Source organism: Medicago truncatula, chromosome 6 (assembly GCF_003473485.1).
Source record: "Medicago truncatula cultivar Jemalong A17 chromosome 6, MtrunA17r5.0-ANR, whole genome shotgun sequence".
Taxonomy (NCBI): Eukaryota; Viridiplantae; Streptophyta; class Magnoliopsida; order Fabales; family Fabaceae; genus Medicago; species Medicago truncatula.
In genome coordinates, this window is record NC_053047.1 from 626,626 (window position 1) to 688,099 (window position 61,474).

General features: G+C 34.2%; 5 protein-coding genes and 1 long non-coding RNA gene across 18 annotated transcripts; 1 reads left to right on the forward strand and 5 right to left on the reverse strand.

Moving 5' to 3' along the window:
- Positions 1-19,233: 19,233 nt before the first annotated feature.
- On the forward strand, positions 19,234-20,064 carry LOC11430251 (probable histone H2A.1). Its single transcript, XM_003618103.4, has one exon. It carries the CDS (start codon positions 19,341-19,343, stop codon positions 19,935-19,937), a length of 597 nt encoding a protein of 198 aa, XP_003618151.3. The 5' UTR covers positions 19,234-19,340; the 3' UTR covers positions 19,938-20,064.
- A 496-nt stretch (positions 20,065-20,560) lies between these two features.
- On the reverse strand, positions 20,561-22,456 carry LOC112422654 (uncharacterized). Its single transcript, XM_024785977.1, has 2 exons — positions 21,426-22,456; positions 20,561-20,567 (listed from the first exon to the last, which is right to left on the reverse strand). Exons 1-2 carry the CDS (start codon positions 22,454-22,456, stop codon positions 20,561-20,563), a joined length of 1,038 nt encoding a protein of 345 aa, XP_024641745.1.
- Positions 22,457-23,125: 669 nt separating this feature from the next.
- Positions 23,126-23,995, reverse strand: LOC112422655 (glutathione S-transferase T3). Its single transcript, XM_039835290.1, has 2 exons — positions 23,345-23,995; positions 23,126-23,260 (listed from the first exon to the last, which is right to left on the reverse strand). The coding sequence occupies exons 1-2, from the start codon at positions 23,993-23,995 to the stop codon at positions 23,126-23,128; spliced, it is 786 nt and encodes a 261-aa protein (XP_039691224.1).
- An 817-nt stretch (positions 23,996-24,812) lies between these two features.
- LOC112422704 (uncharacterized) lies at positions 24,813-27,756 on the reverse strand. Of its 12 annotated transcripts, none has more exons than XR_005642174.1 (7): positions 27,402-27,753; positions 27,256-27,284; positions 26,546-26,993; positions 26,064-26,128; positions 25,808-25,923; positions 25,595-25,688; positions 24,813-25,488 (listed from the first exon to the last, which is right to left on the reverse strand). It is a non-coding gene; the product is annotated as an uncharacterized lncRNA (long non-coding RNA). The 12 variants fall into 12 exon arrangements; XR_005642177.1 differs by lacking the exon at positions 25,595-25,688 and having other exon boundaries at positions 24,813-25,075; positions 25,338-25,488; positions 27,402-27,747; XR_005642172.1 differs by lacking the exon at positions 25,595-25,688 and having other exon boundaries at positions 24,813-25,260; positions 25,338-25,488; positions 27,402-27,747.
- Positions 27,757-39,870: 12,114 nt separating this feature from the next.
- Positions 39,871-45,867, reverse strand: LOC11418727 (mitogen-activated protein kinase kinase 3). 2 transcript variants are annotated; one of them, XM_003618106.4, is made up of 9 exons: positions 45,615-45,867; positions 45,255-45,512; positions 43,141-43,359; positions 42,909-43,046; positions 42,427-42,594; positions 41,958-42,071; positions 41,131-41,238; positions 40,888-40,979; positions 39,871-40,446 (listed from the first exon to the last, which is right to left on the reverse strand). In XM_003618106.4, exons 1-9 carry the CDS (start codon positions 45,714-45,716, stop codon positions 40,086-40,088), a joined length of 1,560 nt encoding a protein of 519 aa, XP_003618154.1. In that variant the 5' UTR covers positions 45,717-45,867; the 3' UTR covers positions 39,871-40,085. The 2 variants fall into 2 exon arrangements, with proteins under 2 accessions (XP_003618154.1, XP_024641284.1); XM_024785516.2 differs by having other exon boundaries at positions 45,255-45,505; positions 45,615-45,850.
- Positions 45,868-49,478: 3,611 nt separating this feature from the next.
- Positions 49,479-53,931, reverse strand: LOC11421076 (denticleless protein homolog). Its single transcript, XM_003618107.4, has 17 exons — positions 53,795-53,931; positions 53,582-53,694; positions 53,370-53,478; positions 52,909-52,973; positions 52,738-52,776; positions 52,286-52,382; positions 52,086-52,179; positions 51,903-51,966; positions 51,751-51,827; positions 51,577-51,646; positions 51,196-51,272; positions 51,019-51,103; positions 50,862-50,930; positions 50,705-50,772; positions 50,583-50,631; positions 49,960-50,438; positions 49,479-49,882 (listed from the first exon to the last, which is right to left on the reverse strand). The coding sequence occupies exons 1-16, from the start codon at positions 53,859-53,861 to the stop codon at positions 50,067-50,069; spliced, it is 1,515 nt and encodes a 504-aa protein (XP_003618155.1). The 5' UTR covers positions 53,862-53,931; the 3' UTR covers positions 49,479-49,882; positions 49,960-50,066.
- Positions 53,932-61,474: the final 7,543 nt, after the last annotated feature.

Genomic DNA, 61,474 nt, shown 5'->3' on the forward strand with positions numbered 1-61,474 from the left:
GCACGCGATCCTTAATAGTTAGGCGTCCACTTGCCCCTGGAGTTTGATTGGGAATATAGTATCCTTTTGAGCACAAAGTCTCATTCTTGAATTTCACGGGGACGAACCTTCTTGTTGGAAGTTTGTTTTCAAACTTTTTTGACATGATTGTACAAGGTCGTCATGCATTTTAAGTTTGTTCAAGCTTGGACTTTGACATAACTCCTATTGTTGGGACTTTGATCGTGCGGGAAGCATCACCTCCCTGTTGTATACTTGAGGGAAAGAGGGGGGATGCCCCTGTTGAAATGTGTACTGAAGCACGATATCCGAGCAAAGCGAATGGTAGCACCTCGAACTAGTCTTTGTAAGTGAGTGCCATCTTCTGGATTATCTTCATGATTTTTGTTTGGTAGCTTTGATGGCTAGATGCCCCAGTAGGCGAGAGATCTTGTCATGAGTCTCTTCATCCATGTCTCTTTCAGCTTCGGATACAAGGAACTCAAAGTTGGAAGAGAGTACATGGTAAATGTGTTCAACGGGTTTATTAATGCATGATTTATTGTTGATTTTGACAAGTAAGTATAAGTTATGATTATGCAGATATTTGAGACTGATTAAAGAAAGATTTTTTGGTTTTTTGTATTACCATTTTCCAAGAAAAAGCACAAAATAAAAGCAAAGTCGGGATCAAAAACGACCTTTTTATTAATGATGACAATTTCTTAAAGTAAAAAGCCCTACACCAGTTCACTTTCATCTCGGGCGGGACGAAAGGATGTTTTTTGAAAAGGTAGTAAACAAACAAACATATCACTAGAAACAAATCGAGTAGCAGGAGAAGACATAAACATCAACCCAATTGCAGTTACACACTCGGATTCAATTTCTCGAAATGCAACACATTGTCGTCGATCAGCTTCTGGACTTCAATTTCCTAGGAGAAACAGTGCTCAACGTCATGACCTTGTGCCCCTTGATGGAAGGTGCAAGAGAGATCTTGTCTCCACCTAGTCGGCAATTTCTTGGGTATTGTTGACCAATCGTCCTTCTCGGACTCCTTCTTCCAATTGTACACCCATACCAACCATCTCAGCAAAGTTCTTGGGCGTGCTTCCGACCATCTTCTTGTAGCAGAACTGATTGAGAGTTTTTAAGAAGAGCTTGGTCATTTCTTTCTCTTCTACACGCGGGCTGACTTGGGCAGCGGTATCCCTCCGTCGCTAGGCATACTCCTTGAACGTTTCCTTGCTCTCTTGAGTCATAGCCTGAAGATCACTTCGGTCCGGCGCCATATCCATGTTATAACTATATTGCTCCACAAAAGCTTCACATAGATCACGAAAAGTTTGGATTCTCGTTTTCTCTAGATTCGTGTACCATTTTGAGGCGGGACCAGCCAGACTTTCTTGAAAGTAGCAAATGAGGACCTGATCGTCTCGAGCATATGCATACATCCTTCTTACATACATTTTCAAATGTTCCTCGGGGCAGGAGTTCCCTTTATACTTCTCAAAATCTGGGATCTTGAACTTGTGAGGTATCTGGACATTCGGCACCAAACAGAGATCATAAGCGGTCTTTCCAAATTTTTCTTTCCCACGGAGAGCCCTCATTTCTCGATGCATTTCATCATATTTTTCCCGCAAGTCATTCATTCTATCATCGGGCTCCATGTTCCCTGAATGGAAGATGGGTTCTTCATTTTGTGGAATGGTATGCATCATAGGTGTTGAATAAGTCATGACAACTGGAGGAGCTCTTACAGGAAGCAGAGGAACATGAGCTGCATATTGATGAGTAGGCATCTGAGTTTCAAAAGCAATAGGGCGGAATACTTCACTGAGACAAATAGGGACACTCCAAGGACGATCTTCTGGCCTAGAATTTGGGGAAGTACTGACAGGTATCGTCCATTCAGGAAAAATAGAGACAGTTGCTTCGGCTTGAGTGCCGATAGGAGGAGGAGGAGGTGGTGGTTGATTATGTGCAGCCGTCATTGCTTTTATCAATTCAGTCATTTCATCCATCTTAGTTCGCATGACTGCCACCTCCTCACGGAGCAATTGATTTTCTTGTTTGAGAAACTTCATCCTTTCTTCATGATTGTTCGAGTGTTGTAAATGCGAGTGAGTTTCAGACGAGGATGCCATGACTCTTTGAGATGGACTGACCTTTAGTAGAAAAGACACAGTGTAAGACTCTGACTAATGATGCATGCCATGCTTATGCAAAAAAAATAGACACATTTTTTTGAAGGACTTGTCAAAGTAATTGTAAACTTGATAAGGAACATTGTTTTATTTGAAAATTGTGAAGATGTTCCAATTGGTTCCCTTTTCAAAAGTAAGAACGAAACCAAAAAAAAAGTTCTTAACAAAAGCTAAAGCTTAGTTAAGTTTTTTGAAGTTGTATTTCTTGGTGTTCCTTCTTACAAGGTCCATATCTTTGATGTTTACAAGAACTTATCTAAGTCCTTCGATATTAGTGAGAGAAAAAAAAGTTTTTATGAATGAATGCATGTATGCATGTTTATGCTGAAGAACATGGAATGCATGGTGAGGTTAAGTCCACAATGTTGGAGTCGAGGGTAACAATGCCATTTGGTAAGGACTATGGTTTCATTTGTACCTGTATCACGGGTTCTACCAAGTTCCCAAAGTCATTAACCACTTCCGAATATTATCAGGTTACAAGACTACTCTTGATCCAATAAGATTCGTAGGAAAGTTTCGTTTGAGTGTAGTATCGCGTATCAACTAATTCAAGACTACTCTTGATTAGCCACCGCACTACGTCCTAAAAGGCCAAGATGGGTTTAAGGTAACTAAAGGTCCTCAACTTTGACGGTCACTTGAAAATACGATGCCAACACGACTACTCATGTCAACATAAAATTACTTCCAAGATCCCTCCATTGAGTGGGGTTGTACCACATGAACCCAAACACGAGACTTGACTCTCGGAAAGGCACTTTGGTTATACCACCGTCCTATCTTATGTTTCTCTCAAGCCCGGGTGTAGGACTTATCTCACCACTCATGTTTAAGAGAAAAGAGGAGAAAGAAAAGAGAAGATATGTACAACTATTTCCATCTTTTTGTTTTTTGTTTTTGTTTTTTTTTGTTTTAAGCAAGTTATAGCATAGAGAATTAAATAAGGCCAAGTTAGGCTCAACCCTCTTTAGGGGGTATCCCCAGTGAAGTCGCCATTTCTGTCGCGTCATTTTTTGGAGATCAAGGCTATTTGATTAGCTTTTGACTCACTATTTATTTCACGACTGAACATTTAATTTTATTAAGAAAAGGGGAAAAAGTTCAAACTACCCCATTTTGAAAAGATTTTGGGTTCGGGGGTTAGTTACATAAAGGGAAGGTATTAGCACCCCTTATGTCCGTAGTACTCTACGGGAACCTCTTGATTTTATTTAATTAATGTGCTATAACTTGCTTGCTTATTTTTGAAAAGAAGGAATTAAAGTGGAAAAATAAAGACCTAATTATCTACATTTTTTATTGTTTGAAAGGACATGGTCCTCTGCCTACGTACCCGTGAGGGATCAAAACCTCGTAGTTCGGGGTAGAAAACAACGTTTGATTGGTTTTGTGTTTTTTATTAGTTTTGAAAAAAGTTCTAAAAGGAAAAGCCAAGTGGCAAAATAAGAATTGGTTTGTATTTTTGTTAAAAGAAAATGACTTAAAGTAGATTTAGAGTTGATTGCAATTTTGATTTATGAAGGAAATAAAATAAAGACGATCACTTGATTTGGATCAAGGTTTGTTTATGAAAACGTTTTTGTGATTTTTGTTATATTTGGAATAAGATAGAACTAACGGAGCATAAAGAATAAAAAGCGCGGCTACCCTAAGTTAGAAATATAAAATCTATGACTATTACATAAAAAGCCTATTTACATTCTAAGGTCTGCAATGAAAATTAAAATGCTAAAAAAAAAAATAAATAAATAAATACGAAAAGGAATAAGAAAAAAATAAAAAAAAGGTCCAAACACAAGGTGGGGTGCAGTAATAAACAGGGGTGTGCAGAAAGCAGAAAAAGGAACTGGGCTTAAGGAAAACGAACCGGGTCACGGGTCATGGGTCATGGGTTGACCCGGTTTGGGGGATATATAAGGGTTGTAGGGTTTTTTTTCTTTCATTTCTCATTTTTCTTTCTCTCTCTTATCCCTCAAATCCTCTCTTCTCTCTCTACTTCTTTCTTCTTCTCCGGTTGGAGATGGGGCGGCCGGGAGAAGTCCGGCGCGGTGGTCGGCGAGCCATCGCGGCTGCGCCGCCGCGCCGGAGCTAAAAAGCTCCTCTTTTTTTGATTTTTTTCGCTCTTTCTCTTCTACTTCCCTCCCTCTGTTCACTTCTAGCCTTCAAGTTCCCAAAACCTTTACCCAAACGCCTAGATCTAAAAAAAAGAAAGAAATTTATACCTTTTGTTTAAGAAATGGATTCGGCTTTCTTGTGGCCGGTTCTGTGATGTTGTGCGTGTGTGTCGTTGTGCGATGCAGTGTTGTTGGTGTTGCGGTTCTGTGCGTGTGTGTTTGTTGTGTTGCCGTGTTGTGGTGTGATTATCGCTGTTGTGACGGTTTGGGGTTGCGCGCCTCTGTGTGTGCGTGTGTGTGTTGTGTTGCGCGCCGGTTCTGCCTTCTTCTTTGGATCTTGTTGTTGTTGTTTATCGCTTGCGATTGCTCCTGCTTCTGTTGCTTTTCTGCGTTTTTCTGTATGTGTTTGTTGTTCCTCTGTTTTTTCCGTGTTTTTCTTTGTTGTGCAGGTCTCTATTTATAGAGTGAGTTTGAGGCTAAGGTTTGTTACTGATGAGCAAAAAAGCAGTGGCTTGTGGAGGAGAAAAAGGGAAACGCGTCTGTTTTACTGGATTTGTTTCAGATGAGGCGTGAACTGGATTTGGATTAGAACAGCATACGCGTGATGCTGTTATTCTGAACCTGGACACTTTTGGATTTTGGACTTTTTGGACTTAAAAAGAAAAAATAATTAAAAGGATAATATCTACATTTATGGTTTTAAATAACAAGAAAAATTTAAAATGGGAATAAAAGAAATTTAATCTAACTTGGACTAAAATTAAAATTAGAGTTCTAAATTAAAAGATGGAAATAAATAATTAAAGACTGAGAGAAGAGGGCCCGATTCGGAACTTTATGAGGTATTTTAAAATACCTCCCTGCCGAATTTTTCACTGAAATGTTTAAGTCCGATCAGGGTCAAGTGACACGTGTCAGTGGGATCTTGGGTCAAAATTTGGGGTATGACAGATGCCCCTATTTAAGTTTCTTCGTTCAGAGATTTGAAGATGGAATCTTTGATTCGATGAGCCGAAGAGACTTAAATACAAAAGTGCACCAATTTTGACCTAAGATACTATGAATGTTCATGATGTAATTATGAAGGCATGATGACAACGGTGGCTTGACTGGAATGAAAAGACACTGGGATACCCAAATTCTTCGAAGAAAGGGATCCAACTTTACTGGGGAAAATGGTTATTCCTCATCGTCTCGATATCTCGAAACAAAGTGCAATGGTTCAGACTCCAATGTCCATTTGTGGACTTGGTTCTTAAAAATGAAATAATAGAAGGATACAAGTTATTTGTTGGTTGAAATTGGCCACTTGTTGCAGGCTGTTCGTTGGTTGGAACCGGTCGCTGGGCATAAAGATAAAAGATTGACGTGAGTTGTTCGTTCGTTGGAACTGGTTGCTCGAAAGGAAACTGACATAGGCTATTCGTTTGTTGGAATCGGTCGCTGGGCATAAAGATAAAAGATTGACATGAGTTGTTCGTTTGTTGGAACTAGTTGCTCGAAAGGAAAAAGATTGACATAGGCTATTCGTTTGTTGGAATCGGTCGCTTGAAATGAAAACATAAGCTATTCGTTGGTTGGAATCTGGTTACTCGTTATAAGGTAAAGAGATAGATACAAGCTGTTCGTTGGTTGGACTTGGTCGCTTGAAATATAAGTTGTTCGTTGGTTGGAACTGGTTACTTAAAATAAAGACACAAGCTGTTCGTTGGTTGGAACTTGGTCGCTTGAAATATTTGATTGGTGACATCTCTTGAACAGCTACGCTGGGGATGACGTTTCGGAATTTGAAATTGATTAGTGGCATAACTAGCACGGCTATTCCCGGGTATGACACTTTGAAATTGAAATTGAAATAGACATTGATTAGTGACATAACTAGCACGGCTTTTTTCGCCGGGGATGACACTTTTGAGTTTGAAATTGAAATTGACATTGATTAGTGACATAACTAGCACGGCTTTTTCGCCGGGGATGACACTTTTGAGTTTGAAATTGAAATTGACATTGATTAGTGACATAACTAGCACGGCTTTTTCGCCGGGGATGACACTTTTGAGTTTGAAATTGAAATTGACATTGATTAGTGACATAACTAGCACGGCTTTTTCGCCGGGGATGACACTTTTGATAAAGAAAGTGAAATTGATTAGTGACATAACTAGCACGGCTTTTTCGCCGGGGATGACACTTTTAATAAAGAAAGTGAAACAAGACGTTCATTTGTTGACAAAACGATAAGTTAAGACCGACCAAAACGAGATTCTGGATGATTGATGCAATTATGTGCGAATTAATGTTATGCATATGCTATTTATGCATAAATGTATGAAATATGTGAAAAATATTGATGTATGGATGTGTGAATGTATGAATGTGTGACTGCATGACCGTATAAACTGTATATGACAGGTGACCCGATGAGCCGAGACAAGACATGTAAGATGGGAGTCGGACCGACATTGCATTACAAACACTCGGCAACCTTCCTTGGAGATAATATTATTGTGAGCAAATCGAGCCGTTGATGGTGTAAGAACCTGGCACTAGGTAGCCCCTGATGCCTCCTGGGGGGTGAGCCCATTGTTGATGAAAGAAGTCTGGAAGAAGTCGCCATTTGTAAACCGGCACAGAGTGTCCTTCCATTGGTATGCTTCAGCAGTCATGCCTTTTGTTTTATTGAAAAATCCCTAATTTTTGCCTGGACCGCCCTTTCGGGTTTTCAGTCCACCGGGAATATTTTTTTTGTTTTTGCCCCTAATTTTTGCCTGGACCGCCCTTTCGGGTTTTCAGTCCACCGGGACGCTCTCTGTTGCCTAAGTCGCCTTTTCAGGTTTTCAACTTAGCGAGCTTCTTTGTATTATTTTTTGTATTTTTTGACTGTGACAGCATTTTGTTCAAAGTATAGGACCTCTCCATAGTGCTTAGCCATGTTTCTCTTCCGGAGTGTAACCGTTCTCGAGGCGGATGCTGATGTATACTTTACCTACTCACGAGTTCAAAGAGAATGTGTTTGTTGTTCACACTTTTCAAGAGATGTAAAAAAAGTTTTGTATTTTGAAATTTTTTGCTTTAAGAAGAAATTATGCAAATAGAATAAATGAGAGTTCCAAATGAATGGGCACAGGCTCGAATGTGATGAATTGAGTGGTGATCTGCCAATGGCATGGTTCCAAGGATCTTTGAACGTTTTTGAAAAATGGTAAATGTAATGGGGAGGGTACATCGAACACAGTAACCATTATTCTCCCTAACAACTTTGAATGCCCCTGTTCCGAGTCTTTGATCTGCAGATGCTTCGAGTCGGAGGTCTTTTTATAGCTGGATGCCCCAAGTGGATTGTGCTTGACCGGATGCAGTTACTTTGTCTTTTTGATCCTTAACTTTTGCATAGATCGCCCTTTCGGGTTTTCAATCTATCAGGATAATCATTTTTGTTCATGTCTCTAACTTTTGCCCGGACCGCCCTTTTGGGTTTTCAGTCCACCGAGACGCTCATTTTTGCCTAAGCCGTACTTTGAGCTTTATTATTTTTTTGACACAGTATTTCTTGACCGCACCGGCATTCATAGGAAGTGCGAGTTTGTCATCCATAGTTGGAGAAGTTATTGCACGCGATCCTTAATAGTTAGGCGTCCACTTGCCCCTGGAGTTTGATTGGGAATATAGTATCCTTTTGAGCACAAAGTCTCATTCTTGAATTTCACGGGGACGAACCTTCTTGTTGGAAGTTTGTTTTCAAACTTTTTTGACATGATTGTACAAGGTCGTCATGCATTTTAAGTTTGTTCAAGCTTGGACTTTGACATAACTCCTATTGTTGGGACTTTGATCGTGCGGGAAGCATCACCTCCCTGTTGTATACTTGAGGGAAAGAGGGGGGATGCCCCTGTTGAAATGTGTACTGAAGCACGATATCCGAGCAAAGCGAATGGTAGCACCTCGAACTAGTCTTTGTAAGTGAGTGCCATCTTCTGGATTATCTTCATGATTTTTGTTTGGTAGCTTTGATGGCTAGATGCCCCAGTAGGCGAGAGATCTTGTCATGAGTCTCTTCATCCATGTCTCTTTCAGCTTCGGATACAAGGAACTCAAAGTTGGAAGAGAGTACATGGTAAATGTGTTCAACGGGTTTATTAATGCATGATTTATTGTTGATTTTGACAAGTAAGTATAAGTTATGATTATGCAGATATTTGAGACTGATTAAAGAAAGATTTTTTGGTTTTTTGTATTACCATTTTCCAAGAAAAAGCACAAAATAAAAGCAAAGTCGGGATCAAAAACGACCTTTTTATTAATGATGACAATTTCTTAAAGTAAAAAGCCCTACACCAGTTCACTTTCATCTCGGGCGGGACGAAAGGATGTTTTTTGAAAAGGTAGTAAACAAACAAACATATCACTAGAAACAAATCGAGTAGCAGGAGAAGACATAAACATCAACCCAATTGCAGTTACACACTCGGATTCAATTTCTCGAAATGCAACACATTGTCGTCGATCAGCTTCTGGACTTCAATTTCCTAGGAGAAACAGTGCTCAACGTCATGACCTTGTGCCCCTTGATGGAAGGTGCAAGAGAGATCTTGTCTCCACCTAGTCGGCAATTTCTTGGGTATTGTTGACCAATCGTCCTTCTCGGACTCCTTCTTCCAATTGTACACCCATACCAACCATCTCAGCAAAGTTCTTGGGCGTGCTTCCGACCATCTTCTTGTAGCAGAACTGATTGAGAGTTTTTAAGAAGAGCTTGGTCATTTCTTTCTCTTCTACACGCGGGCTGACTTGGGCAGCGGTATCCCTCCGTCGCTAGGCATACTCCTTGAACGTTTCCTTGCTCTCTTGAGTCATAGCCTGAAGATCACTTCGGTCCGGCGCCATATCCATGTTATAACTATATTGCTCCACAAAAGCTTCACATAGATCACGAAAAGTTTGGATTCTCGTTTTCTCTAGATTCGTGTACCATTTTGAGGCGGGACCAGCCAGACTTTCTTGAAAGTAGCAAATGAGGACCTGATCGTCTCGAGCATATGCATACATCCTTCTTACATACATTTTCAAATGTTCCTCGGGGCAGGAGTTCCCTTTATACTTCTCAAAATCTGGGATCTTGAACTTGTGAGGTATCTGGACATTCGGCACCAAACAGAGATCATAAGCGGTCTTTCCAAATTTTTCTTTCCCACGGAGAGCCCTCATTTCTCGATGCATTTCATCATATTTTTCCCGCAAGTCATTCATTCTATCATCGGGCTCCATGTTCCCTGAATGGAAGATGGGTTCTTCATTTTGTGGAATGGTATGCATCATAGGTGTTGAATAAGTCATGACAACTGGAGGAGCTCTTACAGGAAGCAGAGGAACATGAGCTGCATATTGATGAGTAGGCATCTGAGTTTCAAAAGCAATAGGGCGGAATACTTCACTGAGACAAATAGGGACACTCCAAGGACGATCTTCTGGCCTAGAATTTGGGGAAGTACTGACAGGTATCGTCCATTCAGGAAAAATAGAGACAGTTGCTTCGGCTTGAGTGCCGATAGGAGGAGGAGGAGGTGGTGGTTGATTATGTGCAGCCGTCATTGCTTTTATCAATTCAGTCATTTCATCCATCTTAGTTCGCATGACTGCCACCTCCTCACGGAGCAATTGATTTTCTTGTTTGAGAAACTTCATCCTTTCTTCATGATTGTTCGAGTGTTGTAAATGCGAGTGAGTTTCAGACGAGGATGCCATGACTCTTTGAGATGGACTGACCTTTAGTAGAAAAGACACAGTGTAAGACTCTGACTAATGATGCATGCCATGCTTATGCAAAAAAAATAGACACATTTTTTTGAAGGACTTGTCAAAGTAATTGTAAACTTGATAAGGAACATTGTTTTATTTGAAAATTGTGAAGATGTTCCAATTGGTTCCCTTTTCAAAAGTAAGAACGAAACCAAAAAAAAGTTCTTAACAAAAGCTAAAGCTTAGTTAAGTTTTTTGAAGTTGTATTTCTTGGTGTTCCTTCTTACAAGGTCCATATCTTTGATGTTTACAAGAACTTATCTAAGTCCTTCGATATTAGTGAGAGAAAAAAAAGTTTTTATGAATGAATGCATGTATGCATGTTTATGCTGAAGAACATGGAATGCATGGTGAGGTTAAGTCCACAATGTTGGAGTCGAGGGTAACAATGCCATTTGGTAAGGACTATGGTTTCATTTGTACCTGTATCACGGGTTCTACCAAGTTCCCAAAGTCATTAACCACTTCCGAATATTATCAGGTTACAAGACTACTCTTGATCCAATAAGATTCGTAGGAAAGTTTCGTTTGAGTGTAGTATCGCGTATCAACTAATTCAAGACTACTCTTGATTAGCCACCGCACTACGTCCTAAAAGGCCAAGATGGGTTTAAGGTAACTAAAGGTCCTCAACTTTGACGGTCACTTGAAAATACGATGCCAACACGACTACTCATGTCAACATAAAATTACTTCCAAGATCCCTCCATTGAGTGGGGTTGTACCACATGAACCCAAACACGAGACTTGACTCTCGGAAAGGCACTTTGGTTATACCACCGTCCTATCTTATGTTTCTCTCAAGCCCGGGTGTAGGACTTATCTCACCACTCATGTTTAAGAGAAAAGAGGAGAAAGAAAAGAGAAGATATGTACAACTATTTCCATCTTTTTGTTTTTTGTTTTTGTTTTTTTTTGTTTTAAGCAAGTTATAGCATAGAGAATTAAATAAGGCCAAGTTAGGCTCAACCCTCTTTAGGGGGTATCCCCAGTGAAGTCGCCATTTCTGTCGCGTCATTTTTTGGAGATCAAGGCTATTTGATTAGCTTTTGACTCACTATTTATTTCACGACTGAACATTTAATTTTATTAAGAAAAGGGGAAAAAGTTCAAACTACCCCATTTTGAAAAGATTTTGGGTTCGGGGGTTAGTTACATAAAGGGAAGGTATTAGCACCCCTTATGTCCGTAGTACTCTACGGGAACCTCTTGATTTTATTTAATTAATGTGCTATAACTTGCTTGCTTATTTTTGAAAAGAAGGAATTAAAGTGGAAAAATAAAGACCTAATTATCTACATTTTTTATTGTTTGAAAGGACATGGTCCTCTGCCTACGTACCCGTGAGGGATCAAAACCTCGTAGTTCGGGGTAGAAAACAACGTTTGATTGGTTTTGTGTTTTTTATTAGTTTTGAAAAAAGTTCTAAAAGGAAAAGCCAAGTGGCAAAATAAGAATTGGTTTGTATTTTTGTTAAAAGAAAATGACTTAAAGTAGATTTAGAGTTGATTGCAATTTTGATTTATGAAGGAAATAAAATAAAGACGATCACTTGATTTGGATCAAGGTTTGTTTATGAAAACGTTTTTGTGATTTTTGTTATATTTGGAATAAGATAGAACTAACGGAGCATAAAGAATAAAAAGCGCGGCTACCCTAAGTTAGAAATATAAAATCTATGACTATTACATAAAAAGCCTATTTACATTCTAAGGTCTGCAATGAAAATTAAAATGCTAAAAAAAAATAAATAAATAAATAAATACGAAAAGGAATAAGAAAAAAATAAAAAAAAGGTCCAAACACAAGGTGGGGTGCAGTAATAAACAGGGGTGTGCAGAAAGCAGAAAAAGGAACTGGGCTTAAGGAAAACGAACCGGGTCACGGGTCATGGGTCATGGGTTGACCCGGTTTGGGGGATATATAAGGGTTGTAGGGTTTTTTTTCTTTCATTTCTCATTTTTCTTTCTCTCTCTTATCCCTCAAATCCTCTCTTCTCTCTCTACTTCTTTCTTCTTCTCCGGTTGGAGATGGGGCGGCCGGGAGAAGTCCGGCGCGGTGGTCGGCGAGCCATCGCGGCTGCGCCGCCGCGCCGGAGCTAAAAAGCTCCTCTTTTTTTGATTTTTTTCGCTCTTTCTCTTCTACTTCCCTCCCTCTGTTCACTTCTAGCCTTCAAGTTCCCAAAACCTTTACCCAAACGCCTAGATCTAAAAAAAAGAAAAAAATTTATACCTTTTGTTTAAGAAATGGATTCGGCTTTCTTGTGGCCGGTTCTGTGATGTTGTGCGTGTGTGTCGTTGTGCGATGCAGTGTTGTTGGTGTTGCGGTTCTGTGCGTGTGTGTTTGTTGTGTTGCCGTGTTGTGGTGTGATTATCGCTGTTGTGACGGTTTGGGGTTGCGCGCCTCTGTGTGTGCGTGTGTGTGTTGTGTTGCGCGCCGGTTCTGCCTTCTTCTTTGGATCTTGTTGTTGTTGTTTATCGCTTGCGATTGCTCCTGCTTCTGTTGCTTTTCTGCGTTTTTCTGTATGTGTTTGTTGTTCCTCTGTTTTTTCCGTGTTTTTCTTTGTTGTGCAGGTCTCTATTTATAGAGTGAGTTTGAGGCTAAGGTTTGTTACTGATGAGCAAAAAAGCAGTGGCTTGTGGAGGAGAAAAAGGGAAACGCGTCTGTTTTACTGGATTTGTTTCAGATGAGGCGTGAACTGGATTTGGATTAGAACAGCATACGCGTGATGCTGTTATTCTGAACCTGGACACTTTTGGATTTTGGACTTTTTGGACTTAAAAAGAAAAAATAATTAAAAGGATAATATCTACATTTATGGTTTTAAATAACAAGAAAAATTTAAAATGTAACTTGGACTAAAATTAAAATTAGAGTTCTAAATTAAAAGATGGAAATAAATAATTAAAGACTGAGAGAAGAGGGCCCGATTCGGAACTTTATGAGGTATTTTAAAATACCTCCCTGCCGAATTTTTCACTGAAATGTTTAAGTCCGATCAGGGTCAAGTGACACGTGTCAGTGGGATCTTGGGTCAAAATTTGGGGTATGACAGTCCGCAAAGAACAAATGTGATAGCTGTGGGGATGATCTTGCTACCTTAATTCCATGAATCTGTTTTGAGAATGCTGCCTTATGGATTAAACCTGAAAGAACATCAGCACAAACAATAAACAAATAGGGTGAGAGCGGGTCGCCTTGTCTCAAACCTCTTTCAGGCTTAAAAGATTTGCTAGGCTGGCCATTTATAAGAATCTGGTAGGACATAGACGATATACACCGAAATATCAGATCAACCATCTTCACTGGATTACCCATAGATATGAGGGCTTGGTACACAAAAGACCACTCTACACGATCATAGGCCTTTGACATATCCAGCTTGAGTGCCATAACACCCTTCTTTCCTTTTCTCTTCTTCTTTAGCCAATGGAAACACTCCATAGCTATGAGGGCATTGTCGGTGATCAATCTTCCTTGGACAAAAGCGTTGTTATATATCAATGATATCACCCAAAGTATGCTTCAATCTGTTTGCAATCACCTTTGTCACAATCTTCATTACCACATTGCAGAGACTTATCAGCCTCAAATCCTTTGTGGTGGAAGGATTTTTACATTTAGGAATAAGCACCAGAAAAGTTTTGTTGATATCATGAGGTTGGTCATTATTATTCAAGATGTTAAGAGCCAAATCTTGTACCTCCCTCCCTACAATATGCCAAAAATTTTGGAAGAACAAAGCAGGCAACCCATCCGACCCTAGGGACTTCAAAGGATGCATATGGTTAATTGCTTCGGTGATTTCCTCCCAGGTAAAATCCCTATCGCACCAACACTTGTGATCATCAGAGAGTTTTCTTTTTACCACATCACAAATTGCTTCTGTGTTTGACGGATTGGAAGTTGAAAAGAGGTCATCAAAGTAGCTTATGAGCACTCTTTCAATTTGTTCATCGCCTTTCCACCAAACACCATCCTCATCCTTTAGCTTGCTGATGTTGTTCACCTTGGCCCTTTGGCTTGCTTTGTTGTGGAAGAATTTCGTGTTTCGGTCACCGTCTTTAAACCAAACTGCCCTACTTCTTTGTCTCCACACGATTTCTTGACGTTTTAGAAGCACCCCGTACTCCTTTGTGTTCAGAATCCATGGAAGACCATAGACGCTACAAATGCATAGTACTTAGATAAACACATAAAAGCGATATTCTTTTTTCTAATAATAATAAAAAATAAAAAAACTTCAATTTTACTTTTTGATGATGTTTATTATTTTGTGTGTGTCTAAATATTATGTATTTGATTTTGCGATCATGCATGACTATCTCAGAATACATACATGTCTATCCAAATGAATTATTTCAAATCATATTTATACAATCAAAAATTATATTTTAAAAAGAATATATAATTGTTTGGTAATTAAAAGAATTTCTTTTTAGAGCCATATTGGTCAACAACGAGTCAAGTAGAAATACAAAGTATACAAACACAAAAATTTCTTCTCTTTTTTTCCTTTCTTCTTTTCAAGTGAGTTTGAGTTTCTAAGAGCATCTTCAACCGTAATCCTTATTATGGATTACTTAAGTGGATTCTACACTGTCACACTTTAAAACAACTCATTTATTTAAATGAATTCCACAATACCACCAAATTCTAAATATATAAGTGTATTTTAATAAAAGTAGGTTTCAAAATTTTAAATACTTGGGATTTTAGTTTGTTTTTCTATAAAAAAAAAAGAGTATAGTTTAACCACTATAAAAAGTGGTTCAATACTAAAGTTTTGATTAATATGGGGTGCAGAGACTAGCTAGGATGTACTAAATAGAATTTATATGATTAAATACGAAAAAAACTAAAGTAAGCTTTCTTTCTTATGAATTAAAAAACCTTTAAATTCATATATAAGTTGGATCTTCTATATTTTACCATAATATTATTGATACGGTATTTTCACCGCTGTCAATTAGTCACTAATCTCCGTTGAGAAATCTGTAGAACATTCAAGGTTGATTCTCCCTCTCAATCGGATATCTTTCTATACACATGAGTTATGAATCGAACTTCTAACCACATGCTTAAAGTGTCTAAATCTTTTACCGCTTGGATCAATGCATTGTTGCTTTAACTTAAGGTAGAAATCGCTTCAAAGTTTTTATTTTCCACAAGAAAAATCTCCTTGTGAACGGTTGTAAATTGGTTATTACTGACACCTTAAATAATAAAAAATTCTCATTCACCCAATTTGCTTTTTAAAAAATTATTTACTAACTTAACCATCAAATAATTTTCTAAAATTATCAGCCCTTGTTAACACAGACAACAAACATGAAGAATGATGACAAAGGAACTTCTCACATGATTAGAAGCTGCGGTTTTAAGAGTAAAGAAAAATAAGATGAAATTTAAAATGTGGAATGAGTGTTAAGTTCACGATTGTATCTTCCCTTCAAGTTCACAATTGCATCTAATAGAAATATTTATAAAAAAATAAAAATAAAACTAACATATAAATTCATAAACAACCACTCACATTACAACATTAAAACAACACACTGCAAATTAAAATTAAAATCATGAACAATAGAGAAAACATAAGGTAACATATCCTAAGCTCCTCCAACGTACCAAACAACACCAAATGGGTCTTTGAATTTCATGAACCACTTTCAACCAAGAATCTCTGCTGATAAATATGTTCCATCGTTTGCAACAATGTTATTAATGAATGCTTGTGGGTCACGAACGAAGAGTAAGTTGATAGGACTGAATCATAAGTTCAAAACAAAAAATAAGTTAAAAAGAACATATACAGAAATAATTAAAGTAAATTAAAACTCACAAAAAAAAAAAAAAAAAAAAAAAAACCATCAATTAAAAAACTTACTTTGCCATGGTGAGGAATTTTGAGTGAGAGTGGTAAATAAATTCAACTATGCGTTAGTATTTATAGAGAGAAACAAAAATATAGCTAGCTAGTGGTAAATAAATGTAGATTTGATGATACGAGATATATCATATAGTTTGAACCAACCACTTTTTTTCCTCTTTCATGTATAATATTTGGTTTTACATTTTCTTCATTCATTGATGGTTTTGTCATGCAATTTTGAGAAGACTATTGTTAATTAGTTTCATGCACATGGTGTGATGTATATGAGACATGTGATTTTGTACTATAAAACTGAAATTTGTTTTGAAATAACTATTTATGCACCAAACTAAAGGCGTCCTCATGCCATTTACTGGCCGCTTGAGCACAAACAAGGATACTTCACTGCTAGTGAGGCATTGGCTTGAATCACTGGTTCAAAGGGGTAGATATTTGGATCAACATTAGGAATGTTCTCGGCTAATTCCTAGTTGTCGTCCATTTTGATGTTGTTGTGTTTGTGCCACAAACAAGATGGCTAGTGAGTTATATAACTTCAAGATCTCAAACTAACACCACCAGATTAATTAGAATATAAAATTTATATATATAAGAAGTTCCCAACTATATGAAAATTAGATGTATACACCAGTTTATGTAAAATAAAAAAGTTTAGAACACAGACCTGAGTTTCTTTGACGGTGTATGTCTTGAGTAAGGCAATATTCTAAGCGTAGGCGCGAGCACTTGATGTTCCGGCACAAGCATGTGCTCTGTTACGTTCACCACCGTTCTATCCTCCTGCACCACCAGCATACAAGATCGCATAAGTAACATATTAATTAGTCTAAAATAAAGAGGTTCATAACAAAAAGCACAGAGTTCTGATCCGCATTACAAAGAATAATTTTGAAATTGCAATTGTAAGACATGGCGTGATACATGAATAGTTTTGATTAGTGTTGTCAATGGCAGATTGCAGACCATGCTGGCGCGCGAGCCAAAAAACCCACCATACTGGCTGACATGCGCCGTCATCCTTCACAAAATTGGCTATGGCGGAAAGTCAAAAACCCACCACTAATATCCGCCATGGTGACGCCATGGCCAATATTTGACAACACTGTTTGGTTGGTCCTCACGTGTTTGTTTTAATTATTTTTATTACATTAATAACTTGTGCAACCTAAAATATAAGATTAACTTGATGTATCTATAAATCTGCAAGTTAAAAACAGGTTTAAGATCTTTGACGAAATAACATACAAGAGCAAAAACAATACAAAAAATTGTGCAAGGGGTGAAATTTATCTAACGATGTCGTTTGGATTTATCACTTCTCTGTTGTGGAAAAGGGAAAACGAATGGTTTATGCGAAGAAAAAAATGATTGTTGTGATTCTTTCAATGAAATAGCTTTTCAAATTGACTGATTAAGTGATTATACAAATTAGGGGTGGTTTGATAAGATCTGATTTGTGTACAAAAAGGTGAACTAGAGTCTAGAAAAGAAAATCAAACATGTACTAAAGAAAGAAGAGGATATAACGTGGTTTGGACATCTTGAATGTTTGTTGATCAACTAATATTAATCGTCTGAACTTTTATTTTAGTTAGTTAGTCAAGCTTATGGAGAGTTTGATTGCTCAACTTGCTTGAGCTAAGCAGGAGATCGAAGAAGTTAAAGAACCTAAGTTCAAAATCTAGTGTTAAAGAGAAATATTAACGTAACAATCAATTACTAACATGTAGACCTGTCCAAAGATAAGGTCACTAGAACATTTGTTTTAGATCCACCAAAAAAATTACTTTTCATTTAATTTTACAAGCAAAGAGGTCGCATATTCTAATAAAAAGTGTTTCATATATTCAACTTTGTTTTAGATCCTACTTACTATTAAAATTTATAGGACCGACCTTGCTAACATTTGTCTATCTTTTAGATCTCACTTGCTTTTCATTTGCTAACAACATATAGAGTGATCAATTAAACTCTATATAAGGGGACAAAACACTTTAAATCACAAATTCTTCTTCTGAATGTGGTCGAGCATTTACACTCCATAAAATTCGTGAATAGCCAAAAACTAAACTAAACAAAAAAATGATTTTGAATTATGTCTAACAAATTTATCAATATGTTAATTTGTATCTAATTTATGGTTAAATTTATCTTTTAATTATATCACATATTAGCAAATTAGTTCCTGATTATATCACTTGTTAACATATTAGTTCCTAAATTATATAAATTACTAACAAAATAGCCCTAATAAGTTGATATAATTCAGGGACTAATGTGTAGTAGAGACAGCGTAACAAGACAAATTTGAGCTAAGTTTAAAACTTACTGCCACTCAAATGATAAAATTTATAATTCCTGCGAAAGTACAAAAATGGTACATGCACTCATCTAAGTTTGGCAACACAACATGCACATAAGAAATTCATTTTTGGTTATTTTTTAATAACCAATAACATTTAGCCTTAAAAAAAAATACACATTATGATAAAAATTAAACATTTTTAAATTGAAAATTTCTAAAAAAATATTAATTATAATTTTTTTCTTTATTATCCATGAGTACCGTATCCTACATGTTTAGGTTCTCATCGACACAGTTAAACATAATGGTCATCAATATTCAAATTTTCGTTATGTTTTAGTCGACATTCAAGATTAAAAAAAAATGTCATTAAATTTTAAAAATATTCATCAAGATTAAGAAAATACTCTTTTAACTTAAAGAATATTCTTCAACCATCAACTACATTGTTGACAAGAAATTATATTGGATTTTGGTCATTTTTTAGTAGAAGTAATTGGTTTTATTGCATTTTTAATTCAAACACTCCTTTAATGCAGGGCTTGTGGTTTAGACTTATAATTGCACTTACCAAATTAAATTAACCTTAATTTGGTCTTAGAAATAAGATCTCGATGCAAGGAAACTAGGTGAGTCATCTTCATCATATATGATATTTGTTTCATCAGCCACGTCGTCAGTCTCAAATAAGACATTTCAACGGTCCAACACCAAGCTTCATCCCTAGTAGCCATTATTAGTGCCATGTTCACTATTATTTACTATGGTAAGTTTGGGTGCCATTTAGAATGCACAAATACAAGATTTGTGCACCATGCACAATTTTTCCATGGAAGGACAGCTGGCGGTAATTTACCTGCTGGAATATTTTAATCAAAAATATTATATTGTATAATATTCCATTTATTGTTTCTGCTGCACACACCCCCTAAAAAACCACGACTTATTAGCAATTACTTGTATACCTCCCTTAATTATTACACCCTCAATTTTGGTTATTAGTTTTTTTCTTTCTGAAAACCTTGTAAAACATAATGTGTCCCTTGCCTCCATCTTTCTTTTGTATTTCCGATGGCTTGACTCTGCCGCCGTCTTTTCGCCACGCCGCCGCCGTCCTACAGGTTCATGTCGTCCAACATGTCTCAACCATTCTGAAAACCACCATTTTTCTCATTCCTATTTTTTCTCATTCCCTGCATTTTCGGATCGCAATGGAAACCACCGCCGCAATAACAACCACAACCACCAAAGGTGTCGGTGGAATAAAAGGCGGCAAAGGGAAGAAAGCCGTTTCAAAGTCCTCCAAAGTCGGTCTTCAATTCCCCATTGGTCGTATCGCGAGGTTCATGAAGAAAGGACACTATTCTCAGCGTATTGGCACTGGTGCTCCGATCTACCTCGCCGAGGTTCTTGAATTGGCTGGGAATGTTGCAAGAGATAACAAGAAGAACATAATTAACCCCCCTAGACACGTGTGTCTTGCTGCGAGGAACGTTGATGAATTAGGAAAATTGCTTCAAGGTGTGGCAATTGCTAGTGGTGGAGTTTTGCCAAATATTAACCCTGTGTTGTTGCCAAAGAAAAATGGTTCTGCTGCTACTGAGAAATCTACTAAGTCCCCTAAGAAATAGATTTTTCAATTGTATAATCTTACTTTTAATGTAATTTGTTTTTCATTTTCATTTAGACCTAACTATTTCGTTGGAAGAAAAATATAGTGGTTGGTTAAATATGAATGAAGTTATGTTATTTTCTAGACATTTTTCTCTCAAAAAAAAAAAACATTATGAAAAATACTCATTCTCATATAATATTCATATAAATAAATATCATCATTAAACTACAAATGAGTTTTCATGTTCTTATGTCGTGGTCATCAAATTCATATTTGCTTGCATCCTAATTTTTGAATTCATGTTTCAAAATGGTTATCGAAAAACCTTTTAGTAGCTATATTATTTTCGCTTGTGTGAATAATTTAATTATCAAATTTCAACTTTCCTTTCAATTCCAATAAAAACTATGCAAAAATCGCTGAATTTCATTGTGATAATACTAAACCCGATCAGGTCATATATCGGGTCAGTAAACCCCGTTTCAGACCATCAGGTAAAGAAGACGACTTTTTTTTTTATAAAGGGTAAAGAAGAGTATAATTCATGAATAAATAAACAATATAAATTAAAGCCAAATAAACTTGAGCGTGTAGCTCCCAAGGTTAAAATATATTTTGCATTTTTGTAAGGTGTGTCATTTACATCCTACCAAGTGAAATATAAACAAATAAGTTATAGCATAATGAGTATATAGTAACCGGTGGAAATAGCATGATAATAGATTAAATATGTATATTTAAAAACAATGATAACAAACTGATAATATCATAGTCAATCATCGTCCTTCTAAACTTTTGACATTGCACAGGTTCTTGACTTGAAAGACTATAAGACCATCTACAATGGTTAAACACAATAATACCATTCAACACCCACTTTTTCAATTCCCAACACTCCACATCATTTTCTCTCTCTTCATTCAACACTCATTCAATTTTTACCTCTCCAATGGTTTTTTCATTCAACACCCTACCCCACCACCTTTTATTTCTTATTATTTATTTAATTTTATATTTTTGTTTTTATAATTACATAAAATTAAAATTATCGATTATAATTAAATTAAAATAAAGATACACTTAATTTTTTTTTGTTTCTAAAAACAAAATTTATTTAAATAATTTATTTATATTTTCTTAACTTAAAATGCAATACAACAAACTAAGCACGCAACACACAAATAGCTTAAAATGCAAGACAACAAACAAGCACACAACACACAAGTAATTTATTTAGTACGATACAAATCATCTTCAATCATGAAACATTCCAAACTTTGTCCATATGTGCTTCACTAGATCTGCTTGCAATTCGTGATGAACATTTGGATCACGCAACTCGGATCTAGCACGCACATGATTTGCAAAAGTGGGTAACACCTCGGTCGAGTATGGTTGCTGTGTACTAGATCCACTTCCCTCAGATTGCTCAAAATCGGTCCAACGTTGAGCATATGTATCTCGTTCATCCTCAACAATCATATTATGTAATATGATGCATGACCTCATGATTATACCCAAATCAGCTATGTCCCACAAGCGAGCTGGTTCACGGATGATTTTAAATCGAGCTTGAAGCACACCAAAAGCACGTTCGATGTCCTTCCGACAGCTCTCTTGATGTTTTGCAAATAACTTATCGGGTTCACTTTGAGGAAGCCTAATTGATTTGACGAAAGTTGGGTAAGAAGGGTAGATACCATCAGCTAGATAGTATGTCATATTATAGGGACGTTGATTCACAAAGTAATTCACCCTTGGAGTCTTTCCCTGTTCCACATCATCGAACACTGGTGACCGGTCTAGAACGTTTATATCGTTCAACGTTCCCGGACATCCAAAAAAGGCATGCCAGATCCATAGATCATGAGATGCAACTGCTTCAAGAATAACTGTGGTGGTTCCCTTATCCCCCCTGATGAATTGACCTTCCCATGCTTTAGGACAATTTTTCCACTCCCAGTGCATGCAGTCAATACTCCCGATCATCCCTGGGAACCCTCGCATTTCACTAACATGTAGTATTCTTTGAAGGTCATCTTGGGTTGGTGCTCTCAGATACACTTGCTCATACAGTCGTATGATTCCTTTACAGAATCTACGTAAGCACTCCAATGCTGTAGTACCTCCTATTTTTATGTATTCATCTACCGCATCTGCTGCCACACCATATGCTAACATTCGCATTGCTGTGGTACATTTTGCTAACGGTGATATACCTTCTTTGTTGGCGGCATCAACTCGCTGGGTGAAGTAGTTATCACTACTTGAAAGGTCTCCAACGATTCGAAGGAAGACATGTTTTTGCATCCGGTACCGACGACGAAACATTGCATCGTCATATGTAGGCTCATTGGCAAAGTAGTCGTCAATGAGTCTTTGGTTTGCCCCTGCATGATCTCTCTTTAAATATTTTCTACTACGAGATCCACTACCTTCCTCTATTTGTTTTCGACGCTGAATAAATCGGTTGACTATATACGTGTCTTCAGCATCACGTTTTTGGAAGTAGGCTTCCAAATCAAAAGGATCCATTGATAGGTTTTTTGGAAGAAGATATGAATGAGATTTGTGAAATTGAAAGTAGATTTTAATGAGACTTGTGAAATTGAAAGTAGATATGAGTCCCTATATATAAGTACATTGTGTGGTGGACATTGACGGATTTGAAATAAGTTATAGTAGGTGAAATAATGGGCACACAGTGGACATAATTATTAAAGCAAATAAGTCACGGGGACTAGACAACACTGACAATTATTAAAGTAAACATTGGGGACTAGACAACACTCTGATAATTATTAAAGCAAACACTACGGACTAGACAACACTGACAAATAATGGGCACACAGTGGACATAATTATTAAAGCAAATAAGTCACGGGGACTAGACAACACTGACAATTATTAAAGTAAACATTGGGGACTAGACAACACTCTGATAATTATTAAAGCAAACACTACGGACTAGACAACACTGACAAATAATGGGCACACAGTGGACATAATTATTAAAGCAAATAAGTCACGGGGACTAGACAACACTGACAATTATTAAAGTAAACATTGGGGACTAGACAACACTCTGATAATTATTAAAGCAAACACTACGGACTAGACAACACTGACAAATATTAAAGCAAACAGTCGGGACTAGACAACACTGATAATGTTGACTGAATACAAACAAATATTTGATTAAAATTAATTTTCAAACAGCTCACGCTCCAAATTCTCCAACAGCTCCTTCTTCCGGTCATCGAGATGCTCTTCGTCCCTTAACTTTAGATACATTTTCATTTTTTTAGCTTGAGTCTTTTCTTGCAGCAACTTGTTTTTCTGTTTTTTCACCAAATTTAACTCTTTCAATTGTTCAATCTCTTGCTCTTTTAATTCTTTGAATTGAACCCATTCCTTTTCCACCTTCTCCAATGTCTCGCCCTTGCTTTTCATTTTACCTTTTTTTTTAGCTGCCTCCCTACCCATTGGACGAGCACTAGATCCTACAGAGTCCTCGTGAGATCTCTTAGATCCACTACTCCCTGACCCTACATTTCCTCCCATCTGACTACCATAACGTGGTTGATCACGGAGAGCGTGCCATTCTTCTTTCAAAGTAAATTGAATATTCTTCCCACCTGCAAACAATTCCTGCGCTTTTGTCAAAATATCATCTTCCGACCAACCGCTTCCTTGCATACGCTTAGCGCTTTCATAAGCACCAATCCATTTATTTATTATTTTGCTCATATAATTAAAACGGTTTCGGCAGGCAACTAGATCGCGGGGAGAATCGAATGAGCAATACTCATTACAATACTCAGCAATTTTACCCCAATATGTTTCTCCTCTCTGGTTTCTCCCGACAACACTGCTTGTTCCATATTTAATCCATGCACTTATTAGAACCAAATTTTGTTGAGTGTTCCATGCTGGTTCCTTACTTCTCTTGCTCTTAGGAGTTGAATCTTCTGGAGTGACTTCATCAGAAACTGCCATGCCACCAGGAGTTATTTGTGTTGAAAATTCAGGATATTGGGTTGCATCAACACTAGGAAAATTTTCGTTCCCCATTGGCATATAACCATTAAACGGGGGTGTTTGAGATGGATATCTCATCATAGATCCATGATATGGATGAAAGTTTGGAACAGAGGATGACTGGTTGAAATTTGGTGAAAAACCAAAATTAGGTACGTTTTGATGTATGTTTTGAGGACGTTGGTTATAAAATTGATTTGGATTTGGATAATTGTTGGGATTTTCGTAGTTATATGGGTAATTAGAAAAATTTTGGGTGTTGAAATGGTTATTATTGGGATCCATTTCACAAAAAATAAGATTAAAACTTCACTTAGTTTGCTAATAGAAAGATAATAATAAGATGAAGATAGTGAAAAACTTGATTTTTTTTTCTGTGTCCAAATCAAATGATCCAAGTCTCTATTTATAGAGGAAAAAAAATCATGAATTTTGGTATTTTTTTTTTTTTTTTAAAATTAATTTACAACGAAATAATTGAGGTCAAATTATTAAAATGATAAGAATCCGGACAGCCAATTAAAACGTGCCACGTGTCCTTATCTTTCAAAAAATCATTTTCTCTCTCCGCGCTCTGCACGCTCACGCGCCCTGTCGGCGCGTGTTGCACACGCGCCAGTTTTCAGCCAATTCCGTGCTGCCACGTGTCCTGCCCGGCTTTGTTCAATTGTGTTGAATTGGTTCACCTTCTCTCTCTTCTCTTCCCTCATTCAACAGCCTTTCAACACACCATTGGAGGGGAAATTGATGTTGAACCCATCATTAAACAAACCATTGCATATGGTCTAATGATTCATGTTGATAGTGATTTTCTTTTTTTTTGAATCAGCAAAATTTATTCTCATCAAGATTGTACTAAAAGCAGAACAACTCGCGGAAGAAACGAAAAAGGAATTAATACACCGGTGCCGTATATAGGCGGAACACCGAAAACACATAATGCAAACAACGAAACCCAAACACTACCCACATCCAACACTAATCCTGATGCAAATATATATGAAGGGGTTAAAAGCTAGCTGATGCAAAACTGTTATGGTAGCAGGCGCAACTCCAAACCCAGCCGAGCATTAACGTGCCTCAGGACCAGCTCCTAGCCCAAAGAAAAGGGCGCTGACAGCAACAAACAGCCTCACACCAGGAAAAAAAAAAAAAACAGCCTATGCCAACTGATTAGAACAACATCCTAAATTGTTTAAGTTGACATTTTGATCATGAAGTGACCAATAGACTACAATAACCAATTAGAACATGCTTCTTTCAATTTTTCTATGAAGCACATGTTGCCTCTTCCTTTACTGTCATCAATATGTAATAGAGATCAGTCAAATTTCGTGAAGTTCAGAAAAAACGAAAAAAAAAACTGCATAATTACTTTTTTGTCTCTATCTTCCTACTAGGATGTTAAATTAGTAGTGTTGCAGCATCCTTGAAAAATCTTGCCTTTGGATGTGGAGCAAGTGAAGTACTTTAATGAGCAATGCTGGTGTGAGTTAAAACTTGAGAAGCTAAAGATGTGATGATACCTACATATACAGAGATAAATTGAATATCAATGTTGTATATTTAAAATATAATTGTTAATTCCATTAAAATAAACAAAATCACATATGATACAAAATCATATAGTACCTCTTCCACTGTTAACATGGCAAAGCTTCTGAAAATTTTAAGAATTGAATTTCAAAATACTCGCAGCATTACAAAATCATTTTAACTTCCTTTCCTAAAAATACGAGTGGAAAAAATTGATATAACACCAACTTGATTTGACCACTAGAACAATATCAGTACCTAATAACACTGGTTAAATGATTGAAATCACACCCAAGCAACTAAACTTACACAATTACAAGCTTATGCAAGGCAACCTGAACAGTCCTCTCAGCTTCAAGAAGTGCTTCTTATTTGGATTTTGTAAGACGATCTAAAGCTCTGTTATCATCTTGAAGTTTAGCAATCTGCAAGAAACAAACCAGATAAAACAGTGACACATGAATCACATGTGACAAGCCAGCCTCAGTGCCCTTTAGTGCCCTTTAACCAGTACTTTTAGACAGAAACTACCCTTCAAAATAGAAAAATATAAGGCAATACATACCTCTTGCCGAGCAAGCTTGAGTTAAGCCTGGCTAGAATGGCTTCTATAGGAGGCATTTCATCATCCTTCTGAGCAGCATGGACTCTTCGAAGAGTGGCTTCAGCTAGAATGGCTTCTATAGGAAGTAGTTGTGATTTGAAGTAAGAAAACGAACGTTATAGAAACAATTCATATATCCATCATGCTAGCTGCTCAAGATAAGGGTAGCTATAACAAAATAATCATTCAGCCATTAATCTCAAATCTAACAAACTGAAGGAAATCAAAAAGCAAAGCCAATTTATATTAAGCTCCATCAAATCATTGTACCACATCAGAAAATAATCAAGTTTCATCCAACTCCCTCGCTCAAGTTAAAACAGATGATTCGGTAAATGCCGAGGCGAAGGCAGGTTAGCCACGTACTTAAATTGTTACAAGAGATACCATGTCATTGAAATAGCCAAAGTAAAATCTAAGGAATGTGATGAAAAAATAGCCACCTTGACTGATTGTATTTCTCCGGAGTAGCATCAAATGACCCTTCCCGTTTTGACATATACAAATCATATAAGATGAGGACACATTCTTTCGACTCAGCTGGTTTACATTCTTTCGATCAGCGATTGTGAAGATGTAGAAAGAGTGAAAGTCAAAAAGCGTGAAGCTCGACGTCAAATTGCAACGGCATGAAGCTCGACGGTGTGAAGCTCATAGTTGAAGGGAAAAAAACATTCAAATCAGAATTTTATCAACATTATACTGTGACCCTGAATCAACGTAGTATACATTTAGAAAATGAATTCATTTTTTTGTGGCACTTCACCTAATATAAATCACAAGGTATGAATAAAAATGAAACAAAAACTGAATTGAATCAACACAAAACTAAATTGAAGCAAAATTAGACTTACATTTGTTGTGATTGTAAGGCCCTTTTGAACACTTCACCTGAGATTTAAACAAAAAATATAGAGTTATGAAGTTATGAAATTAGATAAAAAAAAATAATAATAATAAAATTGATGTTAGAAAGCTCTTATCGTGAAAAAATTCAAGAAATAGCCAAAATAAAACATAATACAAGAACAACACTTCAAAAATCACATACAGTAGGCTCAAACTAACTCACAAATCACACATAATAGGTTCTTACTCAGTAAATCACACATGATAAGTACAAACTAACTAACAAATCACATGAACACAATACCTAAATCGATCACAAGTTCGAATCCAAAGCTGAAATAAAATAAAAAAATTATAAATCAGAGTTCGACCCAACCTTAAATCTCATTGAAAAATATAAACTTTCAGAAGCAACATGAACGAAGAGTAATAAACGAGATAGTTCATTACCACTTTCTGGGTTCAATTGAATCTTAGGGCTTCAAATTATTTTAAGGATTTCTAAGTTCAGTCTATGGGTTTGAAGAGTTCAATGGGTACTGGGTTCCATTGATTTAGACGGGAGAGAGGGTGAGTGAGTTGTTGAGTGTGAGAGTTTGACGGGTTCTGGTGAGATGACGACGATTTCAACGAGTTCTGGTTCTACGGATTGGGTTCGATGGAGTTTGGTGAGAGAAGAGCGTTTCAGTTTTCCGGAAATAGGGAAATGAATTGTGAAAGAGAATGGGAGGGAGAGAAAGAAAAGAGGAAAGGGAGTTGTGTTTTGTTGATTTGTGAGAAAAGAGAGGGTAAAAAAATGGGAGGGAGACTGAAAAAAAGAGCGCGTTGATAATTTTTGGGAAGAGGGAAACGAAAATGTGAAAATTATAGGGGGAAAATGTGAATTTTTTTATTTTTTTTTTACAATCATTTTGAAGTCTTCTCTCTTAATAAATTTTAAATTTAATTTAAAAATTAAATAAAATAATTAAATATTAAAATAGAGCATTACAGTTAACATGGAATCCACTGAAAGATTCTTCGACATAAACTACTTCCAAAATTTTAAAACGGGTGATCAAACTCACAACTCTTACCCTATCTGAAAGAATCGTGTAGTCAAAGTAGTTGGATGAATGTTCAACGACTGATCAAAATCTTTATCGACTAATCAAGCTTACAACTCTCACCCAGATGACAAGATTATTCGACCTAAACTACTTACAAGATGTCAGAACGATCGATAAAACTCACAATGCTTACCCTAACTAAAATAATCTTGCAGTCAAAGTACTTTGATGGATGTTCAGCGACTAGTAACAATTTTAATCGACTAATCAATCTTACAACTCTCACCCTAATGACAGTATTCTTCGACCTAGACTACTTCTAAGATGTCAGAACCACTGATCAATCTTACAACTCTTACCCTAACTGAAAGAAACATGGAGTCAGAGTACTTGGATGAACGTTCAACGACTAATCAAACTCTTGTTATCGACTAACCAAGCTTACAACTATCACCCAAATCACAACTCTCACCCTAATGACGAGATTCTTTGACCTAGCCTAATTCAAAGATTTCAAAACGACTGATCAAACTCATAACTCTTACCCTAACTGAAAGAATCTTGTAGTCAAAGTACTTGAATGAATGTTCAACGACTAATCAAACTCTCTATCGACTAATCAAGCGTACAACTCTCACCCTAATGGCAAGATTCTTTAACCTAACTTACTTCAAAGATTTCAAAACGACTGTTCAAACTTACAACTCTTACCCTAACTGAAAGAATCTTGTAGTCAAAGTACTTGAATGAATGTTCGACGACTAATCAAACTCTCTATTGACTAATCAAGCTTACAACTTTCACCCTAATGACAAGATTCTTCGACCTAAACTACTTACAAGATGTCAGAACGATCGATTAAACTCACAACGCTTACCCTAACTGAAAGAATCCTGCAGTTAAAGTACTTTGATTAATGTTCAATGACTAATAACAATTTTAATCGACTAATCAATCTTACAACTCTCACCCTAATGACAGTATTCTTCGACCTAGACTGCTTCTAAGATGTCGGAACCACTGATCAAACTCACATCTCATTCCCTAACTGAAAGAATCTTGGAGTCAAAGTACTTGGATGAACGTTCAATGACTAATCAAACTTTTTATTGACTAATTAAGCTTACAACTCTCACCCTAATGACAAGATTCTTTGACCTAACTTACTTCAAAGATTTCGAAACGACTGATCAAACTCAAAACTCTTACCCAACTGAAAGAATCCTAGAGACAGAGTACTTGGATGAACGATCACTTACTAATCAAACTCTCGTTATCGACTAACCAAGCTTACACCTCTGACCCTAACGACAACTCTCACCCTAATGACAAGTTTATTAGACCTAACATACTGCAAAGATTTCAAAACGACTCATCAAACTCACAACTCTTACCTTAATTGGAAGAATCTTGAAGTCAAAGTACTTGGACGAATGTTCAATGACTAATCAAACTCTTTAACGACTAATCAAGCCTGTAACTCTAACCCTAACGACAATAGTGTTCGACTTAAACTGCTATAATAGTTAGATCAAGAGGTCACAACGACTAATCAAACCCACAACTCCTACCCTAACAACAAGAATCTTATACGGAAAGTACTCGGATAAATGTTAATTGATTAATCAAGATATTCACTACGTGGTTTGTATTTAATTAATTTTATCATTATTATTAAAACTAATTTATAAATTCAATATAAATAACAAATTACAACTATTTTTTAAACACATTGAAATGAAAATAACATAATAATACATTAATTAAATAAACTTAAGAATAAAAAATGCAAAAACAAATTCTTAAAAATACAAACTTGGCTAACGAATAAATATTTTGCGTATTTTAATGTTCATTTACCTTAACCCATTCAACAATTATGTACACATTTCGATCACCAAAATAAGCAAAACCAAAAATTTAGATTTATTCAATAAATTATCTATGCGGTCTTTAATATACATCACACACACTATTTATAATAGTGACCGAACAATCTATCTATTACCCAACTATTACACCCAATTTGTTCTTATTCTTAATTTTCGAAATAAAAAATAAATTCCAATTACAAACATTTACATTACTTCTACTAAAATTTTCATCATTTTCGAACTTCCCATTTAAGTAAAAAATATCTAATTGCAGAAATTATATTTTCGTTTTCGGCGGAATTACAACAAAGTTTAGTGATATTAAGTGACATTAACCATTTGTAAATGGGATTACAACAATGTTTAGTTATAATAATAGCAATTTTGATTTTTTCCAGTGATATTAATAGCAATTTTCGTATTGGGCTAATACAGACAAAAATTATATTCAGCCCATAGTCACTTAGTTCTAAAACAAGGGCCCAAGTCCAATACACAAGTGACCAAAAAACAGCAATTAAATATTATCATTTATTCTAAAGGTGGGACCGCGTGTACTGTTCACGCAGAAGCATTCAGCAGGTCACCCATGCCTTTCTCTCTCCAAATCTTAACCGTTGGCATTAAAATAATAATAAATGAACGGTTCAGATTTAAGTTAGGAACAATTTTGCACAATTTGTGCATGGTGCACAAATTTTGTATTTGTGCATACCAAACTCCACCGTAAGTTTGTACTCGCTATACAGCTATCATAGTAAGTTTTTTACTTCACTATAGTTGTTTTTTATAAATCATCATCAACTTAACCTTTAATGCTATTGATGAAATACTCAATGATTTGGAGAGAAACCAGAACCTCTCCAAATTTTAAAAGTCATAGGTTGTTCCGATAAGAAACCACATATACTATTATGGGATGGTCAAAATGGGTTTATATTGATGCGATACGGTTGCACAACTTTGTATAGCGGAGACAAGTAATGCATAATTGTCCTTTTTATTTTTACATCACATGCTTATTAGTAATCTTTTATTTTTGTTAATAGAGTTATCGTTGTTATGGATATGAATATGGTCAAGGCTAGGGATGGAAAAAAATCCGCACCCCTGGATATTCGCGGATAAAATTCACCACGGACACGGAGCGGATATTTTAATGGATATCCATGGATAAAATAAACGGATATTTTAACTATCCGCTAATTAATGGATACATATGAGGATTTAATGGTAACCGCATCCGCGGATATCCATATCCGCTATTAAACTGAGTAAATTACATAAATAACCTAATAACTTTCAACTTCCTAAGAGAAAACCCTCGGTATTGCGAGTGCTACTAGTTAAGTAGTTATTATGCTCCTTTAAAGGAAGTGGAAATGGTTGGAATTGTTGACGCAAGAAGCTTTGTTTTTGTTGAATATGATGAGTTTTACTTAAGCTTTTGTTAAATCAGTACTTTAAGGGCACACATTAGCATTTTACTTAATTTTATTAAATGTAAAAGACTTTATTTATGTTTTTGTTAAGTCAATGATCTTTGTTGTTATTGTAATGTATGAATATTTTGTTTTGCTAAAAAGAAAATGCATGTGATGACCTTTGTTTCTAAATTTTAGCTAAAAAATATAAACAAATTTTTTTATTTTTTTTTATAAATGTTATCAATGGATATATGTATATAAATCTACAGATACCTCAAAATCCGCGGATTACCTGCTAAACGGATATCCGCACGGATATTGATAGAGTACGGATTTCATATTTTTTTAACGGAACGGATGAGGATATTACACTATCCGCATCCTTGGATATCCATTTACATCATAGGATATCTGACTATTCTTTTCCTACGATTGAAGATTGGTATGAAGGAGGTGTTGGGATGAGGAGCTGGCGCTCTAGTTTGCCTTATTTTTTGGGGGTGAGTATTACTTGTACTTCATCTGATTAGTACCATTTGTACATATTTCATCCTCTATTATTAAAATGTCTAAAGAAAGTTGTGTGTTGTGTATCATCGAAATCTTCTTAAGTTTTATTTCTACATATTTGTTTGCTTGACGCCTGAAATTTCATTTTAAGATTTATACATAAAGGATCATATTTTAGCTTGAATGCTTGGTGATCAAATACTCGTAAGTGTGTGGGATATATTGAAAAAAGGAAATTTATTTGTGTGTTAAGGAGGGGCACATGGACATTTACAGGAAAGTGCATCAAATGTTAGCAAATGCTACGTCACAAACCATAACTTAGAATTTTATTTATTTTTTTAAAGAGCACATTATTTTTATCATAATTTTTATGAATTTTTATGGTTGTACATAGGTTGATTGTTTGCATAGGATTAAGGGTATCCTTTTAAATTGCCGAGCTTCTGGATAAGATTTAATTGAATTGCAAGTAAATTACATACCAATTTAAGGTTTCTACTTCTTCCTCTCCCTCTTCACACAATGTTGTGTTAAAACAACAATTTTCAATTACTTATATTATAGAGTTTTAGTTATGGTGAAGTAAAAAAAATTACTATGGTAGTTGTATATAGTGAATTCGGCGGTAGTAAAAATTAACCATGGTAATTAATAATAGTGAGTATGGCTGGCAGTAATAATGGCTATAGTACTAATTCTACTCAATCCTAGCTAGTAGTAGTAATAGTTGTATTCTTTTTGAAACTTGAAGTTGAACGTGGCTGATGCAAGAAGTTCTATAAACCCTAAGGTGAAAGCACATAACAGAGGACTAGTAGGTAGCCATACTATATAAGAAAAAAAAATTACTAGTATAATACTACTAATAGTGACATCAATTAAAATCTTATACTCCCTCCGTCCCTAAATAAATGACTCAGTTGACAATATACATAATTGACTTGACATACTTTGACCATACTTTTATACTAAGTCACAAAGATAAATAATATCATGTAAGATGTTGTTGGATTCGTCTCGATGAATATTTTTAAAATATTAAATTTTTATAATTTTTTTTAGTAGAGAATTGAAGATATCAAAGATAAAACATATGCATTGGTATGTGTGTCAGAGTCAACTAGGTCATTTATTTAGGGACGGAGGGAGTACCAATCAACTTACACATATATAGTTAATGTGGTCAACATGTATCTTAGACTGAGACTCAATGATTTTTGCTATATTGTTTTATGTCATCACTTCTTGGTCCAATAATTTATTTTGAGTCAATAAAAAAGCAGCTATATTGAACCTTGTTAAACACATTTTTTTTCTAGTGAAACTCATGGTACTTAATTCTAATATCTTAGTCTACCAGGAAATTTTGTTCATAATTGAGTCAAGGCTGCACCTATGGTGGAACACCCTCATAGGTGGTCCACAAAAACCACATTTTTTGTAACTCTAACTAACCATTTGTTTATACATGAAATCGGAATCATAGTAGTTAATGATGATGATACTCATAGTTAAACTGGTTCTTTTCTTAGCATAGTTATTTTACCATAAATCAATGAAGATTGCTTTTTAGGCCCCCCCAATATCTCTTTAGGCCCCCTAAAAATACAAAAATAACCTTTATAATACATTCGGTAGTTACATACCGATAGTGCATTTTAAATTTTCACATTTTACACCTTCGGTATGTACATACCGGAGGCACATTTACAAATTTTCACGTTTATCGCATTCGGTAGTTATGTTCTGGAGGAACATTCATTTTGCGATTTCTCAATTACACCTCCGGTATATATATACCGTACTCCACCCACGTTGTTCCATACCTTGCGTTTTTTAAGAGTTATTTTCTAAGCTTCAATATTGTTCCATACCTTGCGTTTTTTGGCCAATTTTTGTTGTGTTTTCATCACAATTAATAGAACAAATGGCGTCAATCTTTACTCAATTGCAATCATTTAGAAGGTAAACCTTGCTTCTTCCTCTCTCGTATTGTTTCTGCATAATTTTTTTAGAGTTCTGTCATATTCAATGAAAAGTTTGATCCTTTTATTTCTGTAAATTTTATGCACCCTACCAAAAGTTTGTGAATTTTCCAACATAGCAGAACATGTACATTTAAATAACATAATGCGATAAACGCGAAAATTTGTAAATGTGCCTCTGGTATGTACATACCGAAGGTGTAAAATGTGAAAATTTAAAATGCACTACCGGTATGTAACTACCGGATGTATTATAAAGGTTATTTTTGTATTTTTAGGGGGCCTAAAGAGATATTGGGGGGGTCTAAAAAGCAATCTTCTAAATCAATTCCCTTCTATTCTATCGTATTTTGTCAATTTCTTATCCTTGTACAATTCCTTTCTATTTGGTTCACAAGTAGAAGTTGATCTCGAAGAATTATAAATAAAACAATGCAGTCTTGCATAGCTCGTGGGCACATTTATGGTTTTAAATCCTTCGTAAGATCTAAAAACGGGCATAACCGTGGAAAAACTAATCATATGAAATCGTAAAATTGCGGACAAAATTGCGGGTTTTTACACAATTTTGAAGGATGAGTGATTTTTTTGGATCCGGGTCAATTTTGACATGATTTATCCATTGATCCAGTTTTTACTGTTGATTGGATTTTTCATTCTTTCACTACACCTCTTCACCATGCGATTCCATTCAAAATGAACCAAACCTAACTAGATTTTTTCCTCCCATTTCATCTTCAATCCATCATCTTTTCCACTTCGTCTTCATCCAGATTGCCTCTTCGTTTCAATTTCGTGGTTTTCGCCAAGATCATTTTATGTTGTCGGTCTTCTTCCTTCATCAAGCATCTAGGGTTTGCCTTTAAATATTTTTTGCACTTGAAACTTTGAGTCATTTATGACTATATGCAATTTATAACATATATTTAGCATTATTATTGTTTATGATTTTGATTGTAATTTTACAATTTCGATTTTACTATCCCATTTAGATCCGAAGTAAAATCTCAATTTTGATAATCTTGTGTGGACAAACAAATGAGAAGGTAAAATCTCAATTCATGTCAAGATCTTATCTCAATTGTCTAGTGTCCCTCTCCTTCTTTACATTAGTTTATCTACTCGTGTTTGGGATTTGAACTTTTTCTAGTGGGTTGCATTTTTTCTTGGGACGCATTGTAATATGTACCTTACAACTTTTATGCAAAAACTGAATCTCTATTTTGTTTGTAGTTGCGTGTGAATTAGTTTCTGTAAGTGCTGTGCAAATTATCCTTTGGGTGTGTTAAGAATTAATCCATAACCGCCATATCACAAGTTAGTTAGAGAGTTTGTTGCAAATTGTTTGTTAGTTAGTTACTTTTGTGTAGATGACTTTTTCTACAAGCAATTGTGTAACACCTATAAATAAAGCCATGTAATGTGAATATTCAACTACTCAATGAAAATCATATTACAAGCTAATCATCTATACTCTATTCTCTTTCTCAGTTTTAGTTTTGTTTATTATTTCTCATCTTGCATTGATTAGAATATTCATAAAAGTGTTCATGCTGCATTTAAGATCAATAAGTGTGATCTAACATAACCCATTTGGGTTGGGCCTAGTTGTATTGGCCTGGGATTTGGGAGTGTGCTCATCCTTAAGATTTAAGTTCGATTCTTTCTGGTGCCAATTTAGATGGGCTAATTTAGCTTCTTAAAAACAAAAGTGTGATCTAACAGGTGAATTTTCAATTAATTAAATAAAATGTCAGAAGAAACTTGCTAATGGAGATGTTACCGCCAAGATCAAGAAGAAGAATGTGGAGCTTGAGATTTGTCAAAAAAAAATGTGGAACTTGAGATCAAATCTATCTTTTTTAGGTAAAAAAAAAAAAAAAAAAAAAGAGGGCCTTGCATGTATTTCGAATGGATTTTCAAACCCTTTGTATTTATTTATAATTTGTGGTTAAATATTCTTTGTACTTTTTTTTACTATTATCTAATAAATTTTAAAGTTAAAAAAAAAAAATACACATTTGTTTTAAAGTGAGCGTCACTTAAAAAAATTAAAAAGAATACTTCTTTAATTTTCAAAAAGTAGAATGCGCAATTTCCAGAAAAAAATATTTTCTTTTATAATTTTTTAACAAGTGTCCTAACATTTCCCATTAATTAATAGGCTTAAACTCACTTTTTACCCCTTATGTTTGCAAAAGTTGCAATACCAAGTATGGTTGACTGGATCAAAATTGGGATTTTGCAAAATGGGGTAAACATGGAGGGTCCCTTTTGCCTTTTTTTTTAAAAGGGAGCTAAAATTGCAACTTTTGCAAACTTAAGGGTAAAAAGTGTGTTTAAACTAATTAATAATAATAGAAAATGCACTAAGGGTTAAGAAGGCTACTTTAAGAAAGGTGTCATGTCTTTGGACAATATTATTGCATTTGTTAACATGTGTATATAGAAAACTTACACTTATTTTGAGAAAAGGAGAGAGTATTCATGTAGAACTTGAAAGTAGCAATATGAGCAACAATGAAAGTGTGGTCGGTTGTTGCCAAGGTCTAAATAGGGTTTCTTGCTGCAGTGGTGAAAGTTTTCAGCAAAATAAAGTGTTTGATGAAAATAAAAAGAAGCGCAATATTCTCATAGCTAATCATCATCATTTCATAAAGAGAAAATAATCCTAAGTCGTCACATATTTACAAGCTTATATATATATATGTATTGGATCTTAATATTGATCTTCTTTAATATATCACTTGATAAATAGAGAGAAAATAACAATTGCCTCCTTAAAAACCTTACTATATATATTCAGATAAATATTATGGTGAAGGAAAAGAGTGCAATTATAAAACAAAAAAATATAACTAGCGGGCAAAAGGGTAGAAAAGATTCCAGATCCATAGAATCATATATTTGGACAGGAATCATATTAATAGGAGCAATGTACCAAATGAATCCATAAGGATCTTTAATTTTGAAAAAACGTTTACCATCACTCATTCTAGTACAACCACCTGCTACAGCTCGCTTAACAAATGTTTCTGGAGTGTTGTTGACATGTATCCAGGGCCGGCCCAAAGCAAGAGCATCCAGGCCCATGGGTCAGGGCCTCCAAATATATATATATATATATTTTTTTGACGGAACCAAATATATATATATATATATATATATATATATATATATATATATATATATATATATATATATATATATATATATATATATATATATATATATATATATTATATTTACAAGGCCTTCAAATATTAAATATACTCCCTCTGGTCTCAAATGTAAGAAACAAAAAAAAACACACACATTAAAAAAGTGGATTGACTACATTTAAGTCATTATAAAAGGTATTATTTTTTAATTTTACTCTTGTCTTGAAGTAGTAAAGACATTAATGAAGTGGTTTTAATGAGGGTAAACATGGAATAGTGGCATTTAATAGGTTCATTTTACTATACTTTTTCTTATATTTGAGACCATCAATTTTATTTTTTTGTTACTTACATTTGAGACCGGAGGAAGTATATTATTAGCGTATACTTTCTACGTAATTGTTACAATGGTTTAGCAGTAAACAGAAGTAAGTGTGGCTTTGCAGGTGTGGGTTCAACTCCCTGAATCCTCAATTTTATTATTTTTTTGCTTAATTTTTTTTTTTCCATCATAAGAAAAATAAGTGTTAAATTAGCAATAAAGCATAAGAGCATAAGGTATGCATGCGCCGAAATAACTTCACATTCCATAGAGTTCACGGAAGATTTTTTCAAATTTTTGATCAAAATTTTACTGAAGGTATTTTTTATTTTTTTTCATCAACGATACTTACATTCAATTTTTCAATATTCAAGGTTTTTTTTTATTCGATATTTTGTAAGGACTAAAAACAAATTCTGAATATTTATAAGGACCATTTATTTAATTAACTCTAGAGGTAGATTTTTTTCCTGATTTTTTATAGGCATGTTTACCTCACCTCTAATAATCTTTTGGTATGAGAACAGTTTGCAACGTCAGTTCCTCATACATGTACAAGTTTTGTTTTTCATTTTTCTTTTCCTAACGTGAAGTTTGATTTTCCTCAATTTAATGTTTGTTTATGAAAGAGACAAACACATGTGATAGGTTTGTAAGATTTGCTCGTGAGATTAAACTATTACGTGTGTTTATCTCGCTCATAAACAGACATTAAATAGAGAGGGTGTATTGCTAATATTTCTGAAGTCAATATAGCATGTTCATACAATTAGTGAAGAGTTGACTTATACAACTATAAAAACGTGAGTTTAACTCCTATCAACATCGTTTTTCGATCTTTGAGAACTTTTGATGGATTTTTAGGACCCAACTCACCTAAACATTATCTTATAAAAATAAATAGAATATAAATATTTATCAACAATAATTTAATACAAATTTCAATTAATATTGTAAAATATTTGATAACACATTTTCGATCCCAAGCCACACATTTTTTTTTTTATTAAAAAATACAAAAAAAAGTTTCTTATATTTATCTCCTATCTTTTATTATCATATTATCATATTGAACGGCCCTATCCTAACACACCTCATGTGGATTAATAGGTCAATCCGATTGTTTTCATTTTCATTTTTTGGTATATTAACTCATTTTAAATTTTATGATACTTTAAGATATTACTTTCACATTAAGTGAGGCGGCGTCTGTTTTAAGTTGCAAAGTGGGTAAGGTGCCGTTTTTGTACTTGGACATGCCTATCGGGGGAAATTCTCGGCGTTTAAGTTTTTGGGAACCAATTGTGAATCGCATAAAAGCTAGGTTGTCTAGTTGGAATAGTCGTTTTCTATCTTTTGGCGGCCGTCTGGTTTTGTTAAAGTCTGTTCTGACCTCTCTGCCTGTCTATGCGCTTTCCTTCTTCAAAGCTCCATCAGGTATAATCTCTTCCATTGATTCTTTATTTATTAATTTTTTTTTTTTTGGGGGGGGGGAGTGAGGACCATAGGAAAATATCTTGGATAGGTTGGCATGATGTGTGCCTTCACAGGGAGTTTGGAGGTGAGACGGTTGAAAGAATTTAATTTGGCTTTATTAGGAAAGTGGTGTTGGAGGATGCTAGTTGATAGGAGTGGTTTTTGGTATCGAGTCTTAGTCGCCCGTTATGGCGAAGTAGGTGGGAGGTTGGGGGCCGGAGTTGTTCTTCTTGGTGGAGGGAGGTAGGGCGAATTAGAGACGGGGGAGGTGATATAGGTGGAGGTTGGTTTGGGGAGTGTGTGTCTAAGAAGTTGGGGGATGGTTTAGACACTTTGTTTTGGTATGATAAGTGGTTAGGATCGGTTTCTTTTTGTGAGCGGTTTCCTAGGTTGTTCGATCTTTCTGAGAACAAATCCATTACGATGGCAGGCTTGTTTTCTCTTGGTGTAGAGCGGGGTGGGGAGGCGTGGAAGTGGAGGAGGAGGTTGTGGGCTTGGGAGGAGGAGGAGTTAGAGGAGTGTAGGGCTTTATTGACTGATGTTTCTTTGCAAGATTTTGTTTTGGTAAAAAATTAAATAAATAAAATATTTCTAATTTTCAGTAAATTTCTCTTTTAACAAATTGACATTTTTATTTTTATTTAAATAAAGGGTTAATTAAGTTTTTAATCCCCGTAAATATTTACAGTTTTGTTTTTAGTCCCTACAAAATATAATAACACTTTTTTAGTCTTTGTGACATTTTCCTTAAGCATTTTAGGGACCAAAAATGTTTGATGAAATTTTTTTACTGAAACTAAAAATGCCGATGAAAGATTTTATATCAAGATTTTCTAACATTGGATTCTCTTTCTCTAGATTAATCTACAAGACTCCAAAACTGTTTGCATGAAAATGGAAAAAAGAGAAAACATGTAGAAAGATGTTCACTTGCATACTCAAGAAGGAAACACAAGATTTGCATTGGAATTTCTAAGTGTATGTTTTAGGTAAAGTGATTTGCATATTCTTTCAAAGCTAAAGTGATTTATATTTAAATACCTAAAACCAACATGAAACTCTTAATAAATAAATAAATAAATACTAAGTTCTTAATGTGGGTAATGAAACTCTTGTCACAATACTTTCATTCCAGTAACATTAAAAAAAAGAAGCAAAGTGAAATATCTTCACAACAAAAGAAAGTGCCTTCTATACAAATTTACCTAACTAAAGTTATGTTTTTATTCCACTATTTGATGAGTGAAATTGATATTAAATATTTATCTTTGTATATTACTAGTAGAAAAATATGACCAAAATATGCTAGGTCAATAATAATGTAACATCATTGGTTAATGTACAGTTCTTGTTTAACTATGGTGTAACATCCAATTTGGCTAGTTGGTTCCACTATGAATTGTTCATGAAATGTACCCATTCTTTTACTAGAAATATCAATTCCAAGATCCTTAAAGTTTGGTAATCCCTCTACTTGAACACCATCTCCACATATGAGAAACTGATTACCAATTATGAAGGATCCTGAGACCCTTATTGCAACTCCGTCTTCACCGTGTGCTCGACATTGCAGCTTCTCAACCACATGCACCAACTTTTCCGGTGGCCAGTCACCGATTAATGTTGTTCGGATACTCGATAGAGTTGTAAAGATATTGTTAGGACCAATGTGCTGTTTCCCAGAGAAACTACAAAATATATACAAGAATAATGTTTAGCATGATCTAGAAGGCTTCAAAATTTCAGAAAAAAATGCTCATGGTCCATTCTTGATAGGTAAAACACTAACAATACACACTCTATCTGATACGCTCTTTTTACATGGATTAATTATAAAAAGTGTATTTTAAGAGAGATTTACTTTGAATGCACTGTCAGTGTAAAACTTTTTCATAAATGTGATTTGAAAGTAACATAACAAATTGACATCATAGTGTAATTTGATTGGATGCACATTTAAAAGTGTTGTGTTACTAGCATTTCTCTGAAGCATAATCTACTCGATTTGATGCATAGTAACTAACAAGTTTCTTGTGAGAGAATCATGTCTACTGTATATCATTCACAAAAAGAGTGCAAATGAAAAAAACAAATTCATGCAAAATTGAAACATACAAAAAAGTACACACCTGAAAATTGAGTTTTCGTTATAGAAGTTCCTTGTATGTTGCCACGAATCGTCAGGTCCGTCAAATAGTAAGTAATAATGTATTGTCAACATCTGCAGAGAAAATGGAAAGTAAAAACTGTTTCAGATTACACCTCGCTAAATTCTTGACACAAACTACTATCCTCATGTCAAAATATTATATCGTTATATCTACGTGACACAGATGAAGGAAATTTAGAGATGCTGACTAGTTGCTACTTACATCTGCCAAGTCTTTCATTCTTTGTGTAGGATCAAAAACACTGCGAACAAATCCAGGTAAATCTACCTTGGCAGTCTCGTACTTTGTAATGAAGGGGTGCAAAAGAAGCTGCAGTAGGGTAACATCAAATTAGCAAGTTCAGATCATCACGTTTTTTTTTTTCTGATAGTGTCTAAATGAAAGATTGACAAGTAAGGTGTATGTAATGCTGGAACCGACATATACAAAAGAATACATTATACTTTCTATCAGGGAAGAATGCAAATGAAAACAGAAAGTGAATTAAAAGGAAATAAATGCATGCACACAATATTTTGCGCTTAAGGTAGGGTGGAAGACAAAGTCAAGGTTGTCAAATTCGAGAGTTTAGATAAACTCATGGAACCAACACAGACTCAACTTGCAAGAGTTTGTCTAAACATTAAAATAGCCTATATATGACAACACATAAGTAACTAAACCAGATTCGAATAATATTGACCAAAAGTTTACATATTACGGCCAAACCAATGTAGAACTGTAAACTTGTAAATACTAGTAAAATCAACAGTTTACCAATTTTATCAGAGTTTACTTTAACTCGTAAACGTTTACCAAAAAGATAGCTTACATGTGAGTTAACTCATTTTTGTGACCTAAAATCATTGGTTCTAATCACATAAATATTTATGAATATGTTGTAGAAACTCGCATAACAAAGTAGTATTAGAGTGACTCCATTGGATGCATATGTAAAAATGGTTGGATGCGCGTTTAAAATGCAAAATCATAGTAACTGCTAAACACCATGCTGATATGATATCGAGCTTTTATCTCATTTCTCTCACCTGCTCTGCAGTTGGCCTATTATCTGGATCCTTCTGTAAGCAAGCATCAACAAAGGAGCAGAATTCAGGTGAAAATTTCTCTTTTGATGGTGATGGTGATGGATCATCAAGGATCTGCCATAAAAAGCCAGTAAAATTATTTGCAGACGGAAGTACGCTTGCACTCAGATTAATAGAATGCAGCCGTCACTCATCTGTATCAGATATTCAATCAATTTTTATATTGGCAAAGAACTCTGACATTATATGTGAATTTTTTTTTGTTAAAGTTGAGATTTGAGTACATTATAATTATATCCATTCCCACATTATTTCACATGGACGGTCTCATTTATCTTAAATTTATGAATGATATCCTTTATATATTTTATTTGTGACAAGAGAAAGACATGTATTGAAAAAAGTTCAGCATGGATGAATCAGCACAAACAAAAGGAAACAAGTAACGCGAAGAAAAATCGGCACACACCTGCAACATAAGATTGACAGGACCTTCATTAGCTGTATACGGGAATTCTCCAGTACCAGACTCGAGAAGCGCAAGACCAAGGCTCCAAATATCAGCCGGATAAGAATAACTTTCATTTCTAATTCGCTCGGGTGACATGTATGTAACAGTTCCAACGAATGTAGCACACTGAAAAAGTACACTATATATTAGTATTGTACTTGTGACCTATGTTGTGAAATAGAGGCCTACAGAACGTAGAATCTGAACAAATCGGTATTGATATGTGATATGCTATTTAGCACAAACTGTTGTCAAATAGCATATATAGCCGTGCTATAGCACTGCAACATAGCAGAATTTGAACAAACCACAGTTTTTCGCGACTCATGGTTCGCAATTGACAACACAGATGAACAAAGAATAAAGTTTACATTTGCAAACAATTCTGCGGAAGCAAAGCGTGACAACAACAAACTGTTACTGATTGAGTATATACTAACCATTGCAACTGAATTCTCTAAGCCAGCACTAATACCAAAATCGGTAATTTTTGGCTCCCCCTTGAGATTTACAAGTAAATTAGCAGGCTTTATGTCTCTGTGAACTAAATATCTGACTCCGTGCAGATAACTTAGACCCTTCAAAAAGATTAAAAAAAAATAAAAATAGTTAGTAGCATGTCTCAATTCACAATGTTTTCAATAATGAAAAGTAAGAATATATGTTCCATACACGTAGGAGCTTCTGAAACATGGACGATAAAATAGGTTCAGGTATCGTTCTATGCATTCGCAAAATATCTGCAAGTGATCCTCCATCCATGTACTCTAAAGCTATGCTTATCTGTCCAGAATCTGGAGTGTAAAATGCACCATGAAATTCTACAAGACCCTCATAACAAGGTGCTTCGCATAATGTCCTTATCTCAGTAAGGAGCTGCTGCCTTTTCTCCTAATTGCCACAAAAAATAAGACCATAAGACACCATGAAACTATTATGATTTGGTCTTCTTAAATGTTTGAGATTATTTACATGTTCTTTTATCCCTTTTTTTTTAAAAACTCGGTATCCGATCCAATAATCGACTAATCCGAGGGGACCAATCCCACCGCCCACTTGCGGGAGCCCCGTTTAAAGCCAGAGCAAGCTCTGTATGGACTTAGCCCACCGAAATTGGCACCAGAGGGAATCGAACCTGAGACCTCTGGAGGAGCAAACTCCAAGATCCCAAGTCAGCCACTAGGCCAAACCCAAATGGGTTTCTTTTATCCCTTAAAAGAAGATATTAATCATATCACCAACAGATTCAACAAATTAAAGTGTCTAGCAACTCCATAACTTCAAAACCGGTGTTGTCAATCATGGAGTGCTTAAAATACGGGTTTATTCAAATTTTTCTACGCTATAGCACCATTATAATCGCTATAGCCACTATTTGACAGCATTGTTCAAAACATAACATCAAGACTTGAGGTATCATACAACATCAAGAAAATACCACATATAAACAACCAGATAAGATAACATGTCTATTGCACACTACTGCTGCCTTAACGCCGATCATGAATAAGTTTACGACAGAGCAATAAGCAACAACAAGAAAAAACAGACATTTATATTAACAGAATTGAGAGAGAATTGGGATTGAAGAAAGCTAAGAGACATTTCTTATACATTCCAACAGAAACTAGGAATACAATACAAGGGGATTATTTATAGTTCTTTCTTTTATCCCTTAGAAGCAGACATTAATCACATATCACCAATAGAGTCACAAAACCAAAGTGTCTTGCAACTCCATAACTTCAAGAAAATAGTGGTTGGTTCAAATTTTGCTATGCTATAGACAGTACTATAGTGCCATTATAGCCGCTACTTAACACACTTTATGCTATTAGTGCCATTACTGAAAACATAACATCAAGACTAAAGAGGTATCACACAGCATCAAGAAAATACCACATGTAAACAGACAGAATCTGGTGAGAAACTAAGGTGCGGAAAAGGTAGTTATCAATAACTACCAGGGAGTTAAATAAAGGTTCGAAATTGCAAAGTGGGCTGCTATAATAACAGATTTTTATGTTGCCGAAACCGCAACGCAACCACAGTTGAGCCAATTTCAGCCACATTTGACAGTAATTTCCTGCGGTATCAAAGATAGTGATACGACCGTTACCGGCTTACCACAACCACTATTTAAAACCCTGATAACTACCCTATGGCTATGCTAACTTGCTAACTATGTTGGACCCTGATAACTACCCTACATAACTACCCTATAAATACAATAAACATCTATAGTTATACAACAACCAAACTTTATCCCACTAAGTGAGGTCACCTACATGGATCAAATTGCACCACAATGTTCTGTCATAAACCATATTTCGGTCCAATTCATTAATCTCGAAAGTTTTCCTAATAGTTTCTCTTAGGCTTAAATGCACTTTTGGCCCCCTATGTTTGCCATGGTAGCAATTTTGGCCCCCTATTAAAAAAAATCACTTTCTAGCCCCCTAACTTCACCCCCTTTTGCAACTCATAGACCCCCTCTGATTTTGACAGGGTCAAAACCCAAGTGGCCACTCAATGGACGCCACGTGGCATTTAACTACCTCCATCTGATCTACTTTCCTTTTTTTTTTTGGTAGTGGCCGGGGTTCGAACCCCGGACCTTGCATATATTATGCATTGTCGATACCAACTGAGCTAAGCTCACAAGGACATCTGATCTACTTCCCTTACTACATAATCTACAAGTCTTACATCTATATTTAATAAGTTATACCACGTGAAATTCAAATGGAAATTGTGAATTAAATCAAGAAATAGCATAAGAATACCTTCTCAAAGATATTGATCTTCTTCAAAGCAATAACCCTATGAGTTGGTATATGCATAGCTCTTTGAACAACACTACTAGCACCACTACCAATTGCTCCAAAAATTCTCATCTCATGAGAGCCACATCTATATGTTTTTTCATTATCATCACTTTCATCAACAGACCTTGAAGTTGAACACTTTTGTAATCCAAGTTCATTGATGTTATACACACCATATGATCTACTCAACAAATTCACCGTTCCACCATCTGAAAACTTCACAATTGAAATTGAATCAACAAAAAATAACCAAAATTCATATTAAACAACAAATTATTCAAAATTGTTTGATTATAAGAGAAAGAAATAAGTGATTACAGTGTAAGAATCATTAGGGTCAAAAGATGAAGTTGATGAGAAACCATTTTCAGCATCAAATAAAGGTGTAAGTTTTTTTCTCAATTCTTCTAAACCAGACATTGTTGAATCAAAATAGCTTAATGGGTTTCAGAAAATTAACAATTTTGATTGAAAATCAATGGAAAATGTAAAGAGGTAAGTTAATGTTACGTGTAAGGCATGTGCGGTTTTTTGTGTGTCGTTCGTTAATCGTGTCTGGTTTTTGTTTTTTCTTAAGTTTGTTTTTTCGTTGTTATATATTTAGACAATTTATTTTTTCCGTTAAAAAAGATAAAAATTTAGATTATATTTTTTTTTATATTATTGATAAATAGATAATTGTGGTTAGTTTCTTTTGTTATAATTTTAAAGTAATAAATATTTATATTTTAAAATCGTACACGAGTGTTCGTCTTTTCGCTAGTTAAAATAAAATAAGTATGTATTTATATTGTCCCAAAATGTATACTCTTATTTGAAAATAGATTATAGTAATTTGATATTCAATAAGGAGGTAAACAAAAATATACCAGGAATTGTTCTAAGGGGGTGTATTGGATCATGATTTTAAAAGACTTTTTTATCATAAAAAAAATCTTATGGTATTCAATCAATACTCTTTTCAATTTAAAAAAAAAAATGTGTTATTCAATCAAGATTCTTTGCATTTAAAAAAAGTCTTGTGGTATTCAATCAAGACTCTTAATCACTTAAAAAAAGTCTAGTGGTATTCTAAATCATTCAAATTTTTAATAAATCTGATTCTGATGGATTTTGTGGGATTTAGTGAAATTTTATCATGAAAACATGAAATTTCTTAGGATTGTTTTTTCTTTTAAAATTTTACTATCTCTCCCTCTCTCTCCTCCCTTCTCTCTTTACTCTCTCTTTTACTATCCTTGAACAATATTATTTTAATGTTAATTAAAAAAATTAAATCACATTAAAAAATGATTATTTCACTGCAATAAGAATAATATTATCAATACTATATATAAAAGTGATAGAGATTTTGGACTAAAGTTTTTATTATTTCAACTATACCCTTGAATAATATTATTTCAATACGAATAATATTTCACTGCTATACTTTTAGTTCCTTCATATGCTGGATATTAATGTTTGTTTTTCTAGTTTGAATATTTTTTATTTTTTGTTACTATTTTTTCAGATGGATATTGAACAACAATTCACGAAAATGAATTTTGAAGAAAATCCAATGAATATTCATTGAGTCTTCAGAGAATCCTGATGAAAAAACTATAAGCGACATGTTAGAAGACTTCTAATAGTATGAGTCATGTCAATTTTCAAACTACTTTTCCAGAGGAATACACAAAGGAATACATATCAAGCTAGCTACTTCTCAGAAAATACTTGTATGATTGGAATCTGTTTCCATGTCACGAGCTTATCTTTAAAGACTCGTATGACATATAAGAGTCCAGTAATGTGACATGTGAGTTGAAAATGTGGCTTGCGTAATGGTGAAATGCATGAATGGTTATATTTTCGTTTTTCAGTGTCTAGTGTGAAAATAATGTGACATGTTAGTCAAAAGTGTCATAAGTATGTCTTCCATAATTGTAAAGCTTTTCAATAATGTTTATAGTGACATGTGTGTGGATAGTTGTGTCTTTATCTTTAGTGTATCTCATTGGCTATAAAAGGAGAAGAGTTGTAACATATCCCTCATAACGAAAATCAAATAAAATCGTAGTGTGTTTTATGTAAAACATGTTCTTCTAAATTCTTTTTTTTCATTTAGAAAGCTCTAATTATTATGTTCATATCATAAATTCCACCCTAGAGATGAAGTGAGCATTTAAAACCTCAGGAAAGAGGAACCTTGCCAAATAACATTAGTTTGAGGAAAATTTGTAGTCACTTATACCACTAATATCACAAAATCAATATCTACAACTGCTTTTGTCAACAGCATTTAGTTAGTTTAATATGCCTAAAAGATTCAAGAAGATGCTACAAAGTAGTCTCGGATAGTTCTTTATAGGGAGGGTGATGCTAAACTCATCATTGTTCCCTAACAATGCAATGTCCAGCAAGTTCTGCTACAATAGATACATTTTCATGTTTCTTCATTTGGTTCCAAAGATGGATCAAGAGCAAACATTCTTTGCTCGATTTAATTTGAGTTTATCTATTGACATAAGTTTTGTGAGACTATTCCTAAGTTCTCCAGCATAGCTTAAACAAAAATAATTTAACTTTATTTTTATTTTTTTGCTATAGAAATAACTTAGCACTTATCATGATAAGTACTTGTGCTATAAGTTGAAAATAAATAGTTTATCCAAACAGGACCATTATCTAAACTTATATCAAACTAAAAAGCAAATATTAAAAATAAAAAATAAAAAACTTGTGCATGTTCATATATTATATAGATCATGAGAATCAAATAATCTACATTGAATGAAACTGAGGCTGGAGGCTGATATACAATAAATCTACAAGGAGGTTTTCTTGTTATTAAAGAAACATAAAAATAGAAAAACAGTTAAAAACTTCAACTGCAAACAGTGCAACTCCAACCATTGGAGCATGTGAAGAGTTGTTTCAGTGCACACGCACATGGGTGCACATATCAAAGTTTCATTGGCAATTTCTTATGATTTAGTGCTTGTTTGAATTGACAATGAGTTTGACAACATTGCAGTGGAGCACCACAATTTTGACAAGAGTTTCAACAAAATTATAGTTTCACTTTAAGTTCACTAATCTCACCGTCAACATTACTGTGGAGAAGATGTTGATTCAACTTTGTACAAGCAATTGGTAGGTAGTCTAATGTATCTTACAGCTACACGCCCAGATATGATGTCTGTATTAGTATTGCTCCGTATTTAGTGAACTTGTTAGATCGGATGTCATGACCGGGGTTCAAACCCCGGTACCTCTACTTGTGTGTGTGAATTTATAATGGCTTTGCCATTTCGTCTATCTACAAACAAAAAAAAACATTATAATCAAGTTATTTCCCTAAAAAAAGATTATAATTTAAAAAGTTATTAAAAATAAAAACCAAACCAAATCAATGTAATTTGTTTAAATAAAAAATATTATAATCAAGTTAAAAAGTTAGTTTAGGAATTCGGTTAAATGAAGAAAGTTTATAAGATTTGCTTATATAAAGTAATCATAATGGGTGTAAAAATAGAAAGGACGTAGAAACATTTGAATTTTGACAAAATAATTTTAGGGAATGGGTAGATAGTAGAGATAGAGAATGGGTTCACATGTTCATCGGTCATCAAACCGCCAAGGTCATGGGTTCACATGTTCATCGGTCAAACCACAGGATTACTGGTTAAACCGCATAGTTGAACTAGATAAAACATAATGACTCGGCCGCATAATATATAATCGTGACTGGTTTTGCATTATACCATCGACCTGATAATTTCATTCGAATTGTAAATGTTGTTTGATAATCCAAATCAACCAAATAATCAAGATAAAAATCAATCAAATAGTTGAATCATTCGAATTAAAAATGTTGTTTGATTTGCATTTAAAAACGTAGTTCAATTAATCAAATGTCAGGTTAAAAAAATATCTAACGAACACAAACCAAATCAAGCTAACATTTTTGTGTATGCCTCCTGTATTTCTCACTAAGATGAAGGTTTAAGAAAAAGGAAGTTAGTTGGTGGGAGATCTGAGGCAAGATGATTAGTTTCTATGTTTGTTGATGAGGAATGATGGCTATGGATGTGTTTAGCAAGAACAAGAGACTTGGTGAGAAAATAACACAAATCAAATCAGATGAAATGACCACCACAATCAAATGAAGTGATTTGGCGAAAATGTGCAACTGCAGCCTATAAAAACAGATCAATTCCAACCTCAACAATCAAAACAAAAGCATCAGTCAGTGCTTACATTCATTTTTGTACATTGCGCTTACAAAAGGATCGGTCATTCACTTATAGTGTTCAAGTAAATGCCAAGCATTTTATATGCAGTCATAGATTAGATTCACGCAGTTCAATAATGAACATCAACCATGGTTTTTGAGCCGGCAGCGCTACTTAGCCTAATTGTTTACAACAAAACATGACAGTAGAATTTGTATGCTCATCAAATCATCAATAGTAGAATATATGATACACCCCTTGTCTCTAGCAAGCAGAAGCAAAAAAAATCCCAGCTTTACAATGTATTTAGCTTTTAGCTTCTTCACTTGCTATAACCAATCCTTGTATGCACTTTACATTTAAGATAACCTGCAGAAATGACAATAAATGCTTTACCACAAATTTACAATTACAGATAAATTGAGCATTTAAAAACTAACTCTTACCCAATGGCATATTCAGAAATCCAAGCCACTCAAACCACCTTATCACAGGATCACTATCTACAACTACCTGTCAACAAAATTTGGTTGGTATAATCTTCCTAAAGGATTCAAGAAGATGCTACAAAGTAGTCCCGGATAGTTCTCTTTAGGGAGGGCGGTGGATTCAATACAGACGAAGGGCTCTTCAAAGCAGACTCTGGAGTGTTTTTAGGAGATATGGTTAGATCAAATTCTGATAAAAGCTGGTTCTTGTGCCCTTCAGATGTAGTTGTTTTAGGTGGTGTGATTGGAGTGGCTGACTTTACTGGGTCATTTGGTTCTTCATTGGATAGTAGAACATAGTCACTTGACTTAGGACAAGTTTCTTCATTGTCTAGTAGCATTTTGCACTCTGTTCTAGGTATGGCCATAACCCTTCTTCGGATGGAAAATGGAGTCTTTGATGTTGTAACAGAACTGCGTTTATTCCATATATGGATCTAAAAAGGAAAAATTGGGGGAAGTTACAATTCTGAAGAAGAAGAAAAACTTGAGGCAGCATAAAAAAAAAATGAAAAGATATGTCGCTCTCAATAGAAGTGTGTTGCAAACAAGCGATAAAATATATAAACAGCGTTACTTACAGAGAAATCATCAGAAGCAGTTGCTAATTTTCCATTGTCAGACCGGCACCTGCAAAACAAATTAAGTTAGAATCTCGTATCAGATCGGATAGAACTAAAACCATGCCTAATTTCCAATTTACCAGTCAACTGCAGTAACTTCCTCGTAATGACTCTTCAAAATAGTTGGTTCCACTTGAGGCTTGTCAACCTGATTTGTAAAAGTTAAGTTAAACTACATCCTTAATGCAACCAAAGAACCAAACTTTAGAGTAGCTGATTGAAAGTAAGAAAAGCAACCTGCCAAACATATGCTTTTGCATTACTAGAACCACAAACGATGTTAGATGCATCGGGGCTAATCGCAGCCTGGAATTGAACACGAGACAGGGAAAAAGTCAGGAGTCATGAAAGAAACTTGATGCAAGAAATTCTGATGTACAGGCCAAATTCTCACCTTAATAAAAAATGATTCAATACGACCTCCTTCAAAGTATCTCAAAGCCCCCTTTTCAAGTTGAAGTGTATTATATAGATAAACTCTGCAAGAAAGAAGAAACAGTTTATTTTATGTCATGATGGACATTCTCGAAACCATGGTTTGATTTACAAAAAATAGTATTTAGGAGGATACCGGCTATCCATGCAGGAAGCAGAAAGCAACAGTCCACTGTCATCTTGGGACAAGCTAGATATACCGTGTAATCTTTGCTGAAAGGACAAAGAATACAGTCAAGACAGTGAAGATTACATCATTTCAAGCTTTCCAATATCTACTAAAAATCAACAAAGTGCAAAAATCAGTCATATAAAAAAGCATAAACATTTTCTATCACATTCACAGTTTAACTTCATGTGAGATATATTTCCATAAGAAATTCATATACCCTCTTCGTAAACATATAAATCATAGTTCAATTTACTCAGGAATCTCAATTTGCAAACTCCTAAGCCAGACTCGTTGTATAGAAACTAAAAAACTACCACTGCACATCTCAGTTCCATTCCAACTAACCTTTCCTGGTTCAGGACATGCTTGTGTGACAATACTTTTTAAATTTCTGGTATCCCAAAACTTCACCACACTGGAATAAACAAATTAAATGGTAAAATCAATTAACACTGCTAAAAGCTTAAAAAAAACTTCAATTATATTTTGAATATTTTGAAGGGTAATACATTAACCAACCTATTTACTGCCCCAGCAGTGGCTATGGAAACTTGATCCTTGAGCCAAAGAACAGATGTAACACTATTGGAAGCAACCTGACAGGTTAGAGCTGTTGTTAGAAGGGTTTATTTTGAAAAATGTGAATGAATTGCATACCACCAGCAACTTACCTTGCCCCTCCTTGGTCGTAGTCCTTGATACAGAATATGTGCTCCATTGACAACATCCGTTGAACTACATAAGCAAACAGATAGTAAATATACTTTAACAGAACATTCAGTTCATTAAAAAACTTACTAACAGGTTCAGTAAATGCTCATCACAAGTTTTACAAATAAAAATCTGCAATTTACCATATCCTAACTTCTCCACGTCTATTCGAATTGGAGTTACATCTTAAGTCCCAAAGACGAAAAGATCCATCTCTTGAACCAGAGACTAAGATATCTGCAAGTTTGGAGATAAAAAAAATGTCAATTACTAATATATTTGTGATTACATAAAATCCAGTGCATTGTAGAAGCATAGAAATGTATACACAAAGAAATCTTACCGGGATTAGTTGGATGAGAAGAAATAGATTTCACACTTCCTGTGTGCCCTGTTAACACTCCAAGACACTTCTTTTCTTGAACATCCCATACCTTAACCTGTGAATGAGCACCATAAGAACATTCAGTATAAAATCAGCTTCAAGGAAACTACACATGTAATACTATATCTTATGGTGAAAACCAATTCTAACTCAATGCTATGAAAATGATAACTATTGACTCGAATTTCAATTAAGTTTGTTCAACAAGCTCTGCAATTAAAAAGGGGGTACCGGATGTTGGGTACTCTTTAAATCATATTTCAATGCAGTGTTTCAAAATGTGGTAACTTTGATTAAAAATTTAACAAGTATCATGTGAGAATCAAGAACAAAACATAGAAAGAACAACAATGTAATCTGTATATTGTTTTAGGAGGCAATAGTAAACTGAGAACAACACAACAACTCACCGTTTGATCACCAGAAGCAGTGAGGATCTGTGTATCATCCTGCAAACAAATGTAAACCAATTTAAGACACTAACAAAATAAACAATTCAGGCTGACTACAATCGATCAAAATATTAACAAAAACCTATTTATAAAGTTAATGAACATATAATTGCAAAACTTGAAGGCTACCTTAATCCAATTGACATCAAAAACTGCATTATTATGCGAACTCCATTCACAAATCCTCGCTTCCTCTGATATCAAAAGAGGCAAAATTTCACATAAGCAAATCATAAACCATAAAAATTGTTCATATATATAATCTTTGTAGCACCAACACTTCTTATCAAAGGTGTGCCAAGTGTACAATGCATGTAAGTATCTAACACCGACACATGTAATTTCATTGAAATATGTCTTTTTCTCAAATTATAAATGGTGTTAGAATCGACACTTCTAATCAAAGGTGTGTCTAACACTAACACAACACAACACTAACACATGTGGTTACATTGAAATATGCCATGTTCTCAAATTATCATCAGTGTCAACATGTCAATGTCCATATTGTATCAGGTGTTCATACTTCAAATCTAATTAATACAACGTAGATCAAAATTCAAAATCAAACAAAAAAGTTAAAAACAAACCTGCATTTCTTTCTAGACACTGAGGCACCGCAAATTTTCGACGAGTATCAAAAAAGCTAACATATCCCTCCTCATTAGACAAAGCAAGAATATGACAAAATTTCGAAGTCTGCACAAAAAAAAAAAATCCCAAAATAAAAAAACAAGGGTGACCCGCATGATATTTTCTGCATAAAAACAAAAGGGTATAATCAAAATCGAATCTTTCAAACCTTAGCGAACGAAAGCGCAAGAGGAACAACGTCTTCACCGTTATGCTGAGTAGCTACAGCTCCAACATCTAAGAATCCGTGAAACCATCCATCGTAATTAGGTCTTTTTCGAACTGTAACAACAACAAAAAAATCCTAAAATGTTAGAAAAATCGAAAATTGAAAATTGAGAATTATGAAATTGTGTAAAGTGAGTGATGAATTTTAAAGGACCTCGGAAGGAATTGAGCTCGCGTGAAGTTGTGAGGTTGAAGAAGGATTGAGATTTTCGAGGAGCCATTGAGATTTTGGGAGAAAATTGAATCGAATTGAAGAAGAAAAGGAATTAGGGTTTTGAGTGTGAAAATGAATGAAAAATGGAAATTTAATGTGGAAAAGTTTGGGCGGTATTGTTAGAAAACTGTAAATTTGGCGGGAACTTTAATTTCGTTTTTTTTGGAAAAAAAAAATGTTTTGACTCAATTGTTGACCGGGTGTATTATTATATTTGTTTTTCTACTCTTTTCGATCTCTATTATAAAAAAATAATAATAATAATAATAATTCATTGAATAACTTAGATAGTTAAATACATGAGTTGTTCAATGAATTTGAAGAAAAGAATTATTCAATGAATTTGAAAAAATTAATTATATAAGTTATTCAAATAATTGATAAATGAATTTTTATTTATAACAATAATCAGAATGAGCATGTCATAATTTATTTATTTTTATACAGAATTTATTACATTTTTTGTGGTGGCTGAGGTTTAAACTTCAACCTTGCATGTATTATGTTTTGTCCTTACCAACTGAGTTAAGCATACGATGATTACATAATTTATTATATCTTTTAATTTCTATGAAGTTATCAAAACGGATTTTTTAAGAAGTTAAATTAACTCACCCAAATTGACACCAGAGGGATCCATTGAAGAAATGTTATTTCTTTTATTAGAGGAAAATAATATAATGTTTAAGTTGTCGACGGTATTAAATGCTATATATTTTGCAATCATAATATTATATAAAAAATTATTTGAATTATGATCTCACATTAAAAATACTCTAAAAAATATTTAAACTGAAATATATATATTTATTGAAAATGTAAAATTTAAAAAACTATGTCCGTTTCCTTAAAATAAAAAAATAAAAAACTATGTCTGTTAATATCCTCTGCAACCTTATTTTAGCTCGGTATGTGATATTCTCATAGTTGGCTACAAAGAATGCAACGTATAGATCAAAATCCACTTTGTCAGTCGATCACCCAACCACCATAATAGAATGTTAACGTAACAATTAACAAACTAAAATTTGTTATTAAAAAAAATATATTCAAGAGGTTGTATATGTTTTTAATTACAAACGTTAGTGGTTGGATGTTCGATTAATATCTATTCATTTGTCCTAGTTTAAAACTTATGACCTCCGTTTCATTAAATTTTAGATGAAATTAATTGAGCTACCCAACCTCCATTCAAAATGTTGTACATTCATGCACGTTTTTTTACTAGGTCAGACACTCTGATAGAGTATCCTTGATTATACTTTACACTAGATTTAGATGTCTAATGTTAAATATGAAACAATAAGGGTGTGTTTGGATGAGGGTTTAGGAGGGGAAGTGAGGGGAGGGTTCATTTTTCATTTTTAAATTATGAATATTATGAAATGTCTTTTAAAAATTTTAACATATTAACATGATAAATGATGATATAATACTTCAACCACACTTAATTTTTTTTATTTTTTATAAAACATGTTGTATAGTCTGTAGTTTAAAAAAGAAAAATAAACTCTCCTCTTCCTTCTCCTCGTAAACCCCCCATCCAAACATACCCTATAGGATCTTATTAAGATGGGAATGATTCTTTACTAGGTCGGTCAATCAAAGTATCCTCGATGATACATTACACTTAATTTAGATGTCTAATATGTAAATATGAAACAATAAAGGACCTTGTTACAGGAATGGATCATCTCAAGTTTCTCAAATTTATACATTAAAGTTTTTTTACATTCAATTTTTTATATTAATAACATATCTCACATTTTTCCCTTTAATGGGAAGATGTACGACAATTGAGAAATACGAGATATATTTTTTTAGAGGATCCAGTATGTGATAGTGACAAAAAATAACATTTTTTTTTCTAATCTTTCATTTCAACGTTTTTATTGTAGGCCTTGTTTGATATGAATTATGTGAAACCAAATGCATTTAAGCACATTGGTCCCTTGGAAAGCTAACTAGTTATTTTCTTAAAATTTTATTTTAGTTTATCCATTGTTTTTGAAGTGTGGATTTGAAAATCTGGAATTTTAGATATATTTAGTTTTAAAGATTTCAGGAATATATTTATTTATTTTAGATATTAATTGTAAAAAATTTATGAGGGTGATGTTTTGATTTAAGAAAAAATTTGGGGGGTACCAAGTAAAATCTCAAGTTATATTGGTCTATCAATTTGGTCATGTATAAGTCCATTCATTTCAATGTTGCAAAAATGTTAACTTTAATTTGACTATTACTGCCTACACCCTCTACAGTTTTTTTTTTAATGAAGAAACTAAATGAAATATATTAAAGAAACAATCAGTCCCTTAAGCATAAGGTGTGCCGAAGGGAGCTGAAAAGAGTTAATTACAATACAGTAAGGCTAAAACAACCATAAATCAAAAACAAAAACAGACATTACAAGACAGTCTGTAAACAACATAGTAGATTTTATCTCCAAAAGGGATAGTCAAAAGCGAACGTGATGAAGTTTGCTTTCAACCACCAATATCTTTGAAGTTAACGCTTTCAAGAAGAGCTTCAAAATGATCCATATGGTTTTGGAAAATCCTCCTGTTGCGATCTTTCCATATAACAAATAAGACCGAAATCCAAATAATAGTAAAAGCTTTCATATAATTCTTTGAGAAACCTCCAAGAGCACAAAACTGATTAGCATGTGTATTTAAATTGCCGTGAAACACCGTTAAAAACCAAGCCAATTTGATATCAAGAGTCATAGCCGACCATAATAGTCGACCATAATAGTCACATTGAAAAAACAAATAGTCCCTTTCCTCCTCCTTACCGCACAAGAAACATTTGTAGCCTCAAGTACATTCCTCTTGCGAAGGTTGTCCTTTGTAGCAAGTCTATTCAGAAAGAGACGCCAAACAAAAATGTTAACCTTTAAGGGAACCACTTTAAGCCATAAAAATTGATTAAACTCTGCAGTGATGTTGATGTCCACCGCTGTTAAATAAGAGTAAGCTGAATGCACTGTATAGATTTGTGACGAGTGGAGTCTCGACACCCACCTATTCATGTCTACCTGCAAAACAAAGTTAGTCAACCGCTCCACACACTCCCAAATGTTGTAATGTAAATCTCACTCCCACACTCTCAACAATACTAAAAAATACCAATATATTTATTTTAAATATTGTTTTCTCAAAACCATCCTAAAATACATATAATACTCCCTCCGTTTTTAAATATAAGCAAAATTGATTTTTTAGGTTCATTCCATTAATGATGTATGTAGTTCATATTATGGACCACATACATCATTAATTGAATGAACCTAAAATGTCATTTTTGCTTATATTTTGAAACGGATTGGGTATTTGGAAACACCGCCTATGTTGATCTAGCGGTGTTGGCATTTGATCTTGGAGATTGATTCTTTTAAATTTCATAGATTTAATTCTCCTCGATGATAATATTGATGTGTTGGTTTAACTTCTTAAAATAAATTGAAAATACCAACAGAAAAACATAAAAATAAAATAAAATCGTACTATTAAAAGCATTCGTTAAAAGCACAACCATTAAATGTGTCTCATACAAGCAATTAATTCAAAATTACTCCTTTTGATCACTACTATTATAAGCAAAAATCCACGTTTTAAGTTCGTTTAATAAATGATGTATGTAATCTATGATATAAACTACTTACACTATTTATTAAATGAATATTAAAAATACATTTTTGCTTATAAAAATGACTGAAGGGTGTACTATACCAAAATAAACAACGTAAGAATTAATAATTGAAATAAGCTCAACAAATCTTCATCATGCAGTATCTTCGTTTTGCTAACACGTACAAGCCTTCTTCAACCAACACAACTCCTTCTAAAGAGATCATATTGTTCTTGATGGATACTCTCTTTTATTCAAACAAACTGTGCTAGCTTTATCCCTATGCACGCTAGCATTTGCTTCGTCTTTATACTCTCGTTTGCTACCATTTCGGCGAGTTAGTCGTGTTGAGCAAGTCATCATCCAAACTCTAAACTGGTTTGAATTATAGAAATCTGAAACTATTCAACAATGTTCGGAGTATATAAGTTGAACTCGTCCGAGAATGTGTTAGAGAATCTGAAACTATTCAACTATTCAACAATGTTCAGAGTATATATATTTATATGGGTGCGTGCGTACGTATCGTCACCATTCAAGTCTTGTAAAAATATTTTATTTTAAAATATGGTGATACTAGTTTCCTGCAGTTGTTAAAGAAAGAAAACAAAATTATTATAATTTACGTCAATTTATTGATTGATTAATGAGAGTAGCTGTATATTATAATAGAAGTAGAACAAATTGCTATCATTTTTTTTTTTAAGGAAGAGCAGATTTCTTTAATTTATTTTCCCCTTTACTACTAGCGTCTAACTTAAACATTTGGCTATTACTCTCCTTTCTCCGTCTCAAAATAATCATATTTTTAACATTTTTTTCTATTTCAAAATAATTGTTACTTTAAAATAATATTTCCTACAGTTTATTATAGATCTATGTCAAATAAGTCACAACATTTCCTACAGTTTATTATATAGTTGATATTTTTATAAAACTCGATATGAACTATTGTTTACTTTTTAAGACACTTGTCAATTATAGAAGCAAGGGAATGGAGATCTCCATTTATTAAGGAAGGAGATGGCGAGGATTCCGACTCGAAAATGAGATGATTTATTTGTTGTTTGGTATGAGAGCAAGTGAAAGGAAAGAAAGTTGTTTATTTGTAATGATGACAAAACTACTTTATGTGAAAATTAAATAGAATAAAGAGAATAAACTATATTGTACCTTAGTTAGTTGAAGTCGTTTTGCAAACCAACTCTGATTTAACTTAACTTGCTGAAAAACGGTTGATTCAGAGCCTATATAAGCTTCCCCCCTCATAATTGAAATAGAATTGTGAATCAAATATTCAATTATAAAATATGTTAGAACACACACGCACGCTCTCTCTCTCTCTCTCTCTCTCTCTCTCTCTCTCTCTCTCTCTCTCTCTCTCTCTCTCTCTCCTCAATCAATGTTCTCTGCACTGAGACATTCAAAAACTCCACTCTATAAATATTTCATTCACCAGAAACTTACTACGTATCTCATCACCTACATATCAATTAAGTTATTCTAGTTCTAGCCAGTAAAGATTGATTGCTATTGTTATTGTTCTCTTAAGAATTTTAATAAATTTTACTTTTCCTATATAAATTAAAAAAAAAATATCTGATATTTAGTCAATAATATTCATATACAATGAAAAACCATTTTCTAATACCACTTTTTTTTGTCTTTCTTTTCAATTATTTTTATGTTTAGGAAAAGACGTCTTACGCATCAATGAGAAAATATCACAAGATAATTCATCTAACCTTATTTCTAAAGGAAAAAAATTCAATCAGGTTTCTTTTCTCTCCCAGTTGGCAATGGTGGCCAACCCTTTATTGTAAAAAAATTAAATAAAATTGGTATATGGTATCACGAATTGGAACCACAAACATTTGTTTGGGTTGCAAATCGTGATTCACATCTACTAGACTCTAGTGGTTATTTTCAAATATAAGAGGATGGCAATCTTGTCATTCTAGATGAATCGAGAAACTATTGGGCCTCTAAGCTATAAGGACCTACTACAAAAAAAAAAAAAAAAAAAACTGCGAGGCTCCTAGATTCTAGGAATCTTAGTTCTCAGAGATGACAATGGTCGCTTGTCGGATAGCTTTAAACTCCCAACATACACACTGCTTCCTAGAATGACACTTGAAAAAAAAAACTATGAATTCTTGGAGAAATGATAACAACCCATGAACATGAAACTTCGTCTTTGAGGAAGCTCATAGCGAATACCGAAAAATATACAGAATAAGGAACCACACCGAAATTTATTGGGAATCTGGTGAAATCCTTCCCAAACCCCTGATTTACTTGTTGAACAATGGAAAAAACTCTTCACATGCGAAATATGTATACTACCTATCTCTGGATGATTATAGGAATATAAGAATGTTGATGAACTCGTCGGGAGAGATTCAACTACTTAAGTGGGACAAGGCATTTTAAAGGGTTAAAATTTGGTGGAAACCTTATGATGTATGCGACTTCAATGATTACTGTCGTAATTTAACCACCTGCAATAGACATAAGTGGAAACAATGTCGGTGTTTACCAGGATTTAGTCCTAGGTTGAGTATTGATGATGGAGAACAATTTGGGTGTCTTAGAAAATCTCAGTGTTCAACCACCAACAATGACACGTCCATCCACTTAACAAATATAATAGTGAAAAATCTTGACACTAGAATCTTCACAAAATCAGAGGTGCAGATTTTCTTGCATCAAAGCGATTTCCCACACTCACTCACTCCGTGGATGCAAAGCTTATTCGTATTCTAATGCAACTAAACATGATGATCATAGTCTCCCCCCATGTTCGATTTGGACAAAAGATTTAACCATGACTCAAAAGGAGAGAGTTGATGGGATCAATATTTCTATCCTCGTGATCATGAGCTCACTTGATATATATATATATATATATATATATATATATATATATATATATATATATATATATATATATATTTTCTACGTGTGCGCGCACGTGCATGCATGTATATCGTTACTGTTCAAGTCTTCTTATAAAAATATTTTTATTTTAAATTACGGTGATACTAGTGTCTTACATTTGATAAAGAAAAAAAACAAATTTGTTTTATAATTTATGTTTATTTATTAATTGATTAATGAGAGTAGATGTAAATTGTAATAGAATATAATGCTTTCATTTTTTTGAAGGGAGTGCAAACTGCTTTCATTTATTTTCCTTCTTACTACTAGTGTTTAACTTAAATATTTGGCTACTACTCTACTCCCTCAATCTTAAAATAATTATATTTTTAGCATTTTTTTTTGTCTCAAAATAATTGTTACTTTAAAATACTAATGTAACATTTATTTTACGCTTAAAAGCGTGTTTCTTCCCTGCACTTTGATCATATTTTGGCATTAATTCCTGTATTTTTTTTGTTTACATTGATCTCTACACTTTGTAAAACTTTTGTCATTGGTCCTTCTGTTAACCTCATGTTAAAAAGAAAATAAACGGCGTGTCATGTGGACCAATTATTTCATGCCATGTGGCACACTAAGAGACAAAATTGCAGAATTAAAATAAATAAGATAAAATAATTGATTTTAAATCAGAACAAAATCTAGGCAAGGCATGCTTCTTGGAGCTCCAACCCAGAAATCAACAACAATTCCAATAACAAGGATAACCCAACAACACAAATTAGTCATCAACCTACTTTTATATTTTTTTTCTTCTTAGAAACCTACTTTTGATATACTTTCCATTGGAATTAGATTACGTACGTACAATGGATTAATAGTCTTTCCCTATATCGAACCCATTTTGTTATTTAATGACAATTTTGAAATAATAATGATATCAAATATGTGCATTTTTTTCCTGTAGATAGTAGTGACGTGTATGATGTACTATCCAAAAACACACATAGAAGGGGGAGATTTCAAGTAACTACATGAAACCTTCAGCTTACAATCTTGACATGTGCATATGTTAGTTGACATTTACTTGTATTTGAGTCC

Coding starts and splice junctions, on each gene's coding strand:
- LOC112422654 (XM_024785977.1), bottom strand. CDS start 22,456: ATGGATCCTTTTGATTTGGAAGCCTACTTCCAAAAACGTGATGCTGAA.
- LOC11421076 (XM_003618107.4), bottom strand. CDS start 53,861: ATGGCTCCTCGAAAATCTCAATCCTTCTTCAACCTCACAACTTCACGC. Junction 51,273..51,576: donor CATGTCCTGAACCAGGAAAG/GTTAGTTGGAAT, acceptor TTGTCCTTTCAG/CAAAGATTACACGGTATATC. Junction 51,104..51,195: donor GCTTCCTGCATGGATAGCCG/GTATCCTCCTAA, acceptor TCTTTCTTGCAG/AGTTTATCTATATAATACAC.
- LOC11418727 (XM_003618106.4), bottom strand. CDS start 45,716: ATGTCTGGTTTAGAAGAATTGAGAAAAAAACTTACACCTTTATTTGAT. Junction 43,047..43,140: donor TGTTTCAGAAGCTCCTACGT/GTATGGAACATA, acceptor ATCTTTTTGAAG/GGTCTAAGTTATCTGCACGG. Junction 42,072..42,426: donor CTGTCAATCTTATGTTGCAG/GTGTGTGCCGAT, acceptor TTTTTATGGCAG/ATCCTTGATGATCCATCACC.
- LOC112422655 (XM_039835290.1), bottom strand. CDS start 23,995: ATGGGGAACGAAAATTTTCCTAGTGTTGATGCAACCCAATATCCTGAA. Junction 23,261..23,344: donor AGGGCGAGACATTGGAGAAG/GTGGAAAAGGAA, acceptor GTGAAAAAACAG/AAAAACAAGTTGCTGCAAGA.
- LOC11430251 (XM_003618103.4), top strand. CDS start 19,341: ATGTGTCCCTTGCCTCCATCTTTCTTTTGTATTTCCGATGGCTTGACT.